Consider the following 72,089-nt stretch of genomic DNA (forward strand, 5'->3'; position numbering starts at 1 on the left):
AATAAAATGCGGAAACTACGATACCCATCGACTCTTTCCTTGTTGGACAAGGCCAAATTTGCCGTATTTTCCATTTGATCTTGTCCCCATTTGTTAGTTTGTCTCCATTGATCTTGATACTTCTTAATGTTCTCTCTGAAAACGCGAATTGGTATTGTGGGTACATCACAATAATGAATACGATGGAGTAAATTGTAGATTCGGTATGCCGTTGGTTGAAAATGAATGTCGGATGGTAGAAATTGACCAATTGTGCATGATTGCTGATTTAAGGCTATGTTTCTCTTTTTAAGAATGGCGAATTTGTCGATTTGAGATTTGATTTTGGGTATTTTTCCTTCTTGTATATTTCCCACCTTGGTCCCCCAATTTGTAGATCTGATTAATGTTTAGCCGTGTTTCCTTTTCCTTCTTTCACCTAAAATTGTGATGCTGTAAAATGGGTTCGCATCTAAACTTGGCTTCCTTCTTTCTTCTTAATGAATGTCTTATCGTTGCCTAGGTAGATGTGGTAAAGAATCAACCTGTGACAGAATATTTATTTGAGAGAGTTTGGGAACTACACTGGTCCAGCCAACTACCTAGCTTTTGTTGCCTTGATGGGTAATGAATTGATGGAATAACTAGCAGTTCTACTAAATGAGGGTGTATGGAACTTTTGAAATAATACAAAATACAAATCTCTCTCCTCAAATCTGTGGAACAGGGGATAGAGACCACAGGATGTCCTTAATGGTTATTCTTCATTCATCTCTTCAGTCGATACTATGGCACCTACCAGTTTACTTCTGAGATGCTATCCCTCTTCACCTCCTTACCCCAATTACCTCAATTTATTTCCAAGTCTTATTATGTTGAGGTAGTTTGGATGCATTCACTTATTCAAAGGGTACTGACAGAGTTAATGAGCTGGAACATTGCATCCCACAGTACAAACGAAGTCCCTATTTATCCCACATTTTCCAGAAATGTGGATGTATCCTCCCTATTTATCCCACAATTTCCAGAAAGGTGGATGTATCCCTCCATTTAAGGGGAATCTGATTACAAAGTCATATTCCAGATATTGTGGGTTTTAGCAAGAACTTGATCTGTTTTTTTTCTGATAGAAAACTAGTAAATGGCCCTCTTCTAACAGTTCTTTGTGTTAGAGGTTGTAATGGGGGTGGTCTGACCTGAAAATTTGAAATTTAAAAATTGAGAAGTGAGACAGGAGCTTCTCTGGGCTCTTCTGTTGCTTTTTTTTTTTCTTTTTTCTTTGACGACAAGGAACTCACTAGGATTGAGCCCTAAATGACCCACCTATAGTGGTAAACTTTGAGAGACTGGACTGACCTTACAGTGCTGTCACATACCTGTTTTGATTCTAAGGAGAAACTAACTTATAACATTCAGGGTCTTACAACATCCCAATGCTTGCCCTAACCCACTGGCCAATCCCATGGGAGCTGGTTTCTATTGTTCATTTGAATCCCTATATATATATATATAGAGAGAGAGAGAGAGAGAGATGTTGCTAACTATGAACTAATGATCCAACACATACAGTTAGCAGATATCTTTTTAAGATGATGCGGAACCTAAAGCATGTTTGATTTCTGTTTTAGGGCTTCATACAATGAAAGATTATGGGGTAGAGTGTGGTAATTCTCACATTCAAAAAGGTTATTAACAAGACAAACTTGATATTGTAGATGTGTTAACCATGATTAATCCTAATGGAACAAAAGGTCATTTTTTCCGACATTGGAAAAGAAAAGGTGTTTGTGGAAAAGCCATGACTGGTTGGTGGGATAAGCTGAGTTGGGTTAAAAAATGAGGGGTATATGTAATTTTACCAATTTTTCATTCAGAGGATATACTCCATTAGCAGTCTACAAAATGGACTAGAGCTATTGATATCATGTCCCATCTTAAGGCTTCATGGAGGAGGACCACGGATGCCATGTTGTTGTGCTCCCATGGTTAGCCTTCGGTCACTTGATCCCATTCCTTGATCTCTCCAAGTCTCTATCATCTGCATGGGTTGGGTTCCCCAGATCAAGATCCTGGCTCACCAATCAATTGATGGATACTTGTTTCACTCAGGTTGGGGCTCGATCATCGAGGCACTCCAGTTTGGGCTCCCCCTCAATCTTGCACCGATGATCTTTGACCAATGATTGAATGCATGGTTGGCAGAAGAGAATATGATTGGGGTAGAGATAGAAAGAGATGAGACAGATGGCAGGTTCACCAGGGTTGAGGTTGCTGAGGCACTTAGGCTAGTGATGGTTTAAGATGAATGGGAGCCCGTCAGAGCCAAGGCAGGAGAGATGAGGTCCATTTTTTTCTAACAAAGGTCTCCATGATGCATACGTTGATAGGTTGGTTGATTATATGAGTGACAAAAAAAACAAAGGTTAATCGACATATCAAAGGAGTGCTTCAAGGCTGCAGGAGGGTCTGCTTGTTTAGTTTGCGCAGCACACTTAAAGTGTGCAATCACATTCCACCTGACCTCAATTCATCTTGAAGAGGGTCTGCTTGTTTATTTTTACATGGTCAATGAGAATATGATTTTTTTCGGATAACAGGGGAAACACTGCTGACTTTTTAGCAGTCAGCAAGTGCTATCGTTTACCGAGTCCTCTTTTCAAACAACCTCGACATAAAACCCTAGGAGACACCTTGCCCATAGAGTGAAGCCCCCAGCTTCAAAGCTATGGCATAGAAGACACCTCATCTCGTATTGGTATTGTGGGTACATCACAATAATGAAAACGAGGGAGTAAATTGTAGATTTGATATGCTCTTGATTGAAACTGAATGTTGGATGGTGGAAATTGACCAATTGTGCAGGATTGCTGATTAGAGGCCATGTTTCTCTTTATAAGAATGGCGGAACTGACCATTTGGGTTTGATTTTTGGTACTTCATGTATATTGCGCTTCTTGGTCCCCCAATTTGTAGATCTGATTAATCTTTAACCATGTTTCCTTTCTCTTCTTTTACCTAAAATTGTGATGCTGTAAAATGGGTTCACATCTAAACTTGGCTTCCCTCTTTCTTCTTAATGAAGGTGTTGTCTTTCCCTAGGTTGATGAGGTAAAGAATCGATCTGTGAAACAAGATTTCATTTCGAGAGTTTGGGAACTACACTGGTCCGTCCAACTACCTAGCCTTCGTTGTCTTGATGGGAATAACCATCAGTTCTTCTAAATGAGGGTGTATGGAAATTTTGAAATAATACAAAATAGGAATCTCTCTCTTCAAATCTGTGGAACAGGGGATAGAGACAACAAGATGTCACTTAATGGTTATTCTTCATTCATCTCTTCAGTTGATACTATGCAACCTACCAGTTTACTTCTGAGATAAGGCCTGACCTGCCAAAAAATTTGGATTCTAGCTTGACCCCATTTCTTCTTGTTTGCTTTTAATGATTTAAATGTGCTGCTTTGCTTGTAGAAATCAACTAATCAAGTTGATGTGTTAGAAATATCTGTTGTAATAAGGAAAAAAGAAGACTTAATGAATTACTGTTTGAAGCAGAATATTTTAAAGATTGACAGATGGCTGTCGTTACCAGCTGTTTTTCTCTTGGAAAAATGATGGGATCTTGTCTATTCTATGGATTCTATATATGATTTAATTGCTTTGTTTATTCCTATAATATAATTTGAATCTTTCTTCCTAACTTCTTGTTCTATTGATCCCTGACGCATTATATTCTCCCCCCTTCAATTTTTCTCTCTGAAATCCCATACTTTATTTATATTGAAGGTAAAATTTGGAGTACTATTCAATGATGATCGATGTGCAAACTTATTTGAAGCACTGGTTGGAACGTTACGTGCAGCCAAAAAAAGGAAGGTCGTCAAGTATGAAGGAGAACTGCTGCTGCAAGGTGTTCATGACAATGTAGAGATTATTCTACTAAAGCCTCTTTGAGTGGCCTTGTTTGAAGATCTTGGTTTCAAGAATTCTATAATCTATAGTAAGAAATACTATCTGTTCTTTGCAGCTGAATAATTTCTTCTGGATTAATACAGTTAGTTTACAAGTTATTTTCATGTATGCCTGCTGCAAAGCGACCAACCTTCACCATTGATTTTATATATCAGATATGGAGGTCCATCTGGAATTAGATAGAACAGTATAACTGGAAAAGTCATATGGAATTTTGTAATGTCGTACTTAATTATCATAATCAACAAAGACAATGGGAGGAAAAGTTTCTTATGCAGCCAGCTCCTTCAACACTGTAACTGCACCACTATGCCACTAATCAACATTTCTCAATATAAGAATTGTAAAGGCTCTGTGCTGCCTGTGTTTGATCTGGAGTTCCAGATAAGATGATGGTTACTGCTGCTGTGCCTGGAAGTGGATCATGTACTATGACTTTTTTTACCGAAATCCGATTGCATTGAATTGCTGAAATCAACTGTAAAGCTTAAATTTCACGTAGTAAATCCTTGATGACATCTTCCATGATGCACATACCCTTTTGTGTTTTTTTCTCAAAAATAAAACTTTTGTCCTTTAGTAAATTTATTAGATTCGCTGCATTTGATAAATGTACTAATGCGACACAAATGGCTCTCTTTTACTTTTTCTTTTTCTTTTTCTTTTTGAGGGAGGTGGTTGGTGGAGAAAGAAGCACAGAAGGGTATATGCATCAAACATAAAGACACCTGTCTGATTATGCTCAGGTTATTCCTGTCCCTCCATAAATAGACGTAAAAACACTCTGGAACAGAGATGCCTACTGCTGTATCAGCTAGAATTCTTTCACTGCAAAAAGCAAGAGATTATATGATGCATTTGATGCACTCAGGGAATGGAAACTTTGTTGGCCCCTCAAACCATGCACATGCAGAGAAATTTTCTTTGGAGATTATTCTCGAAATCTTCGTTTCCTCTCGTCTTTGAAAATCACAAAGGTGAAAACCGACACATTGTCCATCTTTTACTCCCACCCCCCACCTGCTAACCATTTTAAGTTTTCTAAATTCACCTTTGGTTAATATCCATCGGCTAAAAGCTGACCGTTCAGTTAAAGGTAATCAAATTTTTTTTCTCCTTGGCATGTGCGGGGCTGTTAATTCTATCTCTTTTTTTAAGAGAAATTTACATTTAGAGGCCATTTTTTTGCCTATAATTTAAAAAAATGGGCCATACTTTTCTGGAATTCGAAATATGGGCCAAACTTTCCCTCAAAACAGTCAAATAAGGACCTCAGGTCAACATCTATCATTTTGAAAAACGAATTCGTTTTTTTTTTTCTTTGATGACAAGGAACTCACTAGGATTGAGACCTAATTTGCTCCACCTATAGTGTTAGACTATGAGAGACTGGACTGGTCCTATAATGTTTTCACATACCTGTTGTGGGTTTGATCCGCAGGAGAATCTAACTTACAATTCAGGGTCTTGCGACATCCCAATGCTTGGCCTAACCAACTGGCCGATCCCATGGGATCTGGTTTTCATTGTTGATCTTATATAGTCACTAGAATGTGGGAACTGGAAATATGAGAACTGTGTGAATTACGATTTTCATGTACTTTTGTTCTTTTCTCTTAAATCTAACCGTACAGATGTGATCTACGTGCTTGGTTTTATAAGGACCAGCTCTTGAATCATCCGATTATGATGCATAAACAAGATTTTTTAGGGCTTTAAAATCAACGGCTCAGAATCTTTATAAATATTTAAGCATCCAAAAATCATATTTTTCATTGAAAATACACGTTCCAATAGTTGATTCCTAGCAAATTCACTATGTCAAACACATCTACCTAGTTAGATTTGAAAAAAAAAACATTGGAAATGCCCAGTTTTCATATTTCCAGTTCTCATATTCTAGTGACCATACACATTGCTAACTATGAACTAATGAATCGACGCATACAATTGGCAGAGATCTTTTCAAGATAATGTGGAATCTAAAGCATGTTAGTTTGATTTCTTTTTTTCGGATGACAGCTCGTCATTCGGTTTCAGCTGTAGCCAGCAGAAAATTGATGTATGTGTAAATTGAAAAAGTATACAAAAAAGAGTATTTTTGCCTTTCTTCTCAAAGAAGTTTGATTTCTTTTTTAGGACTTCATACCGTGAAAGATTAGGGGGTAGAGTGTCGGAATTCTCACGTTCAAAAAGGTTATTAACAAGACCGCAATTTGTTGAAATCTGACCTCTCTCTCTCTCTCTCTCTCTCTCTCTCTCTCTCTCTCTCTCTCTCTCTCTCTCTCTCTCAATGACACAATCCCTTCTGTTTTCTTACCAGCTCTTATGAAGGCGGTAGTGTGGTTTATGTTGGTTATCATAGACTACCTGTGCATTTGCCACTACCTTGCTGCTTGACCTGGTTAAGTTAAAGCCTTTCCTTGTTTGTGCCATGGCTGAGCCCAAATTTAAGCATGAATGGGTTATACGAAATTCTATAGAGTGTTGGCTAGACTGAGTTTAACTGAACCTTGACCTGTCCTGAGTGTACGGTGGGTTAGCATCCAATATGCAGTCAATTGCTCCAAGGTGAATGGTATGCAAGAACTCCAAATGGATCCATTTCCAAGATATAAGTCAAGGTAGAGTGATCCAACCGTAAGTACCCTTGGATCCAATTAAAATTAATGGATTCAAGTTTATCTTGATTGGATGTAATTAATAGGCTTGGGTTTGGGTATGACTCGAGTATGGAATCTATGGATCAACAATTGGGGTAAGGTAATAAAGTGGTTTGGATCACAATGTTTTGGTTCTAATTAGGTCGAACAAACCCTTTGTGTTGGCTAGGTGAGATGCAAGTTGATGCCGTTTGGGTTGTGTCGGAGGCTGACGGGTGGCTCGAGCAATTGTTTGGCGGGGATGGAGGTCTAAAGAAGGATTGTGTACGGGGTGGAGCAAGGTGGAGATCGAAGACAAGGATATGGGGCGGGTGGAAGAAAGTGTAAGTCCATCCCCGCCTTCATCCCAGCATGGGTTTTGATTTTAACCTCCATTCCCGTTTCATGCTCTCTATCCCCAGTCCAAACCCAACGAGGCGGAGCATAGCCCTGTTTTCCTTCGGTCAATTGCCATCCCTACCTCCCGACATCTCTAATGATATAATGATAGAAAACCAACTCTCAACCCATCGTCTCTCAAATAATCTGTTCAAACGAACCGAGGGTAGATCTTGCTCCTACATCTGATGCAAATTGGTCATTACACAAAGAAACAAAAAGTTTAATAAATCAAAGAGAAATAATAGTAACAATAAAGTATGAGGGGATATGAAAAAGCAAAAGAAAAGGGTTTCTCTATAATGAGCATTTATAGATAAAACAAAACCCTCATTTTTAAATAGGATCCGAGATGATCTATCATATAAAAAAAGATTTAATTCTAAATGAAAATCCAAATAAAAAGACCTAAACTAAAAGATAAGATTCAAATGGATCCTTGAACCCAGATTGCCTCGCTTCGCTCCTGCGTCAAAAACCATACCGAGTCTGTGACCAGCAACATATGTAATGCAGGGCATATGCTATTAAATGTGTGCAGGCAACAGCCCCATGGGGACAGGCACAGCATGCAACGTGGAGGGACATGGTGCATACAGGTAATGTGTGCAGGTTATATTGTATATATATAACTAAATTCTTAGTTATATTCCATCACCACCGCATATCTTACTTGATGGAGGATGTGTGGGCCCTACATACACATATCCCAAGTGAGATGCTCGGTTGGGATTATTGTCAGCTACATACAATATGATCGTAAACTGCTCTCACCAATAACTGACAGAAGCCAGTAGCAGGCGGAAGAGGCCAATGGTGCATATGATATTGTACAAATCGCATGGGGGCGACGATGCACCCATTCTAAAGATACCCCAAGGGGCAAAATTTGGCTGCATTCCTTATCCAAATAAGTAGGATATATAGGTAGGGATATTACAATTTAAAGCACTGCATTATCCCTACTTTGTCCCACCTTTATTGGATAAGTGTGTGCACCAAACAACCCCAAGTATGGATATTTGATGGAGCATTGTGCAGACTAGAGGGTAGCCCTTACTTAGCCTTGTAACCTATGCTAGAGTGCCTTGCAAGTTGTAAAATGCATAATACTCCAAGTTTTGGATATACATGCAACAGGGTGCGGTATACGCTAGTATTAGTGTCATGGTATGGCAGTCTAATGAGAATTCCTTTATAGAACAAACTTCAAGGCCCAAACCTACACCAATAGCAGCAGGGTATTGCACCCTAGGTCACTATCTTAATTAACTTCTAGGATGGGCGTCTTGGCCGCATCACCTACTGTGCAGGATTTATAGCACAGTCATTATCGGGACGCAGTATTAGACAGTTGCCAAGTACAGCAGTGAGATTGATGGGAGCATAGCTCAGCTCCGTGAGTAAAGCCTGAGCACAAGACATAATACAAAGGGCTAACGTGAAGATTGGTTCGGGGCTGGTGAATGAGTAGCTCGAACTAAGTCTCTTAAAGCTTGCTTGTTGTCAGTCTGAGCTCAACCGTACTAACCTTGTCAAGGGCTCGAACCACTTCATCACAAGCTTGAGCTGAACCTGAGCCTGCTCATTCAAATAAGAATAATTTCCAAAGAGGAACAAAAAAAAAATTGAACTTCTTCCAATCTCTTATATCTAGATAAGTCCTGCCTAGCAACTAATTACTCTCAAGAGAGGGAGAGTTTCCCGTCGAAGCCATTAACCTTGAGGTCTCCAAGTATAGGGTCACCAACACCCAAGCCGTTACAAAACCTACCAGTGAAAGGCACCTGAACACCCGATGAGAGTTGAACCTGGGATGGGATGAAGGGTTCTCACCCAATTACCAGGAAGGCCTAGATGTCAAGATATTTCGTAAAGCCAGCATTAACGATTGCTTAAATCAATCAACCATCGTTCTTCATTCAAATTACTTGGCTGTTCAGTCGAACCATAGTCAAATCTACATGAGAGCCAGCATTTCATGACATAAACGGATTTACGAACTGGAACTCCTGAGGATGACCTGATGGGATCAGGTGGAATCACATTGCACAAATGCAATGTGATGTACCGCTGCACCTGATCACCATCCATTTGATGTTGGGCTCATTGCCCTCAATTTCATCGCGCACCCCAATACTAATTCACCAACGGAGAGGATCATTTTCAGAAGAGTAATGATAGAACAACGCAAACGATTGCAGCACATTTATAAGAGCGATATGAAAGGCACAGACTCATCATGAATATCATGACCCTCCATGCAACGTAAAAACTACAATATTTGGCACAATCCCTTTTTCTTCGTTCAGCACAAGTATCAACCAGCCCGCCGCATCAACCCTGTAACTCTGTGACGTCTTTGTGCGCACGGCTTATACGCTTTGGGGAGTGTAGCTCACGCAAGTTTAGGTTAGGCAGCAGACCCTATGTCAGAGGCATGGGCTGCTAAAGCCGGCCAAGTTTAGGTTAGGCAGGGGTCAGCACAAACCCACCCGTCCCCTGCAACGCCAACAGTAAGTTATAAAATACATAAATAGCAATCAATGGCCTCACCACCATAAATAAAGCGACTCTTCTCTTTGGTTAAGCTCGCTAGCCAAGAGTGTAGAGCACACAACGATCAATGGCAGCTGCCTTCCTCTCCGGCGACGTTCGTGAGTCTCCGGCCGGCGCCTTGCCGGAGCCTCAGCGGCAACCGGTGTCTTGGTCCTCGGGCAGCTGGGGTGAAGGAGTCGGGGGTTGAAGGATGCTCTTGAGATGGGGGAGTGGGGAGCTCTTTGTTTCAGTCGATAGAATCACACGGTTTGTTTGACTGGCGTCCATGATGAACGTTTCATTGTTTCTCTTTTTTATTACAATAAAAATACAGAACAAAAATGATATCGTTTTCGTTGCTATGTCATGCTGTTGGTGTTACCTCTCTCTCTCTCTCTCTCTCTCTCTCTCTCTCTCTCTCTCTCTCTCTCTCTCTAGTTTTGTTTCTGTGGTGATTGTATGATGATGATAGGTTCTGGATGCTCTCTCTCATGCAGTTTTCTGGACTTTGGACGGTTGGGCTTGCCACAAATAAAATAGAGACTGGTACTCACTCATCCCTATATCCATACCTCGGAGGAAGGATATCATCCCCCATGTCATACCTTATGGTCATATCCGCTCTAAGTTCTTCTAGTCGCAATTTTTTTTTAATCATGTGTGACCCTCTCTCTCTCGATATATATATATATATATATATATATATATATATATATATATATATATATATATATATATATATATATAGGTACAAACTATCCAAACTATTTTAAAAAATCATATTTAAAAGTATGTTTTGGCAAATCCAACCAATGTGATCTTCATGATCAAAAACTTGAGAAATAACTCCTATTGCAAAAAAAATTTATGCATAGATTGGGTTTTTATGATCCAGAAAACTTTAAAATTTTCAAACTGTTGATTTTTAGCATATTATAAAATCCTACCTATACATCGAAACATTTTACTACAAGAGCTGCTTCTTAAATATTTACCATACAGATCACGTGTACGGTCATATTTGCCAAAAAAAACACTTTTAAAATTGATTTTCAAAAATGGTTTGAACGGTTTATACCTTCCTTTGGTTGGACGGAATATATATATATATATATAGAGAGAGAGAGAGAGAGAGAGAGGATGGCTTTTTTGTCCACTGTTACAATGGTCGAAGGAAAACGCTCTTTTTTTTGTGAAAAAGGTGATTTAGCGGAGGTTAACAGTATCGGCTAATATGTATAGTATTGGCAGAAAATCGATACGATACTAACATCAATCAGCTAAACTTAAAATTAATCTTTTAATATAGAGAAGATATTGGACAGTAAGTGTATTACACTAAAGCAAATAAAATAATATAAGATCTATAAGGTTAATATTTGTTATTGTTGCCATTAGGGCTGGTAAACGAGCCTAACGAACCGAACAAGGGGCTGTTTGGGCTCCCCTTGTTTACAGACATATAGTGTTCATACTTGGCTCGTGCGAGCCGAGCTGGATCTGGCTAACCTAAATAAAAATAATAATAATAAATCACACTGAGAATAGAACCCTGACTTGTTAAATGTATGTATACCCAATCACCCAATTGAGCTATGTTTTTTAAAAATTATGCTAAAATAAACTCTATGTAATCTATCTAAAGCCTATAAGAACCAAGATGAAAAACCCTTGTTCGTGCTCAACTCGGCTATATATAACAAATGGGCTCATGCTCGGCTCGCCATCCAAACTAACTGAACATGAACGAGTTTGGGACGAGCTGAACTTGGCCGATCCAATAATTGCTCGGTTCGTTTACCAGCTCTAGTTGCCATAAAGTAGAAACACTTCATTTTTCTTTCCCTTGTTATTTTTATGAATTTAACCTCGGAAATGTAATCTACATAATTTGTTCAGTAGGAATCCGCACTTGAGTCGTGTACTCCAATATGAAGGCATGACTTTGAAAGACTTTACCAACCCAACACTTGAAATCATATTTTTAGGTCTAAAACATCATCCAGACGTTGATTCTCAGCATTTGTACCATGCCAAACCCATCCATGGTGTTAAATTTGATGAAAACAACCTGTCCCTATGTGATCTAGAGGGTTTGTATCTCATGCCACTTCATTCACTCTATATGGGCTCCTTGATAGTGATATGCCAACTTATTCAAAAAGACATGAAAATTCACATTAAACATCAAATTTGTGAATTTCTCATAATTTTATCAAAAAGTTCACAGGTTGACGACTTCCCACAATAAAATAGCAAATTCAATTTCTCGGTGATATTTGCCATCACGTTTTGGAGAAAATGTAATACAAATACAAACTTTACCTGCGGTAACTTGTTTTTAGAAAGATAAAGTAGTCTGAATGTTATTTTTATTGTAGCATTGGCGTGTTGACAACACTAATTGGGTAGGACACCAAGATGCTAGGGATTTTAGGTATGTAATAGATTCGAGTTTCGATGTGTATAAGACGGAACTGAGACACGCATGATGCAGCCTAATCTGATTGAATGCTCAACTTGAATAAAACGAAAAAAATGATAAACACAGATCCAAGTAGCTATTTACCCTCATGGGATTCATCATTACATGCCATCAGCTTTCATATAACAATCAGATTCAGATTTTTATGCACATTGAAGCATGAAAAGCCAAATTTAGATCCGACAGTAGCCATAAAGATCTGAAAACGCTTACTGGATCCTGATAAGCAAAAATCTGACCATTGACATAATGAAGCAGCCAACAGTATAGAATATAAACCATACCCTTGAGAGATTAAATGCTCTCTCTCTCTACGTTCTTACCATCCACCAAAAACTCTAACGACACAGCTCGCACTTGCAAGCGAGCAGCACCCTTTAGCATTTCTGACCACCACTCTTAACATCAGAAAAATAGCCGGTGAGAGATTGGCTAACATGAAGAGCACGTTTGCACAGCCATAGTGAGATTCTCATGAGGAACATTCTCTCGTGAGTCTCATGAGAATCAGTCACTTTTTTTCCATAGCAGAGCTGGGGGAATTAGGCCCCCCTAGGGCTGGTAAACTAGCCGAATGAGCTGAGCTTGCGCTGTTTTGGCTGGGCTCGTTAAGGATACATCCCAGTTCAAGCTAAGCTCCTGACGAGCTGAGCCTGAACTCTTTACGTTTCAAGTTTGGCGATCCAATAACCAGCTGGATAATTTTCTTTAAAATTTTAATTTTAAGTGTTTTTTAAGCTTGATAATATATATTACATGTATAAAACACACACAATATGTATATAATATATATAATATATGTACAAAATGTATATTATATATGTAATATACAACGGAACAAGCAGAGCCGTGCATACCATGTTTGTGCTCTGCTGGTTTAGCTAAACAAGCTGGCTCACAGAGCTTCTCATGAGCCAAACGACAAGCTGCTCATCTTGTTTCCCAGCCCTAGGGCCCCCTCCCTTTTAGAAATACCGTTAAGCCAACACAAACAGGCCAGACAGTTATGCAGCCACCATATATCAGCGGGGTTCAAACTTGCAACATTCCATCAGATGGTAACTTGCACAAACTGCTGGTAGAATCAAAGTCGCTAAACCCCGTGATTCTGCTTGTCTGATTCATTCTCACAGCCCCACGTTCTCATACTTGCAATGGCACATGAAAACGGGTCTTGCGAGAATCATCGTCACACAAATGCATGAAAATGACCCATAAATCCAGATTGTTAGTAATTTTTGTTCTTGGTCTGTTTGGCGTATTGATGTGTTTATCAGAATGACCATGATTCTCGCAAGCTTCCCTTTTCAGTTTAATTTCTTTCAAATGTTCCATTGATCTGCAGTGTTTAAAAAGCAATAAATGTTACCACAACAAAAATAATTATAACGACTATCCAGATCAAGTGAGCTAAGAAAAACCAAACCGAAGTGATCTCAACAAGTGACATATCCCACAAATAAGAGGACATGCAAGGCACCCTAATACAATGGCAATGATCAATCACGCTCACTAATTGCTGTCAGGTGCTCATCAATCTCTTCGGTGGACAACACTCTGAAAATGGGATTCTCCTTTCTCACAACTCCAACCTATTGAACATCATATGCACGTTATTTACAGTTCCACCAAAACAACAAAAAAGGAGGGGAGTGTGGGTAAGGTAGCTCAAAATGATTGGAATTATTATTAAACCTAACAATCTAACATAGACAGAAGTTAAAAGAAATAGTGAATGTGTTATTACGAGCACAAAACAAATCTTAAGTCAACATGCATACATGGTGTGTATTTTCTTGGAAAGTATAGACGCTGGAAAAAGTATTCAGCACCTCATACACAGTGAACAGTCAGTAAGCCTCAACGTGTTCATCGGAAAAAAAAACCTCAACATGAGCTGAGCCAAGCAGAGCTGAACCCGAACCAGGGCTGTACAAGCCTAACTCAGTAGGCTCAAATACCACATCAAACTCAAGCAAGATCAAGTTGAGCCACATTCAACAAAAAATTTGTTTATTAAATATGAGCTACTTTTCAACTTTATCAAAGGGAAGGGAGTTGAACCTCACCATCGGTCTAGAAGGAAAACCTGACAACTACAGTATACATTTTGTTCTTCTAAAATTTCACAGGGATGGTGTGTGTGTGTGTGTGTGTGTGTGTGTGTGTGTGTGTGTGTGTGTGTGTGTGTGTGTGTAATTTTCCAGCATCTTAGAGGAGCAGTTTACCAGCTGAATCTCAAGCTCGAGATCAGCCTGTTTATAAGAGAAATAGCTCAAGATGAGCCTTTACCAAACTGAGGCAAGAAGCTCAGATCGTTGCCCATCCCAATGGTCATCATCTTTTAATAACCAATTGGTGCACTGTATCAGATAATGCAATGGATATCAAAATCTTATAGAAAATGACAGCATTTTTTTCGAAGTTCAAAAAAATGTGGATTACAATGAAGGATGTTAGGGAAACAGACAAGGTCTGTGTTTGTGTGTGCATGTATGAGAGAGAGAGAGAGAGGTACCTCAATTTCATTAGCCTTAAAATCTTCTTGAAGAACAGACTGCAGAGCAGATATTGCAGTCTACAAAATATAATGGTTCAGAAATTAGAAGCTGCATGACAATGGACTAAATTGAAAAAGCATACATGACGATCAATGAAAATTGAAGCAAATCAATATCTATCAAATTAGCCTATTTCTTGAGTGAAAATGGCTGACCCATGAAAAGCAATGGTGAACTTTAAGTTGAAAAAGCCATCAAAAAATAGTTTACATTGCACTAAGTTAACTTATCATCTGTATTACACATGTACAAGAACCTCTATGATATATTCTGACAGCAACGACATATAGGCTACAAACTTGGAGGTAAACAGCAGAGCGTTCAGAGTCTTCAGACAGCGTAGCTTCTCATGCACATAGACATGCTGATTACCACTGCATCATGAACATAGGCATTTCTGGAATCAAGTGATGAATAGATTCTGGGTATATCTCAAGAGACTGCATAAACATACCATAGTCACAGATATAGCCGATATATTGAAAATATCAGCTATAGATATAGTTTTTTTTTTGGAAAAAATGATTTAAAAGGAAAAACATTGAGGTATTTTCAAAAATAATTCTATGGCCATATTATCACAATGATATTGTGATATTTTATGTTACTTTTACCTTTTTATTTCTTTCCTATATCTTAAGTATATTTTTACTTCTTTTTTATACCTTTTACTTGTGTTTATTTTATTATATGTGTATTTTATTGTCTAAACATGTTATTTTCTTACATAATTTTGTTATTTTTATATTTAAAAAAATTTATGCAGTGAGATTTTTTCAAGATTTCTCAACTAAACCTATATTATCAGGAGAATTTGCCTTGCCAAGATACAGCCGAGATTGATATTTGTGAGAATGAAACATACCAACTGCCATTGCAGGAAGACTATAAATTTGGGACGACTATGTTTCCATACTCGAAGTGAAAAAGAAATCTTTAGTATTACTATTACTCAACAGAAAGATACACATGACGTCCCTACAGGTAGGGATGCAAACGGACTGGATATAGTATGCCACTTTTATGATTTTTGACTGTTTCAATCCAATTTGGATCCGACTTTCCTATGTATTTAGCTGATCCGGATCTGATCCCTTTGCATCCCTACCTACAGGGACACCCGGTTGGTTAGGGCCAGCGTTGTGATGTCCAGAGGCCCTGGACATAACGAACGGCATTCCCCCATAGATCAAATCCACAACAAGTATGGAGCAGTGGCATAGGGTAGGTCCACTCCCCCGGGGTTTACCACTATAGAGTGGGGACAATTAGGGCTCGACCACGATGTGCTCGTCATCCAAAAAAGGAAATAAAGGTATTAAGTGCCGTGTAGCTGGACCCAGTTTGGGTCTGACCCAGACCCAAACTGGGATTGTGCATCTCATTGACGTGCTTACTGGGGCATGGATGTAATATTGCCTTTTGTTGTAGGACAATCATGTCCACAAATGTATTATCTTGTAACCTAATGTTTATATACACAAAACAGGTCATGATTATGTTTAAGAAAAATCGTGCACCTGTGCAGCCACACGACTTTGTGTTTTCCCTCTTCTTCTTCTTCTTCTTCTTCTTCTTCTTCTTCTTCTTCTTCTTCTTCTACTACCTTTCTTCTTCTCTTTCTTTCTTTGTTGAAGACCAGATCTGACACAAACTCAACTTCTATCATGGTATCAGAGTCAGGTTGGTTCTAGGGCTCGGTGTTGCTTCCAAAAAGGTACGACCATAGAGGAAATTTGATTCCGGTCAGGAAAGTGTTCTTATTTCTCTCTGTTTGATTTCTTCTCTCTTCCGCAACCTATTCTATCGTGTTTTCTTCCAAAGGACAATCCCCGATTCTCCTATCGTGTTTTCTTCTAAAGAACGACCCCTTTCTTTCTCATCTCTATCCCTTCTTAAAACTGTTTCTAGTGTTTTCATCTGAAACACGTGTTTTGCCTTTAAAAAAAAGGGGGGGCTGATTGAAACCCTATTCGTGACTCATTTTGAAGCTTGTAAGTTTTCGGTTCTCCTTTGAAACCCTTATTGTAACCCATCTTAGAATTCGTTCCAATTAAAACTCGTGTTTTCCTGTCAGCTCATCTCAAAACTCATCGCTGATTCATCTGAAATCATGATTCATCGTGATCTTGGTCCACATCAATCGAACACGGCCAAATTTCTTAGCCCATTAATGCTAATCGAACACGGCATGATCTGGTGACTTGATTCAGTAATATCGGATTGATATTTTTTGAACTTTTACGTGATCTGATATCTGTCAAAAAAAAAGGCAAATCTGAATTCTGTCAGAATCAGTTTTCTACTGGACTGAATTTTCATTGAATTCCTTAGAGTATTTTCCATTTTATATTCCCGTGTATCATAGTCGTGGATTCCTCTTCAACCCAATCTGGTTTGTCATCAAACTTCCTTAGCTAACTCGTTTCTGAAAAATTAAATAATTCCAATTTCCTGACTTGGAAGAGACATTTATCAGGAGCCAAGACTTATTTGGTCATCTGAATGGATCAATACCTGCCCCATCAGAATTCATCGCAAAGGAGGAAACAGACGCACAAGGAGTTGCATCTACCAAGCTTGTTCGCAACTCGGATTATGTTTCTTAGATGAGAAAGGTGTTAAAATATGTGTACTCGTACACATATATGTATGTTGAAATATAATCCTTAAATGTACATATATATATATTTATATATATATATATATATATAAAGATACGTATACATATATATATGTATACGTATCTCTATTTATATATATATAAATATATATTTTTCTTTTCCTAAAATACCCTCAAGGGTATTCTTGTAATTTGTCATTTTATGCATATTCCAATTGGAATATGCATTGTAATATTTTTTTTATTTTCTGATTTTTTATTTTTGTTTTTTGTATTCGTACCATATTGGGGGCCTCCCAATAGAGACGTTGGGAGCCCCCAACGGTCACAAATGTGACCGTTGGGGGCTCTCCAACGTCTCTTTTGGGAGCCCCCAAGGTGGTCCCTTTTTGTGCTTATAAATTGGGGCTTTTCCCTTTGTATTCTTCACTCCAATAAGGAGCTTTTGCTCCATGTAATGGGTGTTACACCCTTATTTTCTTCAATGATATTAACTTATGCCTTATAGGCATTTTCGCCCCTTTGTGGGTTTGTGTTAGCACATTATGTGCTTGTGTTTTCCCTTTAGTGGGTATATTCTGATGCAGGGCAGGACCCGATTGGGCCCATCGTGCCACTCGATCCACCACACAGGGCAGATGAAGGACCCCGTGAAGATGACTCACTTACAGGGACGGAGCCACGACGCAGGGAGGTACCCCTGCGCACCTACGTCAGGCGTGGTGGAGCTCGCACACCCCAGAACCAGCTGCAAAGAGATACTGACCCGGATCGTGGGTCGGATTCAAATCTGGTTCCACGACCCGGTCCAGTAAACAGTCTTTAAGAAGCCCTGTCTAGGGTTGCGTGAGGGGGAGAAGATTGAAAAAAGCTCCAGCCGACTTCTTTTCTGCAGTTTTCCTATTCTTTACTTGATTGCTATTTTCCTTTACGTGTCTTTACTGTTTATTGCATATTCCCATTTCTTATTGAACATTTCTGAATTAATAAAGAAGTTCAGCCACACTGATTCATGGTGGGCCATTAGTTTCACTCCTCCTCCAACGCAGCTGCATCAAAGTGGTATCAGAGCCGCACCCTTTCTTCACCAGCGAGATGGCTCTTGAAGCAGGGACCGATCCGGTACGCGGCGAGGAACGTGAGGAGGCTTGCAGCGAAGATCCGATGCTGCGTATGATGGGTATACTTACAAAAATCCAAGAAAATATGCTGCGGATGAGCAGGGATGTTGCCAGTCTATCAAAGAGAATGGATGGTTTCGATGAACGACTGGTGACCCTTGAAGCATCCGGGCCACCAGTCGCCGGCGCAGATCGGGTGGATGGCGCAGCGACAGGCGTGAACCCTGTTCTGTCGTCAGTCTGTCCGTCGACCCAACTCCAGCACAGTCATGTTCCTTCGCTCCCAACGGCACCGATGCAGACTCCCAATCCGGGTACGTTCCAGCAACTTCGGGGCGTTCCAAGGGGCGACGTTTCCTCTGTAGGGGTACCGAACTCAAGGCAGTTAGCCACCATGGCTGCCTCGCAAATAAACTCGACCCCGCAGGGAGTCGGCGTCCCACTGGGTCCTTCCTCGGGCCCAGTGCTGGGGTGCCAGCACCCCACGACCACGACGCAGGCCAGCCCGAACCATCGGGACCCCAGCATTACGCTGGGCCCATCGGTAGGCCCCAGCTCGTGGCCACTGGGGGTACTACAGGCCGGGACGGGACGACAGGGCCCCAGCAGTTCTCTGGGTATTCCATCGGGCCCTGTTCTGTCGACCCAACCCGGTGAAGCAATCGACTACCCCCCCGACCTAGCGCGCGGATATGTAGTCGCTGGAACAGGGGGGGCCCTGCGGTTTGGATTGAACCCAAGGGGATCCGATCCAGCCCTCTTGACTACAGGGCCCGGGCCCGTGTCACTGGGACCGTCCGTTGGGTCTCAGGGAACGAGTCTGGCGCCAGAACCCCTTCAACCAGCTTACCCCGTTGGGTCCGATTCGCGGGTTATCCCGAACCAGATCCAACTCGTTAGATTTTATCCCCATGATGGACCCCTTTCCGACCCAGACCCATATCGGACCCGAACGGAGCTCCAGTTTGGATTTGAGCCGGGTCAAAAACCAGACCCATAATCTCTTGGATCGGGGATCGAGTTCAGACCAAGCCTATTATCCCCAAAACTCGAACCTCGATCCTTCCCATCCATATCTGGGTCCGACGACTAGTGTAGGAGTGGGCCCGAACCACATCCCATCGGGCGAGTCAACCCATCCATATACCCATCAAGCCCCATACCCAAACCTGACCCAAAACCCAACCCAGTATCCGGCCCAACTCCATACTCCTAACCCACAACCATACTATAACAATTCTACCCGTCCGGAACCAGAACCTCAACCGAACCCTCCCCCGAACCTTGGACTTCCCGTCATTCCAGTACCACAATACCGGCCGCAGATGGTGCCCGCCCACGGGCAAACCCGACCGAGGCAATGTCAGCAGGAACCGGCGCGCCCCGACCGCCGACCCCCCATCGGGAGAGTTCGACAGCACCAGCATCCCGGCGAACAATACCGCCATACGGGCAATGAAGCAGCATGGGACGACGACATCTTCTGGAACGAGCATTCTGCAGGAATAGTGGAGCCGCGACAACAGAGACCACCAGACCACTCCTCCACCTATGGCGTGAAATTGGATCTTCCGGAGTTTGCGGGGCGATTCGACGCGGAGCAGTTTTTCGACTGGTCTTATGCAGTGCAGTTCTTCTTCGATTATCACACAGTTGTTGAACATCATCGTGTCTCGTTAGCTTCTACACGATTGAGAGGCCTAGCACAGACATGGTGGGTGGAGCTACAACGATCAAGGGAGCGGCAGGGATTAGAGCGCGTACAGTCGTGGGAGGAAATGCAAAGACTGATGCAGTCAAAGTTCGTGCCTTCGGATCACGCCGAGAGAGCCTACAAGGAATACCTGACCCTGCGCCAAGGTTCCTGAACTGTAGTCGAGTGCACCGCGGAGTTCCATCGTCTTTCCCTGCGGGTGCAGATCGAGGAAACAGCTCGTCAGCAGGTCACGAGGTACATTTCGGGTCTCCGCCCTGCTATCTCTGATGATTTTAGTTGTGTCACAGTCGAAACATTAGATCAAGCCAGCAGTTATGCCATGAACATCGAGGACAAGCTGAAGCGGAGGCAGGAATATCGGACGACCCGTAATGAGCCCTCCAGCCGACCCAAGCCCAGTTTCCCAACCAGGGGAGCAAGCTCCCCTAGTGATTCAAAACCTAGGACAGACCTTAGCAAACCTGACCAGTCAGGTCCAGCTTTTCACACCCGGTCCAAAGCCAAACCTATTGAGTCGACCCTTCGTTGTTTTAGGTGTCAAGAGTTAGGACATGTCGCGTCCAAGTGTCCGACCATGAGCAAGAACACCCATCTGGTTGAAAGGATTGTCGAGTCTGCAAGTGAGAGTGATAGTGATGACAATTCACTAGTTGAGGTTGAGGATGAGAGGGGAATTATAGAGTTCGACGGCAACGTCGAAAGTTTGTTGTCCATCCGTCATGTGTTGACCACACCCCGAGAATCGGCTCCATCGAAATGGCTAAGGAATAACATTTTTAGGACCCTGTGCAACTGTGAGGGTCACGCTTGTGATGTCATCATTGACACCGGAGCATGTGAAACATGGTGTCTGAGAGTGTGGTGTCTACCTTGAAACTCAACACCGAAAAGTTGTCCCAACCCTATAAGATGGCCTGGTTCAAGAAAGGAAATGAGGTTCCCATCACTCAGCGTTGCCTAGTCCGGTTTTCCATGGGGGAACACTACCACGATGAGGTGTGGTGTGATGTGGCCCCTATGCATGCGTGTCACATTCTTTTGGGACGTCCCTGGCAGTTTGATCGCCAGACCACTCACGATGGCCGCAAGAACACTTACTCTTTTATCTTTAATGGCCATAAGATCGTCCTTCTACCTATCCGGGAGACAGGTTTCCCCACAGTGGACAAACCTGAGCGAGTCCCCCGACTCGCCGGTCTCTCGTACCGGCTTTTCCTGGACCACTGCCAGGAGGATGGCTATTGTTATGCCCTGGTGGCTAAGCCAGTGATGAGTTCGTCTATATCCATTCCCGCGGACGTTGCCCCTCTTCTCGAGGAATTCCGCGACGTTATGCCGGATGACCTTCCTGATGGATTACCTTCAACAAGGGTGGTTCAGCATGCCATTGATTTTGTGCCCGGGTCGAGTCTACCCAACCTTCCCGCGTATCGCATGAACCCCTCCGAGCACACTGAGTTGTTAATACAAGTTCAGGAATTACTGCAAAAAGGTTTTATTCGTGAGAGTGTTAGTCCTTGTGTCGTGCCTGCCTTACTCACTCCTAAGAAAGATGGGTCCATGCGCATGTGTGTCGATAGCCGTGCGATCAATCGCATCACAGTCAAATACCGTTTTCCCATTCCTCGTTTAGATTATATGTTTGATATGTTATCCGGTGCCTCCATTTTCTCTAAAATTGATTTAAAAAGCGGGTATCATCAGATTCGTATACGCGAAGGAGACGAGTGGAAAACGGCATTTAAGACACGTGATGGATTGTACGAGTGGTTAGTCATGCCGTTTGGGTTGTCTAATGCCCCCAGTACCTTCATGAACATGATGACCCAAGTCTTGCGTCCGTGTCTTGGGAAGTTTGTTGTCGTCTACTTTGACGACATCTTGGTCTATAGTTCTTCATTGTCTGATCATTTGAGTCACCTGCGTCAAGTCTTAGATATTTTGAGAAAGAAAAAATTGTATGCCAATGCCAAGAAGTGTGAGTTTATGACATCCAGCGTCGTGTTCTTAGGGTTTATTGTGTCTTCTGATGGCGTCAAGGCAGACCCTGCTAAAGTCCAAGCGATTGTCGATTGGCCTACCCCAAAGACTATAGGAGAGATCCGTAGTTTCCACAGGTTAGCCACCTTTTACCGACGTTTCGTGAGAAATTTTAGTACCCTTATGGCCCCTATCACGGAGTGCCTAAAAGGTACTAGCTTTCATTGGACGCCAGCGGCTAGCAAAGCCTTTACGATCATCAAGGACAAAATGACCAGTGCTCCTGTCTTAGCCCTCCCAGATTTTAGTGCAGTCTTTGAGGTTGAATGTGATGCCTCTAAAGTGGGGATTGGCGCCGTCTTGAGTCAGAATCGTAGGCCTGTCGCCTTCTTTAGCGAGAAGATAACTCAGGCCAGGTGTCAATACTCCACTTACGATGTTGAGTTCTATGCCGTTGTACAAGCCCTTCGTTATTGGAGGCATTATCTCATTTATAAGGAATTTGTCTTGTACACGGACCATGAGGCATTGAAGTACCTGAACAGTCAGAAAAAGTTGAGTGCTCGTCATGCCAAGTGGGTCAGCTTCTTGCAAGAGTACACATTTTCGCTTCGGCATCAATCGGGTACCCTGAACAAGGTGGTTGACGCTCTTAGTAGGAAGAACAGCCTTCTGATGACTATGTCGGTGCAGGTCGTTGGTTTTGAGCAATGCAAAGAGTTATACCCTACGGACCCTGATTTTCACAATGTCTGGGAAGGGTGTATCTCATTTATAAGGAATTTGTCTTGTACACGGACCATGAGGCATTGAAGTACCTGAACAGTCAGAAAAAGTTGAGTGCTCGTCATGCCAAGTGGGTCAGCTTCTTGCAAGAGTACACATTTTCGCTTCGGCATCAATCGGGTACCCTGAACAAGGTGGTTGACGCTCTTAGTAGGAAGAACAGCCTTCTGATGACTATGTCGGTGCAGGTCGTTGGTTTTGAGCAATGCAAAGAGTTATACCCTACGGACCCTGATTTTCACAATGTCTGGGAAGGGTGCACCTCTTCAGATCGCAACCTCGACCCCTGTTTTTGTATTCATAATGGTTACCTCTTCCGTGGTAACCAATTATGTGTACCCAATTTCTCCCTTAGACTTCAGTTGATTTCTGAATTACATGAAGGAGGGTTAGCAGAGCATTTCGGGCATGATAAGATGTTCGCTCTCTTAGATGAACGATACTTTTGGCCCAAAATGCGCAAAGATGTTGTCAAGTTTATCCAAGGCTGTCATGTGTGTCAAGTGTCCAAGGGTCATCGTCAGAATAGTGGTCTGTACACCCCGTTACCCATTCCTGAACGACCGTGGGAGCATGTATCCATGGATTTTATCGTGGGCCTTCCCCGCACACCACGTCGTTTTGATTCCATTTTAGTAGTTGTTGACCGGTTCTCCAAAATGGCTATCTTTGTTCCGTGCAAGCGCACCACCGATGCCTCTTTAGTCGCTTCATATTATTTCAAGGATGTTGCCCGTTTCCACGGTCTACCTCATACAATCACTTCTGATCGCGACACGCGTTTTATGAGCCACTTTTGGAAATCGTTATGGGCCCTGTTGAAAACTAAGCTTCAGTTTAGTAGTGCATATCATCCCCAGACTGATGGCCAAACCGAAGTCGTGAACCGCACCTTAGGAAATTTGTTACGGAGTCTAGTGGGCGAAAATGTCAAAACTTGTGATCTCGTATTGCCCCAAGCCGAGTTCGCCTATAACAACTCCATTAACCGTTCTACTGGTAAATCTCCGTTCCAAGTAGTGTATGGTCGGTCTCCCACCCACGTCGTGGACCTAGCCCCTGTGTCAGATCTCTCAGCTCCAGCGATGGATGCCTTTGATGCCGTTGAGTATATGCGTGACGTTCACAGACAAGTTCGGGCCAAACTTGTTGAAAGTTATGAGACCTACAAAGCTTTCGTAGATCAGAGTCGTCGTGATGTCCAGTTCGAGGTCGATCAACTTGTCTGGGTGTATCTGCGTCCAGAGCGTTTTCCCGTAGGCACCTATAGCAAATTAAGTCCTAAGAAGTATGGCCCTTTTAGGATCCTTCAGCGATTGGGTTCGAATGCTTACCTCCTTGAGCTGCCCGATGATTGACATATTTCCCCTATTTTCAACGTGGCTGATCTATATGCTTACTGTGGCAACAACAAGTCGACAGAGCCGACTTCTTCCCAACCAGGGGAGAATGATGCAGGGCAGGACCCGATTGGGCCCATCGTGCTACTCGATCCACCACACAGGGCAGATAAAGGACCCCGTGAAGATGACTCACTTGCAGGGACGGAGCCACGATGCAGGGAGGTACCCCTGCGCACCTACGTCAGGCGTGGTGGAGCTCGCACACCCCAGAACCAGCTGCAAAGAGATACTGACCCGGATCGTGGGTCGGATCCAAATCTGGATCCATGACCCGATCCAGTAAACAGTCTTTAAGAAGCCCTGTCTAGGGTTGCGTGAGGGGGAGAAGATTGAAAAAAGCTCCAGCCGACTTCTTTTCTGCAGTTTTCCTATTCTTTACTTGATTGCTATTTTCCTTTACGTGTCTTTATTGTTTATTGCATATTCCCATTTCTTATTGAACATTTCTGAATTAATAAAGAAGTTCAGCCACACCGATTCATGGTGGGCCATTAGTTTCACTCCTCCTCCAACGCAGCTGCATCATATTCGCACTTCATGTGCATGTGTATTGGTTCATTATTGAACCCAATATATTCAAAGCCGCTTCTTTACAAAAGGATCAGGCATTAATTGCCTACATAACATCTACCCTGTCTCAGGAAGTACTAGTTGTTATTCCCGACGACTGCACAACGATGGAATTGTGGAACAGGTTGACACAGACGTACTCTCAGATATCAGAAGCAAGAGTTTTATTTCTCAAGCGTGAATTCCAACTTCTCAAGAAAGGCGGTCTATCTATCATGGATTACTTGAATAAGATGAAAATTTTTTCAAATCAACTAGCCATTGTTGGAAGTGAAGTGTCAAACAAGGATAAAGTGCAACAAACACTGAATGGCTTAGGCTCAGATTATCATGTATTAGTGACATCACTGTTATGCTTGCCCACGCTTCCCACATTTGAGGAGCTTCGGGCAAAACTTCTACAATATGAAATGTCGCTGAAAGGCATTGCTGAAGATTCTGGTACTCAATCTGACTCCCAAGATGTTTTAGCCACTGAGTTCTCCTTCGGTCGTGGAGGAAATAGCTTCAGAGGAGGAAGAGGTTGTGGCAGATTTGCAGGTCCAGGTTTGCTTTCCACACCCAATATGTCGTTTATCTCTAATGCGAAGAATCAAAATCAAAGAGTTATCACATGTGCAATAAAAAGGGGCATATTAAGGCAAATTGCTGGTTTAATCCTCAAAATAAAGGCAAATTGCAAAACACTGAGAGTAAGAAGGAAGATAATGCCATCAAGTCTGATGGGGAGGTGAAACAACTTTTGTTAGCAGCATTGTCTGGTTTGCACTTGAAGCAGAATGATCAAGGATCATGGTATGTCGATTCAGGAGCAGCGACCCATGTTACCGGCGATATTGGTAAGATCTCGAACTCGGTTCCTTACTTTGGCAAAAATAGTATTGTTACTGGAGATGGCCATCACATTTCTCACATTGGTAATGCAATCATTTCTCTGTCAAAATCATCTCTCGATTTGTCAAATGTTGTTCATGCTCCTAACATAAAAAAGAATATTGTCTCTGTGTCCAAACTTGTCGATGATACACATTCTTATGTTCAATTCACTCCCTCTTCTGTGTATGTCAAGGATCTTCAAACGAGGACGACATTCACTGAAGGGGAGCGAAAAGGAAATATGTACATCTTCAAGGAAGATCCATTTGCGCCTACCAGTTCTGTCTTGAAGCCCTTATTGAAGTCTAAGTCCTTTCAGTCTGAGTCATCTAAGTCAGGTCCTGAGTCTGTTTTTAGTGCTTCTAAATGTAATAAGCCAAGTCTTTGGCACGATCGTCTTGGTCATTGCAATTATTCTTTTCTTGAAAAACTTGTATCAAGCAAATTAATTCCTAAATCAAGTTTAACTCTTGAGGACAGTAATAAAAAGTGTCTCAGTTGTCAGATGCGTAAGAGTCATGTACTCCCTTTTGATTCTATAAATAAAAGAGCTTCAAGACCCTTTGAAATTGTCTATTCAAATGTTTGGGGTCCTACGCCCGTATGCTCCTCTTCTGGTAGCAAATACTATCTCATCTTTATTGACAGCTACTCTCGTTATACTTGGATATTCTTTATAGAGCATAAGTCTGAAACCTTTCCCATATTTCATAACTTTCATGCCTTTGTTTGAAACCATTTTTCTTCCAATATTCTGCATTTTCATTGTGATGGAGATGGTGAGTATACATCGAAGGAATTTATTGATTTTCTCCAGAGTAATGGAATAAAGCATAGAGTGTCTTGCCCACATACGCCATAACAAAATGGGGTTGATAAGAGAAAACATAGACATATTGTTGAAACGGCCATGAGCATGATGCACGACAATAATCTTCCCATTAGTCTGTGGACAGAAACATTTCATTCAGCTGTCTATATTATAAATCGTCTGCCTATGACAGTTTTGCAAAATAGTTCACTGTTCTTGTCTCTTTTCGGCATCCAACCCGATTATGATGATTTGCGTGTGTTTGGATGCATTTGTTATGTTCATATTGATGACTCTCTCAGGAATAAATTCCAACCAAAGGCTACCAGGTGCAAATTTGTAGGATATGCAGATGATTATAAAGGTTATCGGTGTTATGACTCTATGACTAAGCGTGTCAAGATTTCCAGGAATGTTGTGTTTGATGAGAATGATCTTGGAGATGTAGCGTTTAATACCTATCTGAGGATTCCCAGAGAAGAGGTTTATCATTCGTGGATGAATACAAAATTATTTGCAGATGCTTATGGTGATTGCTCACCTCAGTGTACTCAAGAAACACATCCAGCAGACCAAAATGATATTGACTCAGGTCAAGCATGCTTACCTCAATCTGGTGATCAGGTAGGTGGAACTTCACACACTGAAGAAGGGGCAGACTCACAATCTCACCTTATTGATAAATTTAAAGGGTATGTGTATGTAAGGAGAGAAAAAGGTGCCCCTCCTACTCCTCGCATTGGATCAGATACTTGTGTGCCAGCTGGAAACCTGAGGAGTTCGAAAGAGTCAGACATCCTATTGACAGGTGGGTCAGCTACAATAATTTTTCTATGGATCTTCAACTTTTTTTGTCTCAGGTTGATAAGCATGATAAACCCGTAGGGTTTCATCAAACTGTGAAATCAAACAAATGGATTGAGGCGATGAATGAAGAAGTGGAAGCGCTTCATGAGTGTCAGACATGGAAAATTGTGGCCAGACTTCCTAACAAAAATGTTGTTGATTCCAAGTGGGTTTATAAAATCAAGTACAAACCCGATGGTACCATAGAACGATACAAAGCAAGACTTGTTGCAAAGGGGTTTACACAGGAATATGGTCAAGATTATGATGAGACTTTCAGTCCCATGGTCAAAATGGGGACAATAAGAATTATATTGTCTTTATCTGTCAAACATGGATAGACATTAAGTCAGTTAGATATAAAAAATGCATTTCTTCATAGAGACTTGAAGGAAGAAGTTTACATCGAACAGCCTCCAGGATATGCTGAGGGAGACCCAAGCACATATGTATGCAGACTAAACAGAGTCATATATGGTTTGAAGCAGAACTCACGCTCGTGGTTTGAGAGTTTCTCCTTAGAAATACAGAGGCATGGGTTATGTAGATCTTTCTTAGACCACTCATTGTTTATATTCAAGGGTAAAGGCATAATCACCATGTTGTTAATATACATTGATGATATTATAGTTACAGAGAATTCAATGAATTACATTGAAGAAATAAAAGGACTATCAAGTTAGAGGTTTAAGATGAAAGATTTGAGAGATTTGTGTTATTTACTTGGCGTCGAGGTAGACAGGAAGGATGATTACCTGACCTTGACACAACATAAATACACACTCGATTTATTGAAGAAATTTGGCATGCAAGATTGCAAGCCTTTGTCTACACCGAGTGTCTTACATCAAAAGCTCAGTTCACAGGATGGAGATTTGTACCCAGATCCTACAAGATATCAAAGTGTAGTCGGTATGCTTCAATATCTTACCTTTACTCGCCATGACATTTTTTATTCTGTCAATCAAGTGTCGCAGTTCATGCATGAGCCGCGAACAGGGCATATGGATGCAGTCATCAAGAGAGTGTTGAGGTATTTAAAAGGTACCATTGGAGATTGGTTGACATATAAGAAAAGTTTGGAAAGAGAAAGTATGCATGATGTTACGATCTACAGTGATGCAGACTGGGCAGGAGATCCTGATGAAAGATCGGTTTCCGGATATTGTATCTTTCTTGGGGAAAACCTACTATCCTGGAGCAGTAGAAAATAAAAGGCAGTAGCTAGATCAAGTACTGAGGTTGAATATCGATCAATGGCGGCTGCAACTGTTGAAGCTACTTAGACAAGGCATTTGTTGAATGAATTGGAGGAACAGATCTTTAAATCTATCGTATTGTGTGATAATCAAAGTGCCATTAAAATATCTTTTAATCTCATTTTCCACAATAAGACAAAACATATTGAGATAGATCAGCATTTCATTCGACAGAAGGTTGAAGACAAAGAGATTGAGCCTCATTTCATTCCTACGAAAGACCAGGTGGCAGATTTGTTTACAAAGGGTTTGACACAAAACATATTTTGGTTCCTAAAGAACAAGTTGTTCATGGTTCAAGACCATGCACAACTTGAGGGAGGGTATTAAGTGCCGTGTAGCTGGACCCAGTTTGGGTCTGACCAAACTGGGATTGTGCATCTCATTGACGTGCTTACTGGGGCACGGATGTAATATTGCCTTTTGTTGTAGGAAAATCATGTCCACAAATGTATTATCTTGTAACCTAAAGTTTATATACACAAAACAGGTCACGATTATGTTAAAGAAAAATTGTACACCTGTGCAGCCACAGGACTTTGTGTTTTCCCTCTTCTTTTTCTTCTACCTTTCTTCTTCTCTTTCTTTCTTTGTTGAAGACCAGATCTGACGCAAACTCAACTTCTATCAAAAGGTACACATATACTAATTGTCTTCAATGATGAATATAAACTCAAGGGTAAGCCAACTTTCCTAGTCCAAGCAAACTCTTGGGAATTGATAAATCTCGTGTCCCTCATGACATGGGCGGACACGTGGACACGGGCAATGACACTTTTAATATTATTTTAATATTTTTAATGATTTTAAGTGATATTTTAATTTAAAAATTGCTTTTAATATTAAACTATTTCAAATTATTTTTTTATTGGCTAAAATTTAAAAAAATAAAAAGTATGTATCTTCATGTCCTATTTTTCAAAAAAAATCAAACTTGCACGTCGAATCTGCGTCATGCGTCATCGTGTCCATGTGTCTTTGTGACATAGGATAAATCCTTTACTCCACACATGAAAGTGAACATTATCTGCACATGTGTGTCAGCTATATATATCTATATATATAAGGAGAAAAAAGAGACATAATACAAAATAAGGGTGTTAAATCAATAAAAAATGTATATCCATTTTTATTTGATTATGATCATTGATAATTTATATGAACATATGTCCTAGGTAGGACACTTCGTGCCCAAGACAACTAAATGTATATTAAACTATATATTTTGTATCCAAGACATTTAAGAGTGCCTTATTTGGATACTTTATGTCCAAGGCACTAGAAACTCCGTCTCCAAGACACCTAAATAGTGTCTTAAGATAAACACTTTGTGTCAATGACACACCTAAAAGCATCCTAATCCGGATATATTGTATCCAAGGTATTGGACACTTTGTATCTAAGTTTCAAACATTGTGTTATAAACTGGACACTTAATGTCCAAGAGAGGCCTCATGTGTCATGAACTTGACACTTCGTGTCCAAGAGTCAGACACTCAACACGCCTGTCCATTTTCCTGGCCTAGAAGTGTCCAGGTAACAGGTCATTTCTACCTTGTTCACAAGCAAAAAAGATGCTCAGTCATAAAACTCAGGGAGGATTTAAAAACAAAAAACAAAACAAAAACAAGAAATCCAGGTTGTAGACATCACTTGGAGTTGCTGAAGGGTGGATAGGGGTTGCCAGCTTTGCTAGAATCCAACTGACACTTGCCAAAGGATAGGGAGTTGAGAATGACTCTCTCTCTCTCTCTCTCTCTCTCTCTCTCTCTCTCTCTCTCTCTCTCTCTCTCTCCTTATTAAGGTGGAATGGGAGCTTTACTCTCCATCTATATGACAAACATCACAACATTTTTTAAAATATAGTGAGAAAAGAATCAGTTGCCACATGCTCAGAATGTCAAAAATTATGATATCTTGAAAATATTGTGATTTGTAAACATCACAATACCACAATATGTTTCTTTTTATCAGCAATCTATTGGGAAAAAAGACACCTGAGTTTTTATTATTTGAATAAAACCATGAGAAAATAAAATATTCCAAAATATCCCAATAGAAATGACTAACAAAATGTCAATTAAAACTTTGATCATTATACTTCCCACTAACCACCTACTAATATAAGGCATGCATGATTCAAAGCCCACAAGGCACATGCATTACAGATCTTGCACCTCACTCCAAGCCTCAAGGCACAAACCTCACCTCAAGGCAAAGAACAAAAATCCTCAGAGAGATTCTGATAAACATTCAGATGACCAGGTGCGAACAAGCTATCATTTGGTCAAAGGGCTCGAGCATCAATGGATTTACACTTAAGGATTTATACATTTTCATTTATAGCTGTCAGAGCCTCAGTAAGCAAACCAAGTACAACTTATCATAGCAAAAGATAGCAACAAAGCACCAAATTTATATTTGCAAACAATTTGCATACAGGTTAGTATATGAAAAACTACATGGTTTATATGATACTACTGTTTTCTGGTTTTTCTGGTTGATAGGTCATTAAGATAATCATCATAACTGTTACAGGCAAAACAAATAGCATAATCTGAAATATGAGCCTCTCTGTAGCAATCGATAAGCCATGCACTATAACTGTTACAAAAATATTTCAGCAATAAAAAATAAATTGTATGGAAGAAAGAACACCAACAACAAAAACAAGCCACGCTGCCTGGAAATATTTACCTGCACAGTCTCCTCATAGGTAAATGCAGGATTGTTCTTCATTTTCTTTTCCAAGAAGTTAATTGCTTCTTGCTCTTTCAATCCAGCACTTGTCGCCTACAAAGTTTTAAAATATAAGAAATTACGTCTAACTCATTAATATTAGTACAACTCATGCGGAGGAATAGACTCCTAGAGCACACAATTATTTACAATGATAGACGAGGAAACAAATGAAAAAACTGCAGCACACTACACGCACCATCATGCACTCACCCACACACATACTCATGATTCACGTAACACATGCATGCAGATGCCAAGGGCATCTAGTCTGAGATGACTTGAGCAATGAGTGTTTCTTAATTAAAGAATAGCATTCAATCGAGGAAGAGAAGAAGGGGGGGGGGGGGGCATTGCATCTCTTAAAGTCTTCTTCATTTACATTGATTTTATATCTTCCCACATTATCATTTCTTTAAGGCCCTAATACAATATCCAAAATAGCCCACAGTTGCATACATGGTGGATCACACTAGTTTTGATTATGGATGCATGGGAATACATGAGCAGAAGCACAAGCCTCTCACAAGTGATTGTTCTCTAGCTGAGAGTCCTTCCAAAGATCAAGTGGGAACCAAACTCTCACATTTGCTCTCATGCACGTCCAAAAGGTTTCCAAGACAAATGATTCCTATATGTCTGTTCAAACATTTCCTCATTGTGACTTACTCTTACCAATAAAAGAAATACATGAAATCCCATGCAGCAAATTTTTCCTTTTTTGATAGGCTTCTCGATGCAAATAGGATGCCCGGTTCGCAAGAAAATCTATGATCTACGAAATACTCCTACACTATTATAGGGAAAACTAGAGATCTAATAGAAAATATGGAGAAATTAAAGAAAATATTCAAACCCATTCATTCACCTCTTTGAAATAAATGCCTATATAAGGAGTATTTATATACAAAACACAAAACAATAATTCTAATATGGATCCGAAATGGATATGAAAAATTGAAAACTAACTACAATCCGAAATCCAATCCTATGCTAACTATTTAATTAAATCAAATAAAAACATAAAAGAAAATCAAATGGATCCAAACGGATTCTAAACCCGGTTGACCATGCTCCGCTCCTGCATCATTCTCCCTGGGTTGGAGAAGACCATTCACCTCTTTGAAATAAATGCCTATATAAGGAGTATTTATATACAAAACACAAAACAATAATTCTAATATGGATCCGAAATGGATATGAAAAATTGAAAACTAACTACAATCCGAAATCCAATCCTATGCTAACTATTTAATTAAATCAAATAAAAACATAAAAGAAAATCAAATGGATCCAAACGGATTCTAAACCCGGTTGACCATGCTCCGCTCCTGCATCATTCTCCCTGGGTTGGAGAAGACCCAGCCTCGAGCCGGTCTCGCTTGCGTTTCTTCCAGTCAAGTTCAACTTTCAAAAAGAAATTAGGGCGTGTTTGGGATCAGTAGCTGGGATGGGCGTTTATGGAGTTTATGCATTTGAGGAAGTGGCAGCTGCTTTTCCAGCTACCACCTCTAGGAGGTGGTAGCTGCCAAATCCATCCTTTAGTGTAAATAAAAAGGAGAAAGGGCTTCACTTCCCATCCCAAATGCATAAACGCACATCCAAGCGCCAAGATTCCAAATGGGACCACCATGAGCGTTTGACCAAGATTTTGCCTCAGGAACACCAAATGCATAAACGCCCATCCCAGCGCCGAGATTCCAAACAGGCCCTTAGTGGAATCAGCTATTTGAAGATGCAAATCTGCTACATAAAGATCAGGTGGAACTGATGCTGGCAAGATCCACTTCACACATGACCCCAATAAGAGAAGTATGTGGACCCTGTTGTTTATTGATGGGTATAGAAAGGTCTGAAATGGAACGACACAAGATATTTGGGTCAAAAAAGGAAAGCCCACTTGAAAATGCTTTTGAGTCCAATAAGGTTTAAGTGGATCCAAATATTCTATAACTAGGTCCAAGTCTTTGATGGGTTTTAGAGTAGGATTTGGGTCAAATGGAAAGGTTAGACTTTGAACATGGGTTAATTTCAGAAATAGTTTGGGTTGAATAGGTCCAAGAGGGTTTAAGAGGATATTAGGATTCAATGGGGTTTGGTTGGATAGGTTTCAGGGCAGAAAATTGTCCAAAACAGGGTTACAGAGGTCACAATCGAGGGAGAACCGGTCTGGCATGAAAGAACTGGTTCTCTTAGTTGACCCAAGGGCCAATTCGTTGGGATCATAGTCACCTATATTGTTCAAGGTATTATCTCAGCGAGGAAATTTCTTGGAGAGATTTTCAAAAGTTGAAAAATCTCGAAAAAAATTGGGGAGTTTAAAAAATTGGAAAAAATATAAATAACAAAAAAAAAACTAAGAAAATAATAAGTTTTGCATTTTTTTCAAAAATATAAAGAAACTCTTTTTAAAATATAAAAGAAACAAAAAAATAGGAAATGCAAACTTTAAAATAAAGAGTTTCTCCAAAAAATATAGTGGATAATATCACAATATTTTGCCTTCTGGCGATATTTTGAAAATATTGTGAGATATTAATTTTAATATCGGCTACCTTAAAATATTGGTATTTCTCATGATATTTTCAAAATATCGTCGATATTGGTGACAGTGGTTGGGATAAGTGGGATCAAACTGGTTCAGGAATGAACTGGTTTGGCCAGGCCTAGGTCATCGGGGCATCTCTCTCTCTCTCTCTCTCTCTCTCTCTCTCTCTCTCTCTCTCTCTCTCTCTCTCTCTCTCTCTCTCTCTGAAATGGGGTGGATGGCCTAGGGTTAGGAAACCCTAGGCCCACATCCACACATGGGCTTGAGGAGGCAAGGCGGCTGGCCACTCAGGGTGCAGACAGCCAGAGAAGGCCTGCGAGAGGTCGCCAAATTTTTCTCAACCGGCCGACGGCACTTGGGTGCTCCGGCCATCACTCGCAAGAAGAGAGGAGGGGGCTGGGAGGCACACCCGGTGGCTCGGTAGATGGCAGACAGGGGTACCGCCAACCAAGGACGGCCAACAGGAACCCAGCAGGCTCGTCCCGAATGGGTAGCAGCTCTCAGTCGACTATGTTGTCTGTTGGCCCTCCCAAGGAAGGGAGAGGTGCTTCGGTGGAGACCCAAGTCGTGTTCCATGGTTTAGATACTTGAAAGCTCGTCATCCATTGATCGATCTGGCCCTGCTGAGTGCTGGCGATCATGCCTCGACCGGCAGAAATTCCTATCATTGTTTGTGCATGTTGATGATGAAGCGGCCAAACTAGTTCCACAGTGAGGGCTTTGCCAGCAACCTGATTGTCTATGATCTGAGATGGGCGCTCCACTACCAACTGACCCTCAATCTTGCTCAGCAAAAGCTAACTATGATCCAATTATTAGAAAAAATCCAAAAAGACCAAAATGGAAAATGGACCCGGGTGCATCCTGCTTCAGTTCTAAGTCACTTCCCCATGCTTTAGAGAGTTCTCTTCAATAACTTGAACCTTTCTAAGGCCTAACCACCTTGAGTCAAAGGTAGCCTGACCAACTCCCGATTGTCAAAATTAAGTCCTTTTATCACTTTGGATATGAATACGGGTCAACTTGTTTATACAGATACTGGAGATTTTGCATTAAAAAATAATTGCAGTACTTTAAATGCATATCTATGAGCATACGTCAAAATGAAAAAGAGATTGGATCAGATTTTTTATCCTTTATCTAAATACACACATAAAGGTGTGGAATTGTCTGTTTGATAAATAAACATAGTTTGTTAAGAGGCAGAATGGAATACCTTCCTCAGACTTTTGACTAAGATCAAGTTAAGAGGTTGTATGAGAGATGAAAGTGATACAAAATCTCAAACATCTGAGTTTAGTTTTTACTCTAGAATTTAGTATTTAGATAAATATTTTATCTACCAACAATGCTAAATTTACAAATTGGAACTTGCAGATAAGTTTAAAATCTAAGGTTTCATTAGTTCTAAATGATATAGTTGGAGAGCAAAAATAAGTAAAGAATTTTGTAGACAATCACTTTTAGAGGAACCTTTTACAACTGTATGCAGTAGTAGATAACTGAATGACAAGGACTATACTTTTTTTTCTTTTTTGTCTTGGATGGGAGAATGGTTGCAGCGTGAAAAAAGGTAAGGAACCATATTTAAGTAAAAATGATTAGCAACTCTTCATAAACTTTTCTGAATTTAATTAAATGGATTCAAAATCTAAATGTAATTTGTACATATTGTGTATCAACAAATAAAATTAATCATTCTAGCCATATTGTACAATGAATGTACAAGTGATACAAATTTCAAAACTTTCAACGTGTAGTTAACACATGTTCCTGTGACAGCAGATCATCGAGGACTCTCTTGGCTTGTAGAAAAACACAAGCAACTATAATACATTTATCTAGTGTATTGGAAGACGAACAAAATTAACTATAAGATAGCAATGTCCTCCATGGCTCCACTAATAGTAACTCGTGAATACTAAACATTAGATATACATATGAAAGGTAAGAGATGAATGTGTACTTATGCTCACATACTTTGTGACCAAAATAGTGCCCAGCTGGATCACATTTGAAGAGTTGAGGCCCTAATTCTTCATCAATGGCCAGGACCATGGCCACTTTACCATCAGACAAAAAAAAAGCAAATAAAAGAAATAAGAAACAGAATAATTAAACAGGCATCAGAAAATGTTTGCTAACACAGAAATCAACCAATCATGTTTCACATGCCTAGAACAGGAAACAACCATCTAAATGAAATAGAAAAGCAAACAATGTACCTACACCAAGAGGCCTCATATAGGCATGCTGAGTGTAAATTTGTGATTTGTCTGCAATCCTGAACAAACATATAAATGAATCACACTAATCAAACCATTTTACAATCAAGACCAACCATATTGCATGGAAATCCAGTCTGCATTATGGTGATGAAGCTTAATAATGAATAACCAAAAACTAGAATTTGGAGCTTGCAGGATAAGGTCCAGAAGCAAATATATATGCCGTGAATGCTAAAAACTAATCAAGAATATGAATTTGAAAGAAAAAAATCACATGTGACTATTTCTCCAGCGGAAAAAGAGCTCGCTAGCATGATCATATCTTATGTAACCTGAATGATGTAAGACACAAATTTAGCATTACGACTCAATTCAGAGTTCAGAGATGTCAGCTCCTCCTCCTCCTCCTCCTCCTCCTCCTCCTCCTCCTCCTCCTCCTCCTCCTCCTCCTCCTCCTCCTCCTCCTCCTTCTTCTTCTTCTTCTTCTTCTTCTTCTTCCTCTTCTTCTTCTCCTCCTCCTCCTCCTCCTCCTCCTTCTTCTTCTTCTTCTTCTTCTTCTTCTTCTTCTTCCTCTTCTTCTTCTCCTCCTCCTCCATGTGAGGTCAAAGTGGTGCAATGGATACTTCCAAGGTTTACTCTTCTCCATCCGCGTCAGGGTACAAAATGATGCCAAACATTGTACTTGGTTTAGCATTACGACTCAATTCAGAGTTCAGAGATGTCCTCCTCCTCCTCCTCCTCCTCCTCCTCCTCCTCCTCCTCCTCCCTCTTCTTCTTCTTCTTCTTCTTCTTCTTCTTCTTCTTCTTCTTCTTCTTCTTCTTCTTCTTCTTCTTCTTCTTCTTCTTCTTCTTCTTCTTCTCCTCCTCCTCCTCCATGTGAGGTCAAAGTGGTGCAATGGATACTTCCAAGGTTTACTCTTCTCCATCCGCGTCAGGGTACAAAATGATGCCAAACATTGTACTTGGTTTTTCTCCAGCTGAACATTGGTTTGGGTTGGCTCAAGTAGCATTGCAACCCTAGGGATCTCTATCCCTTTGAGTCTACTGATGTTGTCATTTAGTTTCCTGTCTTCAGGAAATTTCTTCATTTCTCATTATTGTAGTCACCTTTGTTTTTGGTAAAGCTTACTTTTAGTTTCCTCTAAAAGTAACATAGAAAGTTTATACATCATCAACATTTCATATGATTCACCGAGGGTTATCACAGCCGGTTGCCTACCAAAAGGAGTCATTTTTCTTCATCCAAAAATATCCAAATGTTGATCCCTAATACTACTGTAGAGAAACCCTACCTTCCCTAATTCAACCAATATAAGTAAATTCTTTTCTATTGAGGCACATGTATAAGCTACATATTATCATCAGCAATGAATACAAGCTTATCATGGCTTGTTGACTATTAGAGATAAATGAGGCTTCTGATCTTTTGATTTGCATGGGATTTTTTATGCTAATATACTAACAAGAAGAAGGATTTCAAAAGGTAATGAACTCACATTAGATGGATTATGAAGACAACCACACCAAATGCCCATCACTCCTGAGCACATAGCGCTAGGTGAACTCCCACTTGACTACACAAACAATATTACAGCAAAAAACCTTGTCTTTGATAACATAACCAGCATAACCTGGACAGTGTGGACCATGTTTGGCATACAACACTAGGATCACAATTACCAGACTTAGAAGAGACACAGGATCTAGAGTTCTAGAGAATTACCAATTGCACAACAGTTGCAAATTTTGCTCGTCATTTGTCTAAAACCTGTACCACCAATTGCGTCAATTTACCGGTGATCTCTCATCTTCTGTATGTTTTCCTCTATAGTAGGAATACATTTTCTTTTCTTAGTCTACTCCTTAATCTTTCAAAATGGGCATTGTACTAGAAAATTTCTGTTAACCATAGGAGTTCACAATTTGTCATGTCAGGATATACAAATACACCCTGATCTGACAAAGTTGCACAACAAAAAATTACAAAGAGCATATATATATATATATATATATATATATATATATATATATATATATATATATATATATATATATATATATATATATATATAGAGAGAGAGAGAGAGAGAGAGAAGGGGTGGGCCAAAGGTTGCAACAGATACATAAAGCAAAACACCCATATATGCTCAAAAAATATTAATTCATAATCCACACAGAGTAGCATGACATGAAAGCTTCGTGCTAGACCAGTAAGCACACTACAATCAAAAAGCACAAATCAACAGTTTTTCCAGTATAGAAAACCACATTAGAAAATAAAGATATTACATATGCTTACTATCCTGCCTAAGCTTGTTCAGAATAACAATCCAAACAGTAAATGTGTCCGAGCATGTACTTTCTATCAGATAATAGTAAAAAATAAATAGGAAAGGACCAGTTTTTAATATATATATAAAGCACTCAGCACCTCAAAGCACAAAATCAAAACACTATACCACTTTGACAACACATCCACTGGCATTTCATAACCCCATTTGAAACGGAATTCAGCTGCTTCATTCCTGGCTTGCTGGACCAACGACCTTGCATCAGCTGAAATTTTGTTTAAGAAAAATTTAATTGCATGAAGAAATAAAGACAGAAAGGAACAGGAAGAATTCAGAATGCTATGATGTCAACTGTCCTAAATACCAGCAAGACCAAATTGTCCCTTTTTGTTTCATTAACTGTATATTAATTTAAATACAATAGTAAACTTTCTAGACTGACAATTAGGCAAACATCCAGTAATGTCCACAATTGAATATAGATAAGTAATATGTGAACAAGAAATACAAGACGACAAGACTAAAATGTTCATGAAACATGCATACACACCAAAATACCTCCCTCAGAACTTAGATAGCCAGCATGAATACTTTGGCAAGAAAAAAGCATGAATCCATTGACCATATGACTTCATAAAAGAGTCGGCTATCTGCTAACTAAAATGGGCTTAGATATACCCAAGTATCCGGATCCAAATACATTAGTGCAACTTGGTTATCATGGTTGAGCAAAACAGGAGAGGAAACCAACATTCAACAATACCAAAAAAGCGATTATCAGAATTTAACCACATTAAAGCTGCTTGCATCATGATTAGATTATTATAACCGCTTTTTCTTTTATCATCCAGAAGACAAGGTTTGCTACCAAAGGTTAAAACCAATACCCAACCTTCACCCCCATCCATCTCAGTTGCTACATTCCTGAACTTCAAGCTGGTGGATAATGGATAATTCAAAATCTTAGACAGATGTCACAAAAAGAGTTCAAGAATTGCAGCTAGAAGAACAATCAAGGAAATGATTGGCTAAATTATGAGCTGGACTGCAAGAATAATGTTTGAATCTTGAAAGATAACAGAAATGTAGACCAATTAGCAAGCCAACTGCTTGTAAACTTTGGGATCATCTAAGCTTTAAGCTTAAGTTCCACTTGTTCATTGACTTGCTCGGGATTACAAAAGTCAAGCTTGTGACTGTAGAAAGGGCACCTAGATGGGTAACAGGGAATGCACCCCCTTCGTATCAAGGAACTAGAAAAAGAACCTTGTTAGCCGTCACCTACACTAACTGCCCCATCTGCTTCCCTTCTCAATGAGAGTCATTGCATCCAAATACATTGTAACACAACTTTGTTCACTAAGCATCAAGGAAATAGTTGTCACGTATTGATTACTGATATATAAGAACCGAAAACTGCCAACTCCTTAGCAAGTGCACCCAACTTCTGAAACGGGGCTCTATAAGCTTGAAAATCAATCAAATACAATGGCCATTGACCCCATGTTCGAAAATACCAATGCAAATGCATCTTAATATGTAGTAGAGGTAACTAAACAGTACACAGACAGCTTATCAAGAGTCGGATTTTATATAATCACATATGCGTGAGCGCATGAAAATGCACGGACACTAGGAGTTTCTAGTTGTAAATCGAATTATTTTACAGCCAACTTCGAAAAAATCCCTAATAAACAAAACTGAATAACTTCTCTCGCACAAATTATTGAATACAAAATAAACAATGGAGATCACGCCAGCAGAGGATGTGAGAATTTACCAGTCATGCCAGTCGCTAGCAATCCAAGGTACTTGGTGATAGGAAAGAGATGAGTAACACTCGTCTGATCCAAAAGCTTGTCCTGAAACCAGCAAAAGAAAAAGAAAACATACAAGAAACCAAATTGTGACCAAAAAAAGGAAGAGATCGAAGCGCAAAACGCTCGAATTCAACGGCAGATGCCGCATTCTCGCGATAAATTTAGTGTCACTCACCGGAACCTTCTTCTGCGTCACCACACAGACGGAATCCTTCCCTTGAACGCCGATCGAAGTTATGCCGGCAGCCTTCACCGCCTTGAACGCATACTCTGTTTCAAAACAAACGAAAACGAAAACCCTAAATTCATTAACAGAAAACCCACGTCGTCCCTCCAGAAAGAAACCCTAATTCACGAACTTTTTTTGGCTATCCAAACACAAGTGACAAAAGGGGAAATGCCCATATTGATTCAAAAGAAATTAACCAAAAACCTTAAATCCGATGACGGAAAACCCCTCATGGTTCCTCCCCAAATAAACCCTTATTTCCTTTAGATTAACAACAACCAACAGCTATTCACTCACCAACTTGGTAGAGGCGACCCTCAGGGGAGAAGATGGTGATGTGGCGATCGTAACCCGCTCCTGTTCCACGACTCATTTCCCTTCTAGGGTTTCCTCGATCTCTCTGGTTTTAAGTTTTCCTGAATCGAGATACACCTACAGAGAAAGATAGAGAGAGACAGAGAGAGAGGCCTTGGCTTGCAAGACGGGAGGGAGTGATAAAACTGCCGATTGTCAATAAAACGTAAAATGCAAATGGAACGGATCCTAAGCAAAGTAGAATGCTTGAAAAACAAGTATCGGCATATTTGATGACAAAAAAAAAAGACGGTTTTTTCTCTCTTTTTTTATATATTTTATTTTATGAAAATTTTGGTTCTTATCATTTAAGAAAATATATTTTTCTTTGTGACTTTATTTTTAATATAACTGGTTTCAATCGCCCACGGCTTGTAAGGGCAAGTTCTTTTTCAACTTAGAGCCTAATATTCGACCCTAGATAATTATTTTTTCAAAAAACTAACAAAAAATATGAAACTCTATGACAGTTTTATAACAAGTATGGTTTAAACTTTAAATCATTTCTTGGTATTTTATATTATATTTTCTTTTAATTTCTGGAGTTTAAATCAGATGGGCCTTGAGTGAATTCTTGTTATCCAGATATCTCACCCACGGTTAGGGATGCAGACAGTTGTGTGCTAAACGGATTCAAATTTGGATTCAGATTTGAATAGTGAAGACTGAAGATCTCATAAAAGAATCTGCTTTTTTTTTTACGTTTGTCAAATTGGGATACCCATTGAATTCTATAGCAAAAAATCAAAACCATATCCACATCCAATTATAATTGGATATGGTTTTGGCTTACCAGACCCACGGCATCCAAACACAGCTTTTGAAAAGAGAACGGGATGATATTTTCATGTGCATGTAAATGCACCCTAACTATATCTTTTTTTTTTTACAAGCAAGCTGGGTTAGGCAGACCCTATCAGAAATATCTTAAGTCCTATGCGGCAGAGGGATTCGAACCTGGGCCTTCAGCTTGGCAGAGGAGCCTGATTGGCACATGGGATACCACCTCGGTATGATGCCACCTAACTATAATTACCATGAGGCTTTACGTAGGGTTAGGTATAAATCTTTTTTTAAGTAATTTACAAAAGCTGCCTCTCATATGGACTGTTTATTAAAAATCACCCAATATTTTCTTTATTATATATAACTGTCTGCTTTATTTAAATTCATTTCAAACCCCCGCCTGGATTATAAATTGCCAAATTTGTCATTTTTTATGAAACAGCCTATCATATAGTCCTTGTTAAAACAAATTACCATTATATTCAATTACCCTTTGTTTTTGTTTTTGTTTTTGTTTTTTGATGGGGGTTGTGATTGCACAAAACTTTGTGCATTAAGCACTCCATTGCCCTCCATCAGGTCTTAATGCACAAATATTTGTGCAATCATATTGCACCTGATCTTTTCACGGGGTGTGTAAGTAGTCGGTGAGAATGAAGGTACAAAGCTATACCTGCACGTAGAATTAGGGGTGGGCAACTGGCCGGGCGGCCCAGTGGACGAAGCAGACCCGGCTTGGGCCGAGTTTGGGTCAAGCTTTTGGGCCTTGACCCATTAGCTACCGTGTTGTAACCGGGCCAGCTATATACATGAGCTGGTTCTAGGTTGGCCCACGGTCTACTGGGGCTTAAGCTACCTAATTAATTTATTAGTGATATGAAAAATAAAGAAATTAACCGCCTGCATAGTAATTTGATAACGGTTATCATTACCTAACCTAATTAGTTACATTAATTTCATAAAAACTAGAAATATAATTGGTTGGGTGCATCGGACTATTTGTTTATTTAAGAATGAGAGTTGTTGGCATTAGAAAATAATGTAAAAATGAGTTTGGGCAGGGCTAAAGTAACTCACTAAACATGGGCTCATGGGGCTAATGGGCTGGGTGGGTCATGGGTTGCTCTTCAAACCCAGGGTCATTAAGAACCGGGCCACAACCCGACCCAGTAAATGGGTCAAACCACACTTAAAACCCGATGGGCTGACCTCTAAATGGGCTTGGGCCGGGTCGGGCCGATGCCCACCCCAGCATGTTTTACTTCATAAATATTGGATTTTAGACCATATTTCTCCAATGTAGGAGCATGAACTTTTTGGTTGTGATATATTCATATAATATAAGTTACAGATTTTTAAAGCCTTTTGGAAAACTTGATTATTTGCTGGACTCATATGATTCAAAACCCATTTCCTACTAAGCTAACCATGTAAATCACATTTGTATGGAAATTATTTGATGTCTTTGTAGTTAAGAAACCATGTAATTAGACTTTTATGGGATAAAATTGTTATGACCAAATCAAAACCCATAGATGTATTCAACACAATTAGAATAATAGAATCAATGTAAGGAGACCTGTGACTCGATGGAATTGTAAGGCTATATGACCATAAGGTTACTGTTGGCGGTTATTTCAACCATCACAATGTTTAAATACTAAGAAAAGTGTATCTTGGGGATGAAGGAATTTTTTTGAGAGATGTATCCTCAAAACTTGAACTCCTTACAAGTTTTATAGATGCGGTAAAAGGGTATGCAAAATACACAGATATACAAAACAATAATCGTTACAGTTATAAGAAAAACATTCAAATTGTATGAGAGTTGAGAATGTGGACCTCCTTGGCGATTTTGAGCGTAACAGCGTGTTCTTCACCCCACAACAATTCTACATTTGAGCATCCAATGACTTACATTGGTATCAGAGCTGGTTCGACAGATCCCTGACGATGCTAAAAGCAGCCTGTGCGGGGGGGGTGTATTGACGCAGAAATCAAACGCGATAACACCAGACCAGAACACCCCTTTCACGACAGGAACGCATCGTCGAAAAAGAGGCACATAAAAAAATCAAAAAGAGCAAAAAGGTCAGATTTATTTTTTGTTTTAGACAAATCAGTAAACCAAGGGTTCCCGATTTGCGAAGACTTTAAAAAAAAAAAAGGAAGATGATTCAACCCTCTTTGGTTTCATTTTTTCGAGTAGAGAAGAAGAAATCCCCACTGGTGGTGATCGAACACCAGTGGTAGCCCGATCATTCTCACCCTCTCTCTCTTTGTGTCGATTGGCAGCATTCTTCCTGATCTTGACTGCTTAATTTCACGACAAGGGTCATAGTGTCGAGAAAAAAAAAAAGAGGGAAGAGGAAGAGGGTTCAGTTGTTGCCCTCTTCCCTCCTTCTTTTTGGCATTTGCCTTCTCACTGGAGAGCGACCGCAGCGGCATAGGGTGGGGACTGGAAAAAAAAAACATTGATTTCAGGGCAGACGGTCTCCTATCAAAGAATGAAAAAACATGTATGAAATCCATTTTGTACAAGGATTTCTACTAGTTTGTCGGCAAAAAGAAAAAAAATAGCCTTTGCTTTACCATACCAATCACCGCTTGCAGCGGCAGATGAACGAAAAGACAAAAAAAAAGAGAGGGGGAAAAGGGGCTTTTACCTTTGTCTGGGTGTCACCTGACAGGCCGGAGGAGGTAGCAGAACCTCCTCGTCATTGACGTCGCCATCAGCCATTGAAAGGGGAGGATGGTGACTCACTAAAAAATCACATGCGTCGATGCTCCTCTGAGCAGAGAGCGACTCGAACCCACCCTTAGGCAGTGGCTCATCAAAAGAGACACTGGGCTGCCACCGTTGCCGAAAAATCCCTCATCGAAAAACCCAACACCGCTCTAGCTGACGATCTCTCTCAAAGAAAAGAACAAAGAAAAAAATGGTAAGGGAACCCTAATCGGGTTTCCCTTTCATTTTTACGTATAAGCCTTTATTTATAAAAAAAACAATCAATTCGAAACTAAAATTTCCTGAATTCTAAAAAAGGGTCTCTTTAACAGGTTGTTAATTCAGTTTTTTTTTTAAACAGAAAATCAATACATTGACTTTTCTGAATTTACAGAATAGTGGTTCTCTTCTTTTCTGTTAAACTTGGGAAATTTCAAATATATATATATATATATATATATATATATATATATATATATATATATATATATATATATATATATATATATATATATATAGCTTGTTGGATAACTATGGAAAGACTACTAATATTTTTTGAAATTACAAAAGAGTGTTGAATCTCTCTGTTTAACTCAAAAAAAAATTAGTTTGAAGTTTATGTTTTTATTTTTCTTTAGAAAAGTTTATGCTTTTTTGAAAATTACAAAAAAGTAGTTTATCTTTTCTAATAAACTCATAAAGTGTTCTACTTTATTAAATTTTTGCAAGACATAACATTTAATCTTTTCTGATATTACAGAACAAGGGTTAAAACTTTATGTTTAACTCAAAAAGTTGCATAAATAGGTTTATGTGCTTTTACTTATATAAAGCCTCTTCTTTTGTTTTTTGTAATTACAAAAAAGTGGTCATGCGTTTCTAAACATCATCCAGTACTTGTTCTTCTTAAAAAGTATTTAGAATTTAGTATTTTTTTTTCATATTCTTACATATTTAAGCATCTTATTACATGTTAAATTCATTTAGAAATATCAAAATTAGTTACATTTATAAATACTATTTGAAGTAAGCTTTATTAATTATAATATTTGTTTATAACTAGGAATATGGCAAATCGAATAGTCATGACTGAGTTGTCCAAAATTGAAAAACTCAATTGGATGAATTTTGGAATATGGAGAATGAAGATGAAATATTTATTAACACATGACAAGACCCTATATGTATTGAATAATGCAAAATCTTCATTAACTGATAAATCGAGTGAAGAAGAAAAGAAAGTTCATAATAAGTTTATCGAAGACGATCAACTTGCTCAAGCAACTCTTATAACATTTATGCAAGATGATCTCATCCAAGTATTTGAAGACTTTGATACTGCAAAGAAAATGATAAAAGAAGTTAGAAAGAAGTATGATATGACTTCAGAAACCAGCATTCAATTTCTTCTTGAGCAATACAACTTCTGCAGGATGAAAGAGTGAGACAACGTAGTCGATCATGTGAATCAAATGCTGGTAATGGCTAAGGACCTAGCCATAACTGAAAATGATATTCCTGAGCGAATGCAAATCTCCACCATACTAAACAACATTTCTCTAACTTGAAAGATGGTGTCAATTGTCATGAGATTGAATTAGAAAAGTCTTACTCTAACTAAACTCTATCTGCAATTAGCCCTTGAGCAAGAGCATATGTCAAAAGACAAAAAAGGAGAAGTCATGAACACCCAGGAATCCTTCCTGGCAACCTCTCACAAGTTCAAGCCTAAAGGCACATTCTTCAAAAAATTTAAGAAGAATAAATTCAACAAGAAGCGTCTAGTGTAAACCAGAAGCTCCAAGTCTGCAATCAAGAGAGCATGTTTTTCTTGTGAAAAGATTGGGCATTTCAAGAATAATTGCCCAAACAGAACAAAAAAAATATATAGGAAAACAAGTAAATAGAGAACAAGAAATAGTATTCACTGTGTTTGAATCATTGATCGCAGATAATGATCTTCCAGGTTGGTGGATTGATTCAGGGGCGACGCAACATGTGTTTAAGTCAAATAAAGTACTTGTAGAGATAAAGTGGTTGAAGCCTAGAGATCATAAGGTGTATATTAGAAATAACACTTATAGTGATGTGCTTGGGATATGAACCTACAGGTTTCAAGTATAATGGACAAGTCTCTTACTAACAAATGTACTTTATGTACTTTTCATGAGAAGAAATCTTTTAGTAGTAGGAGATTTTGCTAAAAAGGACTTCAAAATTCGCTTTCGGAGTGACAAGGTCATTATTGAGAAAGATAAAAAAGTGAAGCTCAGGGGTCACTATAATGTTGACTATGGTCTCTTCAATTTAAACGTAACTTCTTTTAGAAATAATGTAACAAATATTTTTAATTATATTGATTATGCATTTAATGTCGATGCATATTTATGACATTTAAGGTTAAGACTTGTAAATGTTAATAAAATAAAAAGAATAATTTGAATATGAATATTACCTTCTCTTAAAAATGTATAATTTGAAAAATGTGAACCATGCATATTAAGTAAAATAACTAGAAAACCTTTTTCTAAGGGAAGTAGATCATGTGACTTACTAGTTTTAGTATACATAGATATATATGGACCCTTAATAGTAGAAACACATGAAAAAAAATCAATTTTCATTATATTTATAAATGACTACTTAAGGTATGGATACATATACTTAATCTCTAAGAAATCTGAAGCTCTAAAAAAGTTTAAAGCATATACACATGAAGTTGAAGGATTACTAGTAAGAAAAATCCAACTTATTAGATCTGACAGACGAGGTGAACAAACAAATATAACCTTAATGGATATGACAAGGTCTATGTTGGCACATGCAAATATTCTAAAAAAATTTAGGGAAAAGCAATTTACACCATCATGTATATCCTAAATAAGGTTTATTCTAAGGCTGTAGAGCTTACACCACATGAATTATGGATTGGTAGGAAGCCAGATTTGAGTCATTTGCAAAAGTGGGGATCATCTGTTCATGTATTGATTCTTAGACAAATGATAAACAAGTTAGATAGCAAAACTATCAAATGCATCTTCATGGGTTACCCAAAAGGATCTAAAGGATATCATCTATATAATCCTAAAAAGGGTTTTATAAAGAGTTATATATTTTGAAAACGAAAGGAAATGATTTTGATCCTGAAGATGATGGTGTCTTTCTAGATATTATAAATGATCTTTGGATACCAAATCCAGAGTTAGAGCATAACGATCCAGATATGAATAATAAGCAAAATTTACAACCAGTAATTGCATATAAAAAAACAAGAACTCTTCCATCCTATTTGAATGATTATTATACATTTTTGAGTAAGAAATTATGTTATTCCATATACTTGGATGAAACTCTTGACAACTTTAGTTTTAAAGATGCAGTTGCTTCTAATGAGTCTGAACTATGGAAGAAAGCAATGAAATATGAGTTGGACTCCATAGAAAAGAATGAAGTTTGTGAACTAGCCATTTTGCCTAATGGATATAGGGCAATTGATAGTAAGTGAGTTCTCAAGAAAAAACTCAATGTAAGATTAGTAGCAAAAGGCTATTCTCAACGAGAAGGGATTGATTATGAAGAAGATTACTCGCTTGTAGCCAAACTGGTATCTATTCGTATCATTTTGACATTGATAGTTTATTTTGATCTTAACCTATTTCAAATGGATGTGAAAACAACCACTTTAAATGGTGAACTAAATGAAATTATTTTTATGCAACAACCAAAATGTTTTGAAATTGAAAGTTAAGAGGATAAAATATACAAGTTAAATAAATCCTTGTATGGAAAGACATGTATTTGACTTTTTATAATGCTATAACCAAATTGGCTTATGAGGCAAATAGTTTGGATCACTCTGTATATGCCAAGAATAGTGGGAGTAAGTTTACTGTGTTACTCCTGTATGTTGATATATTAATTGCAAAAGCTGATATAGACATGATAAATATGACTAAATCATGGTTAAATTCTTAAATTACAATGAAGGATATGGGCAAAGCTTCATATATCTTTAGAATTACGATACAGAGAGATAGAAAATCGAGATTGTTATGCTTATGTCAAGAAAAATATCTTGACCACATTCTAAAGAAATTTTGAATGGAAAGTATCAAGGCAAAATATACTCTTATAGTAAAAGGCCAAAAACCAAGTAAGAATGATTGTCCAAAAGATGGCAAAGAAAAGTTTAATGTTTCCTATGCTCAGACAATTGGAAGCCTGATGTATGCAATGATTATACTAGATCTAATTTAAGTTTTGTTGTAAGTCTAGTAAGCATATGTCAAAGTAATCTTGGGTTTTCTCACTCAGAAGCAGTGAAGCAGATTTTTCGATATCTAAAGAGGAACTAAGGAACTCAAGTTATGTTATTAGTCAAATAGTTTAAAGCCTGTAGATTACTCAGATGCTGACTTTGTTGGTGATAGAAATGAAGCAAAGTCAACCTCTAGTGATGTATTTACGTTAGGAGGTGGGGCAATTGCATGGTCATACAAGAAACAAGGGTGTGTGACACAACATACCAATGAAGCTGAGTATATTGCCTATAACATGACACCCACATTTGGAGTGTGGATAAATCGCTTTCTAATGAGTTAAAATAAGATATTTCAAAAGATCCAGTTCAAGTTTATTGTGACAATAAAGCTGCTATAAGAGAACTGATAACTCTAAAAGTAAGCATAGTGAAGTTAAATATCAATATATTCATGATATGCTTATGAAAAATGAAATAGTAGTGGACTATATTCTTTCAAGTGACATGATAGCAGATCCGCTAACAAAGGTAGTCACTGGGGATGTTTTCACTAGATATGTGATTTAGATATGTTTAAGTGGTGAGTAAATAAAGATTACTCAAAAAGTATGTATGTAAGGTTCCGGTTGAGAACAAACATATAAACACAAAAAATCCTTTATGACTAAGTGAGAGATGTAAGACTATATGGTCATAAGGTAACTGTTGAGGGTTATTCTAACAATCATAATGTTCAAATACAAAGAGACGTGTCTCTTGGAGATGATGGGATCTTTCTCAGGGATGTGTCCAAAAACTTGAACTCCTTACAAGTTTATAAATGCAGTGAAAGAGTATGAAAAATATACAGATATACAAAACAATAACAATTACAATTACAAGAAAAACATTCAAATTGTAAGAGAGTTGAGAGTGTAGACCTCCTTGGCAATTTTGAGCGTAAAAGTGTGTTCTTCACCCCACAACAATTATGAATTCGAGCATTCTAGTTCTTATAAAAATCCTTCGTGACATTACTGATGGGTAGGAGAGGCCAAGTACCTTGAGTTGATGGCAGAATTGTGAAGAGAGTTAAACTTATTTTTTTGAAAGGCAGCTTTGGTTATACAACTATATCATTGGGTTTTGAACCTGCAACGTCCCAACACAAGGTCACCTAGCTGCTACTATCAGAGGAAACCCCATTGGTGAGAAGCGAGTTAAACTCGGTAGCTAGCTTTTTAGCAAGTGAGGCTCATAAGCAAAGTGGACTTGTTGGTGCCAACTGCTAAAGAAGGATCTTACAAAGTGCACTAAGCAAACTTATGTTTTTTTTTATTTCCTTACTGTTCATCAATAGTGCTTTATAAACATATGTATAAAAAGAAATAAAAGAGAAAAAGAAAGGCACACTGTTCAAGTCTATGGATAGTATTTGTTTGATAAAAAAATATTTTGTTGATGGCTGAAAAATCAAATAGTATTTGTTTGATAAAAAAAAAAATTCTTGATGGCTGAAAAAGCAATCCATTGTGGGCTATTGATTTATACCCCCTACCTCCTAAAAAAAATGTAACATACATGTTGGAAAAACATAATTCAAAGGCTTATTTCTATTTTTTTAATGCAAATTCAAAGGCTTACTTCTACTAAGCCAAACATATAGAACACATCTAGAGGGTTAGATGTGCAAAAAAACAGGTTCAAACCTACCTCTCAATCTAACCCATTTATAACATCACATTGGGATGTAAACTGCTCGTATTCAGGATGGATATAGGCAAATGCCATATCTGACTAATTTGATGTTGGCTTAAACGAATTCCAATTTAGATTTGGATTTAGGCAGTGAAAATCTCATACTAAAACCGTTTTTTATGGGCACATACTAAATCCGGTTATTTACATGCAAAATGATCCATATATTTTATCAAAACTGGATATTCATATTCAGTACCAAAAAAGTCAAAACCACATTTGCATCTGATTACAATTGGGTATAGTTTTGGGCTTATCAAATCCGACTAAAAGGAGTCAGATCCATTGGATAGATTTGTCAAATAGCTTTAAATCATAATCTCATTTTTCTACTGTGCACCACTTACTGGATAAATCTGATCCATTGACGTTCGCCCCTCATTTTCGAATCACTTAATCAATTGGGTCAGATGCCGAGGTTCAAAACATTCGGGTCAACCCGATCCACATTCATCACAACCGCACCAACAAAAGCCTGAAAAAAGTGTCCAAGGATTCTAATGATCACCTAGGGATGTTAAACCGATCATCTTCAGGCAGGATATTGGCAAATACCATATCTGACTAATTCGATGTTGTCTTAAACGAATTTGAATTCAGATTTGGATCTAGGCAGTGAAAATCTCATACCAAATCCGTTTGTTTACATGTAAAAGGATTCACATATCCATCAAAACCGGATATTCATCAGATGCAGTGGCAAAAAATCAAAACCACATTTTGCATCCGATCATAATCCGATACGACTTTGGCTTATCAAATCCGACTAAAAGGAGCCGGATTGGGTCGGATCCATTGGATCGGTTTGTCAAATAGCTTTAAGTCATAATCTCATTTCTTGCGACTCCACACCAGTTATCGGATAAAATCCGATCCATTGACATTCACCCCTCATTTTTCGGATACGTCGATCATTCGGGTCGGGTTGCGGAGGTTAAAAACAATCGGGTCAATTCGATTCTCACTCTTCACTACCACACCAAAGAAAACCCTAAAAAATTTATAGGGTTTCTTTCCTTCTTTCAAAACACTCGCAGTCGCAGTCGCAATCGCAGCCGCATAAGAGGAGGAGGAGGAGGAAGAAGAAGAAGAAGAAGAAGAAGAAGAAGAAAGAAGCAGAGGAAGGATGCCAGCGGGACACGGGGTTCGGTGTCGAACGCGCGACCTCTTCGCGCGGCCCTTCAGGAAGAAGGGGTACATCCCGCTCACCATCTACCTTCGCACCTACAAGATCGGCGACTACGTCGACATCAAGGTGAACGGGGCCGTCCACAAGGGGATGCCCCACAAGTTCTACCACGGCCGCACCGGCCGTGTCTGGGATGTCAACAAGCGCGCCATCGGCGTCGAAATCAACAAGCAGGTCCCCCTCTCTCCCCTTTCCTTTATTCAATGTACAAACCAGTATGGTATTCTCTTCGACTGCTTCGCGGCGACGTCGGATTCTGTTGTTGTTGTTGTTGTTGGTGGTGGTGGCTTATGTTTGAATTCAATTCCTGATTGTGTCATGTTCAGTGGGGACGTCTTCTTTTGTTTTTATTGAGGGGCGTTCGAATGCACCCACTTATCTACAAAACGGGGATAAGTTGGGTTATGCATCATGGTCTCCAATGGAAATATCCCAATTCACTGGGGATAAGTGTCTGCAATCGAACAACTCCTTAAGTTTGTTAGATTTAGTTTGTGGTTGTTTTCTGTGATCATTGATCGCCTCGAGTCGAGAGTGTATATCCTGTAAGTCCTTTTGCTTTCATTTTTTACTTTTTTTTATTAAGAAAGAAGTCAGGATGTGATTATGTTGTGAAAGTTGGGAGTAGAGTGAGCAGTTTCAAGTTTTTGTGTAATATGACGATGATTGAAGAGAAGAATGGGTTCACAAATGATCTTGACTCTGCCCTCTAAGAGATAATTCATAGATAGGTCTTGCTTTGTGGGTAAATTAGTTTCTGAATTGTGGTAATGTAGGTGTGGGGTTTGTGCTTTTATATCAAGGGTTTGGGTGTCATTTTAGCAGCATTTATCGTCACCTTGTGTTTCGATGACTTGAACTAATCATTATATTGAATGCAAATTGGTTTGAGTTATATGTGAATTATATTACATTTTGGTAAGTTCTTTATCATGAGAGTTGTTTGGATATACTGTAAGATGGATTGAAATGAAAGGACCTAAAATATGACCTATTATTGACCCCTGTATGGGTTCTGCATTAACCACATCACTGTTCTATATGCTTCAAGCATGATCAGACGAATTCTTTTGCATGACTCTGATTGCAAGATACATAATAAGTTGTTAGTAGTTACCTTCAACATGCAGTTAAGATCTGTTACCCTCTTTGTCTGACATGAAAGATCTTAGGAATGGGAAACAATAGAGATTGTTTGTCGTAGAACAATCAGACTTCTCAGCCTGGCGTAAGCATGATTATCAAGCTCTACTTATGCCATGTTAAGGGCCTGTTTGTTTCAAGGGCAAGAAGGGGAACACCTTTCTCACGAAGGGCACAGAATTCAAAAAGCACCTAAATTGTGCATTATTTTTGGGGGTGGGGAGGAACTGTCTACGAAAGCGATGGGACCCAGATATAGGCATGCCCATTTTTCATTCACAATTGGTTAGTTCTTCCACCAATTTAAGTGAAATAGAAGGGCCCTTGCACCTTTAGGCTTTAATGGAAAGGGTATTAATCTTCATTGAACTCTCAAGTATGCAAATGCAGGCATACATGCTTGTGTTTGCCTCTGTGCAAACAGAGAGTCACATACATAAATTAGCATGATTGGGTCTTCACTTGTCAGCACTTTCACATGTGACTTTTGAATATCGACCTTTGACACTGAGCAGCATAGTATGACATGGTGACCATGAAAGCAGGAGACCTGCATTGATAGAGTGCTTGCTGTCCATTTGACACCAAGCAAGAGCCTATGCATGACAAATTACATGATACCTTATGCACTTCATCTTCGCCCCTCCCTTGATAGCCAAGTTGTGTGGGATTCAGAACCAAAGCCTTTTGGTTAAAGATAATGCAACTTTGCCAGTCTAGCTATCACAATTGAGCTCATTGTTGGTCTGCATGGACTCAAAGGGGTTGGTGGGGTGGTGCAGCACTATTCTTATAAGTGGCCTGGTATTTGATATGGCCTAGAAACTAGAATAAGGACACGAGTGCTTGGGATTTTGCTTTATAGAAAAAAAGAATAAGGACAAATGACATATTGGTCCACAGCTTTACTGAATGAGTGCTTTCTGACTACAATGGGTGTAACACTTTCTAATTTGATAGATAACCTTTATTTCATGATATGATTTTCTTGATAATGTTTTTATTTGCAAATTGATGGATGCCATGTATTTCTTAAAATGGATTGAAAGTTGATAGTGTTTCTCTCTTTTTATTTTCTTTTTATGTAGTGTCTAGCCTAGTTGATCAAATCTTATAATCAAATTTATAAATTATGTGTGATAAATTTATGTAGCTGGTCTCTGTTAGTAACATAGTCATTAAGATAACATCAACAAAAGTTTCTTGGTAGATGTAAAAATAATTTGTTTTCTTGAGAAGTTTTTCTTGACTTCAAAAAGAAATTGGGAAATTGGAAAAATTTAAAGCACTTCCTTTTAGGAAAATATTATGCCGTGAACCTTAGTTGTCAAAGGCTGCCTAGGCGACCTAGGTGCAGCCCCAACTCCTGGGCGATCAGGTTTAGATGGTGGGGCCCTATATTACCGCCTGGTTGCCGCCTACGCTGGGATCTGAGCCTAGGCTTTTTTTGAAGATTTTTTTTAAAGACATATCATTAGTTTTCTTATTTGATGAGAAGAAGAGGAGGAGGAGGAGGCATATGATTTGTCTATTGCTATAATTTTTTTGTATACATGATTTTATTTTTCGTGTATTGTTCATTCACAATAAAAGATAAGATTCGGAACGAAGAGATACGTAAGAAGGTAGGTGTTGCACCCATTGAAAATAAGATGCGAGAGAATCGTTTACGGTGGTTTGGACATATTCGGCGAAGGCCTAATGATGCTCCAGTTAGAAGGTTGGAGAAATGGGAAAATATATTAGTTAAAAGAGGTCGGGGTAGGCCTAGGAAGACTTGGATGGAGATGATAGGAAAGGATATGAATGCTTTGAACCTCACTGAGGACATGGCGTTGGATAGAAATGATTGGAGGAAAAGGATTCATGTGGAAGACCCAAAATGAATTTCTTTTTTGGTTCATATCGCTGACCCCAATTGTTTTGGGATGAAGGCGTAGTTGTTGTTGTTGTTGTTGTTGTTGTTGTTCATTCACATTGTTAGTTACTTTAGTTTGTTTATTCAATTGTTAATTTATTCTTAATTTGTTTGAGCAGGTTAAGGTTATGTAATATGATTGCTTTACAGTGTTCAACAACATATTATTTGTCTATTGCTTATTGTTGATTGATTTTTTGTTGTATACATGTTTCTTATTATGTTTTTTATTTTATTTTTTTTATTTGGGGTACCGCCTAGGCATTTTTAGGGGCTCACCGCCTAGGCTCCACCTAGCGCCTATGACAACTAAGCCGTAAACAAAATTGTGAGATATTGCTTTTCTTATATAATGATAAATTTAATATCCTGCCAATAATGATGAGAATAAAAAAGGAAATATATTCCTTTATTTCAAGGTGCACTTTTTACTTAAGATGTTGAGATGCATATGGTTGGGGTGGAGAGTAGAGATGGAAGGATCTTCCAGTCCTTACTTTTAGAAATCGTGTTCTGCCATAGGTTGGTTGCTGGTTTTTGTGCGAGCACTGTGAAGTTGGTTTGTGGTCACATGGCTTTGGTAAATGTTTTTTCACGATGTCTGAAAGGAAGTCTAATACTCTTTTTGCAAATAAGCACTGTCTGTTTGTGTGCTTTTGATGTGTGGCCTAGACTTGCCATTTCTTGGTTAGGCTAGTGTTGGATTGACAAGGGTTCACATATAAGAATACTTTTTCCTTCTCTTTGTGGGTTTAGATTGTCAACTGCTGCTCCTCCCTTGTCTTCCTTGTATGGAATTCATGTTATAATTTTGGTAATTGTGCTTTTATTCTTCAAGAATTCTATGTTATGCAGGTAGAGGACATCATGCTAGATATTTTTGCATGTGCTGTTTCTAGACTGTTCATGACTCTGTCTTTCTTATCCCGATTAACTTTGTTTCCTTGTGCAATTTGTTTAGCATGTAAAATGTGTTGGAACATTGTGATGTCTTATGCACGATGGTGCCCACATCATCTTATTTCAATTATATGTGTATATAGTATATACAGTACTTTCTTGTGCAAGTTCTTTAATCTTGTCCAACTTAATATGAGTTTTCAGGTTTAATTTTTCTGTAGTGATTTTGCATTATCTATCTAATAGTCATGATTGCTGGCATCTTCCGCTCATTCTGCTTAAGAAAAAGTCATTTCCTCTGTTTCCTTTTTTCGTGGACATGACGAGGACATCTAATATTTGTTTTTTCTTGACATTTGTGGGACTTTTAACACCTTGCACTATATTGAACTGATGATATGTTCATAAACATCTGGTTGTTTAAAAAATTTGTTTTGGGAATGCTAGGTTGGGAATAGGATCATAAGGAAGAGAATCCATGTCCGTGTGGAGCATGTTCAGCCATCACGGTGCAGAGAAGAGTTCCAGCTTAGAAAAATCCGGAATGACAAGTTGAAGGCAGAGGCAAAAGCACGCGGTGAGAAAATCAGCACTAAGCGACAGCCTGAGGGTCCAAAACCTGGTTTTATGGTGGAAGCGGCGACACTGGAAACTGTAACCCCAATCCCATATGATGTTGTCAATGATCTCAAGGGTGGTTATTGATCCACTTCATATGGCCTGGATTTCTTTTTTAAATATGGTGTTTTTAGAATCCCAATTTTGATGACTTATGCAGAAACTTACAAACTGTTTTAGGATACATTTTGTGTACTTGAGCTTCTTTGTGATCTCTTGGTTTACAATTGATGGTTAGATACTTGTAGCTGAGCTTCTTTGTGATCTCTTAGTTTACAATTATTGGTTAGATACTTCATTAAGAACCACAATAACCAAGCTCTTCTTTTCGCCCTTGATATATCAGCTACATTATGCAAGTTTTATGATCTGCCTTGGTAGGGCTCAGGGTTGGACCGGCTTATGGCGTGTGATAACATGGTTGTTTTGCTCAATGGGCCTTAAGATCAGTCCTGAGTCTGGTCTGATGTGAAACTGGGCCTGTCGGCTTTATGAGCTGCTTACCTAACCCAAGCAGAGCCCTGTTTACTACTAAACAGGCCCAGATCACCTGAATGTTTTAAGTTCAGACCTGGCCTTATCTTGCTTGATCTTCTTTTTGTTGGCAGCTTGCTCAAGCTTATCTGGGTTCCTGTTATTGCTTTAGGTGCTTCTTGGGAGTATTCTTATATTTTCATATTTCTTTCTGCCATTTTTTTGTGAGGGAAAAAGGGTATTCATGACCGATTGTGGTAAAACCTGTTACCACACTGTCATAAATAGTGTTGACATTTGACTTTATTGTGATTATTTTACAAAACACGAGTTATGTCAATGTGATTTTAATTTTATTTTAAAATTTGTCATATAATTTGATGGTTTTATTTCTTTTTTTTTTAACGTGCATAGATTTCTTAATCTTTTTTGGATCTTTTGCAATTTATAGTGATTCTTTTATTGGTAACAATATCTTGGCTACGAGATTTGATGATACTAAATTCAATATAAAAAAAGCCCAAGATGCTTCCTGGTTGGCCTGTGGACACCATTTTTTCTTAAATCCTAAAAGGGGGTTCGTTTTGTATGGAGAACTCCTGCGTGGTCCCTTCCACATGCTGAGATAAGTTGAACAATACTGCTATTTCTTGCGATTACACTTCAATTCCACTAAACAAACGGACTTCAAGCTTAGTTGCCAGTGACCTGTTTAGGGGTGGGTGGTGTTGGAAATAGTTGAAGCGAGTTAGAGATTCCCAAAGTTGCTCTTGGTTGTTTAGGGGTAGGTTGTATCGTTCATTTCTTCAGTTTCTCACGTATTTACCCTTTTGGGTTTTTGGTGGGATGGATGATGTGACAATTCATTCTGTAATAAAAGAATTAAAGACCTCTAGCGAATTATTTAAATAAATTAATTTTCTCTACCAACTTATCCCTTGTTTTCCTACCTCCGCAAACAGTGAAAAGATCAAGTGCAATATGATTAAGCACCTGATCACCCTCCATCTTGGGGACAGGGCCTGTCTGGTGTGGGACTCGACCTGATTGAGGGTGATCGGGTGCTTAATGCACAAATTTTTGTTCTATCATATTGCACCCGATCCAGACTCCTGCAAACACGATATGAAATCCAAGAGAATTGATACATGAGTTGTTGAAGGAATCACAGGGTGCTCCCAAACAAGCCTACCAATTATTCAATTTCTTTGGAATTCATTTCCACCAAATTTCCCAATACCTTCTAACAATGATGTCCCGAGTTCGAAACCCGTCAAAGCTGGGCGTATTCCCTGGTGGGCAAGAGGAACCAACGAGCTTGTGGTTGAGTGAGGTGGTTTTCCTCCCCCGTTATCCAAATAAAAGGTATTGGGTTAATTCTGCTTTAATATTATATGTGCTAGGCAGGGTTGGTGTCAGCAGACCATCTTTTTGCCTTAATGTCCCATTTCCCACTGGCTTCTTTGCAGTGGATGGCCGAGGTGCCATTGGCTTCCTCATCTTGGGGCCGCATTGACTTCGGAATAGGAAGATATGGCGTCAAATATGGACATTCCACCTGGTGTTACTTATGGCTGGAGAGTAAGTTTCATCCTCTTTCTGTCACCTCTCTTTGTGAAATCTCTTCACCTGATTTATCAATGCATTTTTATCTTCCGATTCAAAAAGAAAAAAAGAACAAACAAATATGCAACGAACATTCTCCCTTTAGTCACTATCTCAAATGGCAGAAGTCAATGAACTAAATTTGAGATATATTCACTGTTCTCAATCCTGCCATTTGAGATGCCCAAGATTATTGCAAGATTATGTACGGCGAATTAGTTTTCCTGCAGATTTCTACCTAAATGATGTAAACATAACATTCATCTCCATCAGCCATTTTCAACACCAGCTGATTTTTCAAAGATTTCTTGCATACCCTTGTATTTGAGTGCTTTTTTTGTTGATCAGACCCTACAGAGTACAGTTATGATCTACAATCATTATTCAGTAGAAAACAAGTTTTTGGATCATGTGGTTATGGCATACATGTAGGTTTTTTAAGATCTTCAAAAATCAACGGCTCACAATGTACCAAAATTTCATGACTTAAAAGAACTTATTTTGATGTCCAAAAAACATGATTTCTATCAAATAAACTGTGTTCAGTACATCTACAAGGTCTGACGGAGAAGATGCAGCCTACAACCATGATTTCTAGTAGGTGGGAGTAGGTGCTCCCAGAGCACCATAGAATTACTGATATATATATATATATATAGAAAGAAAGATTTAAAGAGATTTTTTTTTAAATATAAACAAGCTAGCTAATGATCTGCTTGTAGAGCTTAGCTTGGTTTGTAACAAATTCATCAGCTAAGCTCGAGCAGGGGTTTAACGAGCTAAGCCCAAACAGCCTAAGCTCGGCTGGTTTACCAGCCCTATTGACCTGCACTGATTAAGTATGCAGAAATTAATGATCAGATGATAGTGAAATAAATTTATATTGATGTTGAAAAAGATGCATCTATTTTGTATATATCTCATTAAATTCTCCCAATGTATCCACTTTTCCACATTGAATGGTCTAATGGCGGGCAAACTTGACAAAGGGGGCTAGGGATTGGCAAAAAAAAACAAAAGAACAAAATTACTAGCCAATATGGTTCTGACTTATGCATCCATTTGTTGTTAGAGATGGATGAAACATTTTCATGTTGAAATGCTGCCTTTAGTTGTGGTGTTATTGGTTGAGAATCACTTCCTTTGTGTTGACAAAGCATTACCTTGCCGGTTTGACCAATCAATATTGCTGCAAATAAGGATTGGGGAGTCTGTGGGCCTTTTTAAGTGTAGAACCCAACATAGACTTTTGAGAGTATGAACCATTTCAATTTTTAAACCTAACTTGTGCTGAAGTTGGGTTGGTCCCGGTTGATGTGGGGTATATGAGAATGAAAATAGTCATATCTTAGGGCCACTTTTCAATAGCTAGAAATCTGCACCATCTTAGCAGAGGTTGTTCTAGATTTCCTGTATGAATCCTGCCCCTATCAACTGAAACAGAACAGATATAATAGATCTGCTTTGTGCTAACTCAAGTCTCAAGTTGAGTCTGAAGCTTCAAAAGTTCTGCTTTTAGGTGCTTCCATTGACTTCCTTCAACCGTCTTATGCTTTCATACATGTGTGTGTGTGTGTGTGTGTGTGTGGGGGGGGGGTGTTATAGAGTTAGTATCGGTGCTTATTGGAGGATACGCATCGGCATAATTTCGATACAATGCAGGCCTGAATCGGCTAATTTTTAATAAATATAAAAAATGCAAAAACAAAAATTTTTAAATATTATTTTAAAATTATTTTAATAGTTTTAACATGTATCCTGATACTGACAACATTGGGCGTGTCCAAGCGTGTCACCAAGGACACACCCAAAATGGCATGTCCCTGTGACATAAAGGAGTACACGTATCGGACCCGTTGTAACAGTGGGACCCTATTTTTGCATCCCAAGAATTGTAAAATTGTAATGTCAATTATGAGTTCCACATTTTGCATTCGTTTGCTGAAAGGATGTAATTGATAATTACTTTCTCTCTCTAAAAAAAAAGTAATTGGTAATTACTCTCCATTTCCCCTTATTCAGATAACTCTGTGTAGTGTCTAGAAATGGGTATTTGGTTCTTTTCCAAACAAATAATGCAACTCTCTCTCTCTCTCTCTCTGGGTATTTGGTTCTTTGCCAAACAAATAATGCAACTCTCTCTCTCTCTCTCTCTCTCTCTCTCCACGTCACTTTCACTACACCTCAAATTTTGCCGTGAATTTCATATGGACGACGAAACAACTATTCTTACTTTGACATCAGGAACTAGAATTGAATTGACCTACTCTCTTACTATATTCCATGTTAAAGTTCTTTGGTCCCAAACAAAAAAAAAAATAATTGTGATCTTGACCCAATTCTCAGTGGTTAATGAAAACGACCCTCATGCAAATAATAATAGACTTGTGCATAAACTAAGCCGACTAAAGGAGTTTTAACCGTGGATATGACTAGGAAACGATACGAGCAGCTCGCTATTCAGCTCAGCTTGGTTCGCCGAGCTACGAGCCAGCTTGTTTAGGTAAATGATCCGAGCACGAACATAGCAAGTATAGGGTCATTTTACATATTATATATTTTTTACACATATTATATCTTTAAAATGCATATTATATATGTTTTATACATGTATTGTATATATTATTATATGTATTATACATATATTTTATATATTTTGTACATTATCAAGCTTTAAAAAAATACTTAAAAAACATTTTTTTTAGAAAACAAGCCAGCTCATGATTAGCTCATAAGGCTTCGTTCGGCTTGTGACAAGCTCATGAGTTGAGCCCGAGCAAAGGCGTACCTTTTACCAGCTGAGCCCGAACAACCCAAGCTCGGCTTATTCAGCTCGTTTACCAGCCCCACAAGTCGATACTGAAATAGAACCACGGTCAATATAGCACCATTCTGTCTGTATCCGGGATGTCCAAATTACCATAATGGTGGTTTCTCCCAATGTCCAACCCTGATTCCAATTCTGAACCAAATCGAGCTGAATTGGCCAATTATTAACCAGAAAATGATAAATGTCAAGAAAATATTAAAATAATATTAACATATAAAAAATAAAAAACTATTTTAAATTATTTTTAAAATTTATTAAAAAAAACTGAATCACCTCAGTTTCCATTTTTGTCTGATACAACACGAATTGGCTGATTCGCCATGATACTGACAACATTGGTTTCTCCTCCAGTAATAAAAAAGACTAGGGACTGGATAACTTGACTGACTATGACTGGGTAGGCTCGAACTCACTTAGAAGGACTTGGTCTGTGGGATGCTCAACGACGCATAGTACTTGTAGCTCACTCTTACAGGATCAAGCTTGACCTGGCATGACGTCCAAGCTGCCCACTGACCTGTTTGGTTTGAGTTGAAGTATGGGTTTATGCAAGATTGCAAATGGGTGGTTGGATGCACCCGTTTACAGGGATAAGGTATGTTAGTTTTGCTGATGAAGTGGGTGCATCTAAATACTACCTAAGAGCCTTAAAAAACTAAATACGATCATAGACTTGGCTGGTGTGTCAACCTGACTTGGTGGGACATGCCAAATGAACCCCAAGCCTTTGATTTTTTTTTTCTCCTCCAAAATATAACCTGGTCAAAGATCGAAGCTAGCCAAGAATATTGAGCATACACAGACTTAGCCGGGTCAAACGAGTCTCAATGACTAAATTAAGCATGCGGGCGACGAACAGTATTTGACTCCGACGAACCCTATTTGACTCCACCGTTAATGCTGACTTCAGACATGGACTTGGCCAAGTTCATGTCTGACTTGGTGCTTCAGACCCGACTTGAGCGACAAAGCTCAAGTTAATCGCACTTTTTCGAACCTGAGCCAATCCCTCCGGTTCATAAGGATGCTTTAATTCGATCTCAGGTGATCAGGTTTGGTGCACCAAACTTTGGAACGAGGTGCAGACATAGGAAGTGTTCTAATATTTGAGGACACTTTGATATGTACCTGATCAAGGCATTGTCAGATGACAAGCTAAACCAGAAAGATAAAGGAGAAAAAAGGGTTTTTATTAATTTGATCGCCCCCTCCCAGAAAGGTAAAACAATATCTGCTCATCTGTTAGGGGCAACTCGTCACCAATCTAAAGAAACGTCGTGAGTTCAAAACCCATAGATGTGCGTCCCTTGCCAGGCAGCCAAAGCTTGGTGTACTTCTGGTGGGAAAGAGGTACTCGGGTTTTACACCAATGAGATCATGAGTGAGTGCCATGGTTTTCTTATGTTATCCAAAAGAAAAAAGAAAGAAAAAAATCACCGACTACATCTAAAAATGGGAATTCTAACATTTCAATACAAAGGAATGACTCAAATCCAATTGCAGGTGCTTGAAAAGACTAATTAGACTTTCATTTCCCCAATATTAAATGAAGGAAAATTTTTAATTATGGTTAAACTTATTGGGGGGTTCTGGTTTACTCTCAATATTATTTCCTCAGCCTGTAATATATTTTCTTTTATGAAGGAACCTTCACTGAGGGCCCACTTCCCAGAAAGGTAAAACTCCGGGTTGAGGACTTCAACTCGACCACCGGGCCTTAGGTACCCAACAATGATAAAGCAACAGCATCCCCATGCACCAACGGGATTTGATTTTGGGCCTTCAGCTTGACACAAGACCCTGCTGACCACATGGGTAACCACTGTGGTGGTTATGTTTTTTGGGTTAAAGAAGCAATTAGATATTCATACAAGGGCTTAAGCCTAGCAACCCAGGCTTGATTATGTCACAAGATACTTCCAACTTATATTCGTGTCGTGCCCCCTTATATACTATTTCTAACGGGGCAAAAAATGTGGTGTCATGTGCCCTTTTGGGCGTGTCCATGTGATGTACCTTTTGGGAGTAAAAATCACAGGCGAGTGTGTAGTGACTTCTGGTTGACTCCTTTTTGAAGTGGATAAGACATCTAACGAAATCAATATATGTGGGTTAAGTACCCTTCCTTCACACTCTTTGACCAGGGTTTGGTTCACCCACTTCTCCAAACCCCTTTCTCCACTCTCTTTCGCTTATGCCAAATTAAACAAAAGGATGAGGACAAAGCCATCACCAACTTAAACAAGTCCAACGCTAACGTGGAATTGTTGTTGTGATCACTAAATCATCTCCGTGGATTTGTTAGTTACATTTTCGCCTAGTGTGATAGCTATTGCTGTTGATATGCATTTACCATTTGAGAACAACATGTCCTTATATCATAATTAAGGCCAATAGTATATGTCTCTTCAAATATGCTGAATGCATTATGGATTTGTTATGTTGACAAAGTAGTCCCTCCACCTTCAGGTAATTTTTTTCCTAAAAAGATGGCACATCATATGAGAACCCCACTCTCTCTCTCATGAAGCAGACAAGCATAATAAATTTCTGAAGAATCTAAACGACCAACTAAATTAACAAATGATGCTCTTGAGCCTTGACATCATTTAGGAGATAGGACCACCATAATCACTTGGGAGATCTCTCCCTTCAATAGGTTGTGAAAAATGCACACACTTTTGGAAATTTTTAAATCATATATCTATTTTTAACAAGATCCGCCGACCTGTTTTAGGAGACCGTATCATTGCTTAATAAACAGTCAAATCTCTCTCTCTCTCTCTCTCGTACACCCGGAGGTATACTCGTGCCTTGAGTGGTGAAACCGTTGGGAAGCAGGTAAGGCTAATGCATAAATTGCATAGATTCCATGCCCTTTTTGATTGCTTAAGGATGATTGTCCAGGAAGAAAAACCATTCCAAAGCATTCCTCCTGTCTCGAAGTAATCTTTTTCTCTCATTCACTGTTATGCTTTTCTTTCCTTGAAATTTTTTACCTTTCATGTCTCCCTGCTCTGTTTCTCCCTCTCTCATCCTTCATCATGCTTGATCTCTGCAGGAATGGGTGGTGAGGACCAAATGAAGCTCTCTGACCATTTCTCCAACCAAAACACAGTGGAATCTATTGCAGGTAAACCATACTTTTGTGCATGACCATCAAGCATATCTTGTTTCTTGTACTTGATTTCAATCATGGGTAGCCATGTTTTCATGCATGAAATCCACTTTCTTTTGATTTTCCTTCCTCTTTTACATGATTCCATTGATGGGTACTCTCTCTCTCTCTTTTTTTAGGACCAGGGACTAAAGGAAGCCCAGCAAAGGATGAAGGTACAGAACCATCAAAAGTCTTCAATTCAGATACCACCAATGAGCAGAGCTCTCCTAGGACGGTCATAGAAGGCTCTGCTTTGGTACTCTGTTCGGATAGCAGTAGCAGCAGCAGAAGCAGCACAGGCTCTGTTGAGAAACCGAATAGCGTTGATGGGTCACAGTGGAGGACTCTGCTCCATGCGTGGAAAACCAAGTCAATGAGAAGGCTTTCGACGTTTCCACCGATAGGGTACTCTGCTTTGGGAAGGAAAAGCGTTCGTAGGGTGGTCGCTCGGCAATGCGTACTGGAAGAAGATGATGCAGGTTTATTTGGGGGACTTGAAAATTCAAAGCCATCATGGAGGAACTTTGGTTATGATGAGCTTGCTTCTGCTACTGATAACTTCAGTACTGGTTAGTGATTAATCACCTTCAAAATTGTTCTTTTTTTTCACTTTTTCAAGGAGAAGGAAACCCTGTTTTGTGACAGTTTATGAACTCTGACCCTTTTTCAAGTTCCTTTTAAGAATAGAAGAAAGCCATATTTTGATGAATTTCATAAACTTCCCATGGACATGCTTTTAGGAAGTTCCATCTTACTGCAGGGCATGCTTTTATAGGTATGCTATTGTTGAGTATAGTTTTTTAGGCATATTGTACCATTAGATTTGCTCTAAACAAGAAGCAAAAAATATTGTTAGGAGCAATCCATTAGCAGTTTGAACTTGAGATCATTTCATTAGATGCCAATTATTCTTGGACCATTAGCCTAGTTCTTGTGCTGATCTCCCCACTTTGTTGGTCTTTTTGATGCAATGGTCCCTACAACTCAATAGCTTTCTTTTCTGAAACTTAGTGAAATCCGGTCGCAGAAAGAATGTGGAAAGGACCAACCTGCTTATTGTGAGGCATTCCATCTTGATTTTACAAGTTTTACTTGGGGAAGAGAAATCCAAACCAATAAAAGAATGACCATGGAAGTACTGGAATTCATCAACTTGATCAAGTTCACACCCTTTGATTTTGTTATAAAGCTGAAATTACATGATTTTAAGTGATTTCAAAGGGAAACTCTATCATATTTTCAGCAAACAGCATCTTTTTTAGTATTAAAACTTTTTAAAAAATTTGGCAGAGAGGATGATAGGAAAAGGTGGCCATGCGGAGGTTTACAGGGGATGCCTGCCTGATGGGCAACTTGTGGCAATCAAGAAGTTGACCAAAGGGAACACAGAGGAAGAGAGGACAGGAGATTTCTTGTCTGAACTGGGGATTATTGCTCATATAAACCACCCAAATGCTGCTCGCTTGATTGGGTTTGGAGTTGAAGGTGGCCTTCATCTGGTTCTCCAATTCTCTCCTCATGGCAGCTTAGCGTCCATGCTTCATGGTATGTGTTTATGTGCTGCATTTGACCATAAATTTATGTCAACATTCACATGTTGATGCCATCATTCCACGAATACGCATATGGATGAAAATATGATGTGTTTGTATGTGTACACAATGGTATGAGGGTTATGGATTCTAAGTGGTTGTCGAACACTCGGCATGATGTACTTTGCAAGAACTTACACAAAATCCTGAATTTTCTGGTTTTGTTTGTGCATATGCAACTGAAATCCAGGATGTGGTGGATTCTTGGCATTTCTGGATCCAGGAGCCCAGAATTTGAAAACCTGTAAATCCTGGTTTTGGTGGCATTCACTCACCCACCAAATGAGTTTTTTTTTCTTTCGAAAAGGCATGTTTTATTGTTGCTCCAAGTATCTTCCAACAACCATTAACAACTCAATATCAGCTAACCAAGAGTTTCATTTTCCATTTTGTTTCTTATAACAAGAACAAGCCCAAACTCATGTTTTTTACCATGTTATGGCTTGATGACGCTGACAAATTGGCCATCTTAAGATACTTGCACATTAGTCATTCATCAAACGTGGGTGTGGATGGCACATAAGATTAAGACCTTCCTGGATCTTGAAATTTCTTAGAGCTAGTATGAACGGACAAATTAAGATCACCTTGGATCTTGAAATTTCTTAGAACTAGTATGTATGGACAGAACCTAAGGTCTGCCATTAAGATGACTGAAAATCCAGAATTCTTTGGATTTTATGGGCATCTCATCTTGTGTCGCAACAAGAATATTGGGACTAACACCTACTTTTTTAAAGGATCAAAAGCAAAGTTAGAATGGGGAGTGAGGTACAAAGTTGCATTGGGGACGGCAGAAGGGCTAAGATACCTCCATGAGGGCTGCCAACGGCGTATAATCCATAGGGACATCAAGGCATCGAACATCTTACTGACAGAGGACTACCAACCTCAGGTATGCTTTTACACTAGTTTCCACACGTTCTTTTGTGATTTTCCAAGTGCTTGTTGGTTTGCTCGAGGGGGCTTCATGGGAGGTGCCTTTCACACCTCTCGTACGAAAGTCGCACCCCGCGAGAAACAATGGGTTTACATGGGCCCCATGCTTTCTCGGGGAGGGGGCTATGAAAGAATTTTCCTACGAAAACCCTGTATCCTATTAGGAAACGTTGGGCTCAAGTGTGTGAACCGTTCTACCCACCGCATTTGTTTAAGCCACTGCGGGAAAACGTCCATTTTCATAAGAAACTGGTTTGTTTTTTCCTGAAACCAACATGACCTACTACGGGTATCTTTCATTTTTTCCCCTAATACTTTAGAACCAAATACCGTTCTTTGGAGATTGGTTCATTGGGCAGGCTGATTTTAAGGGTTCTTTGATGGAAGACCCACTCTTGCACTTTCCACATTGAGATTTGAGACTGGAAAAAGTCGTGTGCGACAATCTCGATCTCAACTTTTTATGATTTTTCATATTCTTCCGTACAATCAGGATATATGTCCAAATCTCTCTCTCTCTCTCTCTCTCTCTCTCTCCAAGAACGCATCTTGATCACCTCCAAATAATAATAATAACAATAATTAATGAAAGGGCTGACATGACACCATTGTTCGAAGTTGTGCTTTCACACGGTCACACCTACCAGTTTTTTAACTTCAAAATAAACTTATAGAAAAACCCCACAATGAATGTGGGAACGCAAGTCTATGTTTGTGCATGTACTTGATTATACCCCCAGGCCACCATCACTTAACAGGGGTTAGCCTTTTTATGTAACTTTTTTTTTTTAATTTTAGTTTGTCCTACTTTTTTAACTCAAGTTTTCAGCAAACTATGGAATTCGCGTTCACACGCAAAGATGTATTCAGCATAGTCGATTTGCTAGGCAAAGATACTTTATCATTTTTTATAAAAAACATGATTTTTTAAGCCTTCAATATATATAAAATTCTTAAAACAGTTGATTTTTAAACCTTATAAAAACCTACCTGCCTATTAAAATTGGACGAACCAAGAGTCGATTCTTATAAAATCAAGCACTTAGAACACATCTGTATGGTTAGATTTACGGAAAACATAAAAAAAATTCAAAAGCCCAGCAGGCTAAAAATGTGGTAGACAACTACCACCTACTCATATTTATTTATCTAATTAATTGGTTAATTTATTAAATACGTATACAGGAAAAGTGAATCTTACGCGCTACTTTCATGCCGGATATGTTCCCTGTTTTGGTTAATATAGACCCTTTCATTCCCCTGATTACTGAATTGATTCAATTGAGATAGTCTCTCTCTCTCTCTCTCTCTCTCTCTCTCATTCTCTCTCTTGTGGGTGTTTATGGGCGTGTTTGTATTTGTGTTTTCAAATGAATCTATTGTTGAATAGAGCTCAGATTTAGAATAATACCACATCTCTCTCTCTCTCTCTCTCATTACAATTGTTTGGTGCAGATATCGGACTTCGGACTAGCAAAATGGCTACCTGACCAATGGACACACCACGTAGTGTCACCCATTGAGGGCACATTTGGGTTTGTGTTCCCCTTCCATCTCCTTCCTTTCTATCTTCTTTATAAGTCGCCCATATTTCTATGTGGTTAAAATTAATGGTGTATTGTTTCAAAAGGTTCATGGTTTAGATGGTTAACATTTTTTTAAACCTGGACTCATCCAAAGACCAAACATGATTAAGGCTGCAGATGTGCTTAGTTAGTTATATGGGCCAAACTGACCAGCCCATCTTGGGCTAGTCTCAGTCTTTAGGTCCTAATCAGGGTATCCATCAACTTAATGCGGTGGATTATCAATTATGTCAGAAACTTAGGCCCCGGCAATTTGCTTATTTGTGATGAGCATTTGTTCAAAAAAGGTGGTTGCATTTTGCTTGTTTTACCTTCAGTATGCATCCTAATTGTTTTAATGAGGCTCATAAACAATGATTTTTTTCACCAGTGTAAATGATTTGGCTTATAACTGCTAATTGGGCTTATGTTTGTATAATGGATAATTTAGGTACCTAGCACCGGAGTACTTCATGCATGGGATAGTTGATGAGAAAATTGATGTGTTTGCATTTGGAGTTCTACTCCTAGAGCTCATTACCGGTCGCCGTGCCGTCGACTCGTGCCGCCAGAGCCTTCTTATGTGGGTATGAGTGCATCTCCAGATTCTTTCCAACTCTTGTTGGTCTTTCCATCTCGCCACTGATTAAGAATGCATGATATGAACTTACTAATGCTTGTTAATTTTCCAGGCAAAGCCACTGCTTGATAGTAAAAATGTGAAAGAATTGGTGGATCCGAACCTAGGAGAAGAATTTGATCCTCGCGAGATGAACTGGGTTATGTTGACCGCATCCATGTGCGTCCATCACTTGGCAGCGGCGAGGCCACAAATGAGACAGGTGAGTCTTTGGCCTCATGACATTAGAACCGTGTTATTAGTGACGAATCACAATGTCATCATCATCACACCTTATCCCAACTACATGGAGTCAGTTTTGCGAGTCCTATTTCTCCATTTCTGTCTATCTAGAGCTGTTAATGCCATCGTGATTTGTGATCATAACAAATAACTAATCAAGGTTAGACTAACATTGACTACCCAATGCACTATATAAACCAATATACCATACTAAACTTTTGGCCTAGGGTGTGTGAAGTATGAAATGTGTCCAAGTTAATGAACTCCAGTATCTTACCATTAAATGCTGGCCTGATTCTTTGTTTTTTTTGAAAGGTAAGCTAGGGTTAAGCAGTCTCCTACCAGTTATACAACTATACCATTGGGTTTTGAACCTGCAACATCCCAACACAAGGTGACGTGCAATAGTTGCTCCTACCAGACAAGCAGAGCCCCCGTTGGTGGCCTGATTCTTATGAATGTTGGTTTCTGCTATACATGGGCACCATGTGAAGCATTTTTTCTTTAACAAATTCATTATCATGAATTTGGTTAGCATTCCATGTGATGCCCAAACACGACCTTTTGCTGAGGTCCATTGTAGCACATGGGCAATAATATATGTCCACATGGTCAAGTTTCACTGGAACTGATTTCCCATGTTTGTTTTTCCCTGTGGGGTTTGTGTTCTGAAGGTTGTGAGGCTTCTAAGAGGTGAAAGTGCAACCATGGACTCAATGGGGAAGGGGCAACAACACAGGTCGGGTGGTGGTGGGTTCCTCTTGATGAATGCTTTGGACGTGGATGAATACACATCATCCAGATATCTCAATGATCTCAATCGCCATAGGCAACTTGCCTTGGAATTCTAGGGTGTCTTTCTTTCTTCCTTTTATTTTTATTCTGGAATTGTATCTACTCAGGCTAGAGTTACTGTAAATGATCCATCAGAAATATAGCAAAGTGGGTCCTACTGTTTTCTGCCACTTCTAAAGTTGCAGTGCACTTTTGCAAGTCACCCCCAATCTTCAATATTCAGTTAAATCTAATAAAGAAAAAAGGCCAAAAAATCAACTGGATCCAAACTGATCCGAACCCAAATTAAGATATCTCACTTCAATCATGCATCATTACTACTCTATCGTAAATCCATTACCGGATTTGCAGAAATCCATGCTACGATCTATTCTACTTTAAACTATGATCTATAAAAAAATTCAAGAAAATTAAACAAAAAATAATCAATAATTTATTCATTCATCTCTAAAGGAAAACTTTTACAATGACTATTTATAGGCAAAAGTCAATAACCCTAATTCTAATATTGATCGGAGACGGGACAGATACTTATCTATAATCCAATCTTCAATATTCAGTTAAGTCTAATTAAAAGGAAAACCAAAAAATCAAAAAGATCCTGAATTCGAACATATCTCGCTTCAGTCATGCATCACTGGGAAAAGAAAGTTGTGTATGAGAGTTTTTTATATGAGGGGGGGGGGGGGACTCCCCTTGTTTGGTAGAAGTTGTTGGTGCACGTCACCATGTGTTGAGAAGTCGTAAGTTCAAAACCCAATGGTATGTTGTGTAACTGGTGGGGTCTGCCTAACCCCAGCTTGCCTTTCTAAAAAATGTCCCGGAGATCCAATGACCTGTTAACTCATCTTGTATCTGGTCGCAGTCAATCACATGGCAGCATTCCATCAGCAGACAAATGTGGGCTCCACTCAAAATGTAGTCCGTGATCTGCGGTGACTACTTAGGAATGCGTGCAGCATAGATTACCTTCACGGTTCCCTCTCGTTCATCTAAAGCATCAATGGTTTTGAAAAAACAATTTACAAAACTACGTCTAACTTTTTATCTGATTACAAAGACAACCTCAAACTTTAGATTTTACAAATAGATCCTTAAGTTAACAAAATAAATCTTAAACACCCACCTCCTCCAACTCAAACGAGGTAACTCAAACTGCATCTCTCTCTCTCTCTCTCTCTCTCTCTCTCTCTCTCTCTTGCTTTAAGAGAACCGTGAAAGACGACAATCATAGGATTCATGACCTTTCAGGCTTGAGAAATCTGTTTATATTCTGGATGTAAATTCTGATGTTGTCGAATATGTCAGCAAATTTGTTGTTTTTCAGTTGTCCATGTAACAACAAATTTTTTTTTTGACTGAGACTGAGAGTTGGTTAATGGGCGTCCTTTTATATGTTAAATTTTGGTTGATTAATTAGTTATGATGTTTAGTAGATGAATCATCTAGTGGGACTGATATTGAGAAACAAAATATACCCACATAACCTGATGGGGTAAAGGGGATGATGGGATCCGAAAATTCAAATTAAGGTGGACACAATATGTGTAGGTTTGTACACATGTGAGTTATATATGTAGAGAGAGAGAGAGAGAGTAGGTGTTTAATGATAAGTGCTTAATGGATTATGCTCTTCTGACCCCATAAATGTGTTGGACATGATGGATTTACGAGGAATCCACACCTGTGTTTTTTATTAAAAAAAAATGATACTGGGTGCTTAAAATTTTTTTAAAAAAATTGGACCATTGATTTTTTGAACCTTATAAAAACCCACCCATGTGTTGGAATCAAATACTTCAACAGTTGATTCCTATAAACATAATTTAAAAATAAAATGAAAAAACCCTGAAAACCCTATTAAGCACCTACACTTTAATATATATATATATATATATATATATATATATATATATATATATATATATATATATATAGAGAGAGAGAGAGAGAGAGAGAGAGAGAGAGAAAGAGAGAGAGAGAGAGAGAAACTGAAATATGTTTACCAACCAAATATGAATAGAGATTTTCATAAGTTTTTTTTTATAATTCTAACCTTGTAGATGTATATTCAACGTGGTTCATTTGCTAAGAATCACATCGTAATCAGATAAAAAAATGCAATTTTTTATGCTTGAATATTTAAGAAAATTTTAAGCCATTGATTTTCAACCCTTAAAAGATCTTTCTTATACATCTTAATTGGATAT

At 39.0% G+C, this 72,089-nt stretch overlaps 3 protein-coding genes and 1 long non-coding RNA gene across 6 annotated transcripts in view; 3 read left to right on the forward strand and 1 right to left on the reverse strand.

Moving 5' to 3' along the window:
- Positions 1 to 4,224, forward strand: part of LOC149841802 (uncharacterized) — a 4,472-nt gene extending 248 nt beyond the window's left edge. The window contains exon 2 of the long non-coding RNA XR_016431011.1: positions 3,766 to 4,224. This is a non-coding gene — a long non-coding RNA (uncharacterized LOC149841802). The remainder of the gene's footprint in view (positions 1 to 3,765) is intronic.
- Positions 4,225 to 13,319: 9,095 nt separating this feature from the next.
- Positions 13,320 to 40,982, reverse strand: LOC149841803 (proteasome subunit alpha type-6). 3 transcript variants are annotated; one of them, XM_089998699.1, is made up of 9 exons: positions 40,721 to 40,982; positions 40,370 to 40,464; positions 40,155 to 40,236; positions 38,543 to 38,639; positions 36,081 to 36,139; positions 35,836 to 35,918; positions 31,266 to 31,361; positions 14,534 to 14,593; positions 13,320 to 13,607 (listed from the first exon to the last, which is right to left on the reverse strand). In XM_089998699.1, the coding sequence occupies exons 1-9, from the start codon at positions 40,794 to 40,796 to the stop codon at positions 13,515 to 13,517; spliced, it is 741 nt and encodes a 246-aa protein (XP_089854825.1). In that variant the 5' UTR covers positions 40,797 to 40,982; the 3' UTR covers positions 13,320 to 13,514. The 3 variants fall into 3 exon arrangements, with proteins under 3 accessions (XP_089854825.1, XP_089854827.1, XP_089854826.1); XM_089998701.1 differs by lacking the exons at positions 13,320 to 13,607; positions 14,534 to 14,593 and adding an exon at positions 14,816 to 14,950 and having other exon boundaries at positions 40,721 to 40,977; XM_089998700.1 differs by lacking the exons at positions 13,320 to 13,607; positions 14,534 to 14,593 and adding an exon at positions 30,973 to 31,166 and having other exon boundaries at positions 40,721 to 40,977.
- A 10,339-nt stretch (positions 40,983 to 51,321) lies between these two features.
- On the forward strand, positions 51,322 to 56,305 carry LOC149841804 (large ribosomal subunit protein eL21x/eL21w-like). Its single transcript, XM_089998702.1, has 2 exons — positions 51,322 to 51,652; positions 55,887 to 56,305. Exons 1-2 carry the CDS (start codon positions 51,416 to 51,418, stop codon positions 56,142 to 56,144), a joined length of 495 nt encoding a protein of 164 aa, XP_089854828.1. The 5' UTR covers positions 51,322 to 51,415; the 3' UTR covers positions 56,145 to 56,305.
- Positions 56,306 to 63,849: 7,544 nt separating this feature from the next.
- LOC149841805 (receptor-like cytosolic serine/threonine-protein kinase RBK1) lies at positions 63,850 to 69,935 on the forward strand. The gene is made up of 9 exons (XM_090000525.1): positions 63,850 to 63,911; positions 64,028 to 64,099; positions 64,264 to 64,695; positions 65,417 to 65,671; positions 66,459 to 66,613; positions 68,113 to 68,192; positions 68,674 to 68,809; positions 68,915 to 69,064; positions 69,759 to 69,935. The coding sequence occupies exons 2-9, from the start codon at positions 64,030 to 64,032 to the stop codon at positions 69,933 to 69,935; spliced, it is 1,455 nt and encodes a 484-aa protein (XP_089856651.1). The 5' UTR covers positions 63,850 to 63,911; positions 64,028 to 64,029.
- The last annotated feature ends 2,154 nt before the right edge of the window (positions 69,936 to 72,089 follow it).

This window comes from Nuphar pumila, chromosome 3 (assembly GCF_984573655.1).
Source record: "Nuphar pumila chromosome 3, dmNupPumi1.hap1.1, whole genome shotgun sequence".
NCBI lineage: Eukaryota > Viridiplantae > Streptophyta > Magnoliopsida > Nymphaeales > Nymphaeaceae > Nuphar > Nuphar pumila.

What these genes read in the sequence shown, in the direction of transcription:
- LOC149841803 (XM_089998699.1), bottom strand. Translation starts at nt 40,796, where the DNA reads ATGAGTCGTGGAACAGGAGCGGGTTACGATCGCCACATCACCATCTTC. An exon ending in GCTAGCGACTGGCATGACTG is followed by an intron (nt 38,640 to 40,154) that starts GTAAATTCTCAC and finishes ACAAAATTTCAG; the next exon opens with CTGATGCAAGGTCGTTGGTC. An exon ending in TTAAGGCTAATGAAATTGAG is followed by an intron (nt 13,608 to 14,533) that starts GTACCTCTCTCT and finishes GATGTTCAATAG; the next exon opens with GTTGGAGTTGTGAGAAAGGA.
- LOC149841804 (XM_089998702.1), top strand. Translation starts at nt 51,416, where the DNA reads ATGCCAGCGGGACACGGGGTTCGGTGTCGAACGCGCGACCTCTTCGCG. An exon ending in GCGTCGAAATCAACAAGCAG is followed by an intron (nt 51,653 to 55,886) that starts GTCCCCCTCTCT and finishes TGGGAATGCTAG; the next exon opens with GTTGGGAATAGGATCATAAG.
- LOC149841805 (XM_090000525.1), top strand. Translation starts at nt 64,030, where the DNA reads ATGGGTGGTGAGGACCAAATGAAGCTCTCTGACCATTTCTCCAACCAA. An exon ending in CACAGTGGAATCTATTGCAG is followed by an intron (nt 64,100 to 64,263) that starts GTAAACCATACT and finishes CTCTTTTTTTAG; the next exon opens with GACCAGGGACTAAAGGAAGC. An exon ending in CTTAGCGTCCATGCTTCATG is followed by an intron (nt 65,672 to 66,458) that starts GTATGTGTTTAT and finishes ACTTTTTTAAAG; the next exon opens with GATCAAAAGCAAAGTTAGAA.